We start from the raw sequence: 72,089 nt of genomic DNA, 5'->3' as shown, positions 1-72,089 counted from the left end.
GCTCAGGAGTTCATGGCTTCCATGACAACCATGGACCTGACCCAAGTATTTCAGGGTCCGACCCATGAGGAGGACACATGCTGGACCTGGTGTTTCTCTCGGGGCAGTGGAGACAGGATCTGGAATTAAGGGGTATAGAGGTTTTTCCCTTGTCATGGTCAGATCATTTCCTGTTGAGGTTGGACTTTAAGACGCCACTCCTCCATCACAGGGAGGCAGAGCTGATTAAGTGGTTCCACCCCAGATGCCTAATGGACCCTGAGGGGTTTCAGAAGGAGCTTGGGGAGATACCTGACTCCCTTGTCCACAGTCCGGCCGAGACCCTAGTGGCTGCCTGGAATAGGGCGGCATCTGGGGTATTGGACCGGATTGTACCTTTGCAGCCTCTCAATGGCAGTGGATCCAGGAAAGTTCCCTGGTTTACTGAGGAGCTCCGGGAGATGAAGCACCAGAAGAGACATCTAGAGCAATGCTGGAGGGCCAGTAAATCCAAATCTGACCGAACACTCTTGAGAGCCTTTATTAGGACTTATTTAGTGGTGATACGGGCGGCAAAGTGCTCACATTTTTTCGCACTTATTGCATCTGCTGATTCTCACCCAGCCGCCCTATTTAGGGTGACTCCCTCCCTCCTTAATGTAGGGGGAACGGAGGAGCCCTTGCAGGGTAGAGGAGGAGTTTGTGCAGTTTCTATCAGATAAAGTCGCTCAGATTCAGATGGACCTGGACTTTGATTGGGCAATACTGACTGAGATGACAGGCGTGGGTCTTAGTCCTATTGTGTGGGAGGAGTTTGAGCTGGTGACTCCTGAGGAAGTGGATAAGGCTGTAGGTGCGATGAGTTCCTCCACTTGTTTGTTGGACCTGTGCCCCTCCTGGCTGGTTTCAGCCAGCAGGGAGGTGACACGAGGCTGGCTCCAGGTTTTAGTTAACATGTCCTTGAGGGAGGGGTCCTTCCCACAACCATTAAAGGAAGCAGTTGTAAGGCCCCTCCTCAAGAAGCCTTCTCTGGACCCAGCAGAATTAAAGAACTTTCGGCCAGTCTCCAACCTACCCTTTGTGGGAAAGGTTGTAGAGAAAGTGGTGGCACTTCAGCTCCTGCGGTCATTGATTGAAATGGATTATCTGTACCCTTTTCAGTCTGGCTTCAGGCCTGGCTACAGCATGGAAACTGCCTTGGTCACGCTGATGGATGATTTCTGGCGAGCCCGAGATGGGGGGTCATTCCTCTATCTTGGTGCTACTTGACCTCTCAGCAGCTTTCGATACCATTGACCATGGTATCCTTTGGGGATGACTAAGGGAGTTGGGAGTGGGAGGCACTGTGTTGCAGTGGTTCTCCTCCTATCTCTCTGGTCGGTCACAGTTGGTGTTGGTAGGAGGACAGAGGTCAACCCCTAGGCCCCTCATTTGCGAGGTGCCTCAGGGCTCGGTCCTCTCTCCCCTCCTATTTAATATCTACATGAAACCACTGGGCGAAATCATCCGACGATACGGGGTGGGATATCAGCAATATGCTGATGATACCCAGCTGTATATCTCCATCCCCGTCAGTCCAGTGAGGCAGTGGATGTTATGTGCCGGTGCCTGGAGGCTATGAGGGCCTGGATGGGAGTTAACAGGCTCAGACTTAACCCAGACAAGACTGAATGGCTGTGGGTACTGCCTCCTAAAGACTATGTCAATTGTCCATCCTTAGTCCTGGGGGGGGGGGAGAAATTGTCCCCCTCAGAACGGGCTCACAATCTGGGTCCTAGATTCTAGGACCTAGATCCGTTCTAGCCCCTCTTAGACTCACAGCTAAAATTGGAACAACATCTGACAGCTGTGGCTAGGGTGACCTTTGCACAGGTTCGCCTGGTGCACCAATTGCAACCCTACTTGGATCAGGAGGCTCTCCTCACAGTCACTCATGCCCTTGTCACCTCACGGTTGGATTATTGCAACGCGCTCTACATGGGGCTACCCTTGAAAAGTGTTCGGAGACTACAGTTGGTCCAGAATGCAGCCATGCGAGCTATTGTGGGTGCACCTAGATACACCCACATTACACCAATTCTCTGCGAGCTGCACTGGCTCCCTATCGGTCTCCGGACAAAATTCAAGGTGTTGGTTATTACCTTTAAAGCCCTACATGGCTCAGGGCCAGGTTATCTTCGAGACCGCCTTCTACCACATAGCTCCCAGCAACAGTAAGATCCCACAGAGCTGGTCTCCTCCGGGTCCCGTCAGCTAAACAATGTCACTTGGTGGGCCCGTGGGGGAGGGCCTTCTCTGTGGCTGCCCTGGCTCTCTGGAACCAATTACCTCCTGAAATCCGGACCGCCCCCACCCTTTTGGCCTTCTGAAAGTGGTGAAGACCTGGCTTTTCTGGCAGGTCTGGGGCTGTTCATCTCGCTACGGTGATCTTGCGAGACCAGGCAAGACAATGACAATGCAATCCTAGGCTGCATTAATAGAGGGATAGAATCAAGATGATGTGATGTTCTAGTATCACTTTACAAAGCCTTAGTAAAACCAGACTTGGAATACTGCATCCACTTCTGGTCACCACAATAAAAAAAAAGATGTTGAGAGTCTGGAAAGAGTACAGAGAAGAGCAACAAAAATTATTAGAACTGGAGGCTAAAATGGAATTGAGTATGTCTAGTCCAGTAGTGGGTTTCAAATCCTGGCGCTATCGGTTTACTATCTGTAGCATGTGGGCTCGCTTTGCGAGTGCGTGGCACTTCTGCTCATGTGCAGAGAGTTTTTGATGGCCTCTGGGCAGGTGGGCGGAGCCTCCCACCACCACGACTACCAGTTCACCTGAACCAGGGCGAACCAGGAGCAACCCACCACTGATCTAGTCTAATGAAAAGAAGGACTAGAGAAGACATGATACTAGTGTTTTAAAATGTGAGGGCTCCTACAAAGATGACGGGGTCAAACTATTTTCCAAAGCACCAAAAGGCTAGACGAAAAACAATGGATAGAAACTAACCAAGGAAAGAAGCAACATAGAATTAAGGAGAAATTTCCTAACTGTGAAAGCAATCAATGGAATAACTCACTTTCAGAAGTTCTGGGTGCTCCATCACTAGAAGCTGTCAAAAAGAGACTGTACAACATTTATCTGAAATGGTATAGAGCCATGATGGCGAACCTATGGCACGCAAGCCGTCATCACAGTTCAGTTCTGCCATGCATGCGTGGGCACCTCCTGATGGCCAGCTGGTTTTCAGGTCTCTGTGGCGCATGTGCAGGGGGGATGGGGCATGTGCGGGTGCATATGGAGACAGGGCACATGTGGGGGCATGTGCACATGTGGGGGGCACATGTGGGGGGGCGCACATACACAGGGTGCATGCACGGGGGCTCATGCATGGGTCCATGCACGCATTGCATTGGGGGGATTTGGGCATGCGCACATTCACGCACATGTGCATATTGGGCACTCAGTCTGGAAAAGATTAGCCATCACTGGTATAGAGTCTCCTGCTCAAGCAGGAGCTTAGACTAGAAGATCTCCAAGGTCCCCTTCCAACTCTAATATTCTATGTTCCATGTTCTATGTTCTATGTTCTGGTCACATTTAAGGGGTGTGGGTGTGTATACATGTTGACCCCAGAGAAGCAGTTGATTAAATAAAGTGGTGTGGATAGAGTGTTTTCATTTGAACTCTGAGCATTATAATTATGTTTACATTGTGTTAATTAAGTTTGGTGTGTTTGCTTTTGTGTATCTACAATTTGAAACAATGTTTAATTAATTCTTATGTTTGCTGTGAAGCTGTTAATAAATAACTTTGTGGAGACTTGGATTATTTAATATATGTTTTCCTATACAATATTTCTAACACATTTATATAAATTTAAAAATTCATAGATAGATAGATAGATAGATAGATATAGATAGAGCAATATCAGTTAAATATGATGGAATTAGTGTTCCCTAGAAGACAAATTCAAATTTGAAAGATTATTTGACTGTTTTATATGTAAAGCAAAAATATTGAAAAAGCTAAAAACCAAGTTCAGAGTAAGCCTCCCCATTTTTGACAGTTCCAGATTGAATCTGGAACAGCATAAATTCATTGAATTAATAGGTCTTAAATTAGCAAAACTAAATATTTTTTAATTCCTACATTTATTCTTTGGATTAATTATTGTTATTGTTGCATTAAAGTCAGTTGACTTCAGGGGATTGCTTGGACTAGTCTCACAAAATAGCAAGATTTTCAGAAGTGGCTTACCAGCACCTGCTTCCTAGAGCTGAGAGAAAATAACTGGGTTTAAATCTCTTCTCCATATATGCTGTGGTTCTAATGAAAATTAATTATGCTATTAAATGAAAAAGACAAAAACATGCAGGATTGTGTTTGTTAAGAAAAATGTTTGTGTTTGATATGTTTAAATACTTATTCTCATATTTCTGATAGCCCTAATATATGGTTAGTTTTTATATAATCACTTTATGGTGTAGACTAAAATATAACAATTTACCCAATGGCCTTGAAAATCAGAATTAGTTAAATTATTCCTAGACTATTTGATTTACAAAGCTTTGACAGTGCTTTGCAATATAATTGCAACAAAAGTAGACCTTTTTAAAAACTCTTTCAGTTATTTGATATTTTAGTGAGAAAGCAAAACTTGAGTTGAAGTGAAACAGAATAGGAGCTCCTGAGATGAATGCACATATGAATAATGGTTTCCAATTAACCTCTCAAACATCCCTTTTAAACAAATGCAGTAAATGTTTCATCACTGATAGTCATTCTTTTGAAAATCAGGCACAGCCATTCTAAAAGAGATGAATGTTCATCATCCCATGCATTGATGAAGTCACAATAAAATATAGTGAAATATGTAAGATTTCTGATCTAGTGAATATATTTTAATACCATTGGCTGCATCCAAATATAGTCATACATAGAGTAGAATATTTGAAAATCACTGGATACTCTAACATGACTGGATTTGGGTGCTTACTTTCCAGCAAACTGTCCTCTATACCTCGTAAATTCAAGGTATATAGTATTTGCATGTGATAGGAAAGAGCTACAACTCTGATCTCACATTGATCAAAGGAGCTCTGGTGGCTCAGCAGACTAAAGCACTGTTATTAACATTCACTTACATCTGCTGCCTGCAATTACTGCAAGTTCAAATCTTACCAGGCTCAAGGTTGACTCAGCCTTCCATCCTTTCTAAGGTAGGTAAAATGAGGACCCAGATTATGGGGGCAATAAACTGACTTTGTATAAATATACAAAAGTATGAAGGCTATTGCTTAACGCATTGTAAGCTGCCCTGAGTCTCCGGAGAAGGGCGGCATATAAATCAAATTTTTTAAAAAAGGCTTTTCTGATAGTCATGAAGCTGTATAATTTAGAAATAGAAATAGAATAACAGAGTTGGAAAGGACCTTGGAGGTCTTCTAGTCCAACCCCCTGCCCAAGCAGAAAACCCTACACCACTTCAGACAAATGATTATTTATTTATTTATTTTATTTTATTTTATTTTATTTCTATACCGCCCTTCTCCTGCGGGACTCAGGGCGGTGTACAGCCAAGATAAAACATAGTATATAAAATTTAAAAAACAATTTAAAAAAAATTAAATAATTTTGGCCCAAGTTTAAAACAACCCAAATAAAACAGAATTCAATTAAAAACTGAGAGGATGGGATCAAGCCAGCCTGGCTAGATGGAATAAGTGTGTTTTCAGGACCCGATGAAAAGTCCGGAGGTCTGATATCATGCGTATCTCAGGGGGCAGGTCATTCCAGAGGGCAGGTGCTGCCACAGAGAAGGCTCTCCCCCTGGGGGTCGCCAGCTGGGCACTGTCTGGCTGACGGCACCCTGAGGAAGCCCTCTCTGTGCGAGCGAACTGGTCGGTGGGAGGCTATTGGCGGAAGAAGGCGGTCTCACAAATACCCTGGCCCTAAGCTATGGAGCGCTTTAAAGGTGGTCACCAACACCTTGAAGCGCACCCGGAAGACCACAAGAAGCCAGTGCAGCTCGTGCAGGAGAGGTGTTATATGTGAGCACCCCGTCGCTCCCATAATCCCCCGCGTGGCCGCATTCTGGACCAACTGCAGCCTCCGGGTGCACCCCAAGGGGAGCCCCATGTAGAGAGCATTGCAGTAGTCCAGGCGGGAAGTGACGAGTGCTTGAGTGACCGTGCGTAGGGAGTCCCGATCCAGAAAGGGACGCAACTGGCATATCAGGCGAACCTGATAAAAAGCCCCCCTGGCCATGGCCGTCATATGCTCTTCTAAAGACAGCCGTGCATCCAGGAGGACGCCTAAGTTGCGAGCCCTCTCCATGGGGGCCAGTGATTTGCCCCAATAGTCAGCGATGGCACCAGCTGGCTATATCGGGATGCCGGAAGCCACAGCCATTTGGTCTTGGAAGGGTTGAGATGGAGCCTGTTTTTCCCCATCCAGGCCCGCACGGCCTCCAGGCACTGGGACATCACTTCAAGGGCATTGTTGGGGTGGTCTGGGGTGGAGATGTACAGCTGAGTGTCATCAGCGTACTGATGGAACTCCACCCCAAAGCCACGGATGGTCTCACCCAGCGGCTTTACATAAATGTTGAACAGAAGGGGCGAGAGGACCGACCCTTGTGGCACCCCACAAACAAGGCGCCTCGGGGTCGACCGCTGCCCCTCTGTCAACATAGATTGCGACCGGTCAGAGAGGTAGGAGGAGAATCACCGCAGAACGGTGCCCCCCACCCCCAGCCCCTTCAACCGGTGCAACATGATACCATGGTCGATGGTATCAAAAGCCGCTGAGAGATCTAACAGGACCAGGATAGAGGAACAACCCCTATCCCGAGCCCTCCAGAGATCATCCACCAATGCGACCAATGCCGTTTCCATGCTGTGCCCAGGCTGGAAGCTGGACTGGAGCGGGTCTAGATAGAAAGCTTCATCCAGGTACTGGGGAAGCTGCCGCATCAACACACTCTCAACAACCTTCGCAATGAAGCGAAGGTTGGAGACTGGACGATAGTTAGCCAAAATAGCCGGATCCAGAGAGGGCTTCTTGAGGAGGGGCCTCACCACCACTTCTTTCAAAGCGACCAGCAGGACCCCCTCACTCAGAGAAGCGTTAACAATCCTCTGGAGCCAGCCTCATGTAACCTCCCGGGAAGCCAGTACCAACCAGGAGGGGCACGGGTCCAATAAACATGTGGTCGCGTTTAGCCATCCCAGGATCCTGTCCACGTCCTCGGGAGCCACAGGATCAAACTCCTCCCAGATAACACTCTCAAGACCTGCCTCAGTCATCCCGTCCGGACTTACCCAGTCAGAGGCCAGGCCTTCCCAAATCTGAGCGATCTTGTCATACAGATATTGCACAAAATCCTCAGCTCGACCCTGCGAGGGATCATCCCGTGCTTCCAGATGGAGAAGGGAGCGGGTCACCCTAAACAGGGCGGCTGGGTGATTATTTGATGATGCGATAAGAGTGGCAAAATAGCTAGATTTTGCCGCTTTTATCGCCTCTAGGTAGGTCTTAATATGAGACCTCACCAGTGTTCGGTTGGATTCGGAGCGGCTGGTCCTCCAACTACTCTCCAGGCGTCTTTTCCGACGCTTCATCTCCAAGATGTTATCCAACATCTTCTTAAAAATTTCCAGTGTTGGAGCATTGACAACTTCTGCGGGCAAAAAAGTTGTTCCACTTTTAATTTAATTTAAATTAAATTAAAAACTTTTTTCTTCCATCAAGCAGGGCTGGTGTGAAAACCCCCCGCCCGTTTTTGAGACATTAGATTTTTTAATTGTTTAATGGGTTTTAGTCGTAAGGTTCTTAATTTTCGGCCAAAGGGTATAATTCTTTTAAATTTTCAAATTTTGTATTGGATGTTTTTTACTTGGCTGTGCACCGCCCTGAGTCCACCAGGAGAAGGGCAGTATACAAATTTAAATAAAATAAATAAAATTAATTAATTAATTAATTAATTAATTAATTAAAATAAAATGTGTATGTGTATCAAATAGGAATAACTTGCAATTATTGTAAACATACCTAGATTTTTAATTAAAACATATGAGGGTAAGAATAGCTTTGCTGATCATTTTCATCCAGTAGTTTGTTTTTCACAGATATCAACAGTTGTCTCTAATGTGCTACAAGCAAGAGATGGAGATTTAATTAGTAATTCAAAATCTACCAAATAATTTCAATGTCTAAATTATACTGTAAATCAATTTGTCTTAATATTCATGTATATACAGTTTGCTTATACATAATCACTAGAGAACTTAGCTATTGAGAAGTTGATGAATGAAATCCAAGCAATTAAATATTGATAAATTTTTAATAAGGCTTCTCTTTAGAGAAATAGGTACCGTAAAATGTAGGTACAATGCAAGCAACTGGATTCAAACTTAGTTGTATTTTAGTAATTCTGAACTCACTGAGATTTTAGTTAAGTTATGATATAATTATGTAATTATATATTATATATAATTAAAGTAAGCATAAAAATAAATTAAAATAGAAATATATACAGTGAGAACCTAAATACAAAATAAGTAGTGTTGAGATTCTGGTGAGCATAACAATTAACAAATACAGATAAATCTAAACTTCACCACAGAATGCTAAAGGAAATGGAGTCTGGCTTCCCAGGATGTACTTGTTTTTGGAATGAGGGGTGATGGGAAGATGGATGTTTTAAAAGGCCAGATTAATTTCCAAACAATAAAGATTGGTATTTGTCCCAAGATACTAGATGTCACCAAAGAACAACAACAGTATATACATAAATTATATGCTAGGTCATGATGTCTCCATTGTGTGTATTTCAGAGTTTTTCTGTTTTGCATACATATAATGTTTCCCTGAAAATAAGACCCAGTCTTATTATCTATTGGGCCCCAAAATAAGAACTAGGTGTTATTTTCAGGGGATGTATTACCTGCTTACCTTAGGACCATCGTAGCCAGGCCTCCCATTCCCTGACACCTGTTGCACTACTGCTTGACTTCTTCTGTGGGCACTTGCGGCTCTTGCAGCTAGGTGCCATGTGGTGCACTGTGCCATTGCTGCCGCTTGAGGCAGGATGCCACATGGCACATCGTGCCGGAGCCACCGCTTGCGGCAGGATGCCACATGGCACATCGTGTTGGTGCCGCTACTCACAGGACATCACATGGCGCATCAGTTTGGTGCTGCCACTTACGACAGGACACCACATGGTGCATTATACTGGTGCTGCTACTTGTGGCAGGAGGCTGTGTAGCATGTGAGTGCGAGCACTAGAACTAGCATGATGTGCTACACGGTCTCCTGCCATGAATGGCAACACCAGTGCAACACACCACATGACATCCTGTTGCAAGTGGCAGCACTGCCACAATGAACCACACGGCACCTTTCTGAGAACAGTGGCAGTGGTGTGGTGTGCTATACTGGCGCAATGTACCATGTGGTGTCCAGCCGCAAAAGAACTCGGGCAGTGGGGCAACAGGTGTCAGGGTGTGGAGACTTGGCTGCGGTAGTCGTAAGGTAAGTGGGTGCGGGACGTGTGGGGTAGCTCCACCCCACCTAGTTTGATTTGTATGCATGCACCTTGCCTCAGCTCATACAACCAGATGGTGGGACAGAATGGGTGGGGTCTTAAGTAAGGCTTATTTTTGGGGTAGGGCTTATATTAGGTGCACATATAAAAATCAAGTTGGGCTTATTTTCAGGATAGGGTTTATTTTTGGAAAAACATGGTAGTAGTCTTGCAGCCATAATCATATGTAAAAATTAATCTTCTATGACTCTTTTATAATTGGCTGCCAATTAATTCCAGCAGGAAAAGTTTGGTTTAAATCAAATATTGATCTTTTAAAATCTTTGTATCATTATGTGTATTTGATTCCATAAATTTCTGGCTGTTTTACAAGTCTACCAGAGATGATAAAATGACATTCCTGTTGATCACATTTGAAGTACCTTTATGTTTGTTTGTTTGTTTGTTTTTATAAATTTTTATTAATAATAAAAAGAAAAAACAAAACCAACATAAATACATAAAATGACATACAAAACTAACAAACATCGATTCAGTCCAATGACTGACTCTTAGAAGTTACTATAACGGTGGGGTATTTTCCATTTTTCTATTTATGTCAATGTCTATAATCATCTGTTTACATGGTTATATATATATATATATATAATTGATTCCTTATTTACTACTATACATTTCTATTGATTAGTCATAAATTATCTTTGTATTCCTATTTTTGCCTCCAGCCAGCCGTACCATCTTTGCCATACTAAATAGTAATCAGTATCATCTTTCTCTTGTATTTCTTTTGTAAGCTTATCCAATTCTGCGCATTCTGTAATTTTAGCTATTATTTTGTCTTCTGTAGGTAACTGTTCAGATTTCCAATGTTGGGCAAAGAGTATACGTGCTGCTGTGAGGATATGAATGATTAGATATTTTATTTCTTTGGTATAATTTGCTGTGATGATTCCCAATAAAAAGGTTTCCGGTCTCATTTCAAGTTTTTGTTTCGTAATTTCTTCAATCATTGTTTTGATTTGTTGCCAGTATTGTTTTGCCCTTCGGCATAGCCACCAGAGATGGTAATATGTCCCTTTCTGTGATTTACATTTCCAGCACATCGGAGATGTATTTGGGAACATCTTGGCTAGACGCGCCGGTGGGAGGTGCCATCGGTAGAACATTTTGTAAAGGTTTTCTTTGTAGGGTATGGACAATGTCATCTTATAATTTATCTTCCACAAATTCTCCCATTTATCCAATTCAATAGTATATCCTATGTTTTTGGCCCATGTTATCATGCTTTCTTTGACAACCTCCTCTTCTAATTTGTATTGTAATAGGTACTTATAAATTTTGGTAATCATTTTCTCATCTGCACTTTGTAATATTTTATCCAATTCATTTGGTTCATTTTGGAATCCGAATTGTGCCCGATCAGTTTTGTATCTTGATTCTATTTGCATGTATGGCCACCAATCAATGTCTATACCCTGATTTTGTAATTCTTGTCTTGTTTGTAATTCTCCTTCACTGTTCAGTAGTTCTTTATAAGTCCTCATTTTCGCTATGTCCATAGCATTGGGATATATTTGTGCTTCCATTGTCGATAGCCATCGTGGGATCTTGGTGTAATGTTTCCTAACCTCTTGCCATGATTTGTACAATGCTTCTCTAATGATATGTTGCTGAAAATACCCATGGTGCTTATCCTTTCCCTCCCAGAGAAAGGCATGCCATCCGCGATGTAGATCAAAGCCTTCTAGTGATAACATTCTTTTATTCTTAAGATCTATCCAGTCCCTTATCCAGTTTAGCGACGCTGCTTTATAATATAGCTCCCAGTCCGGTAGGCCTAGGCCTCCTTTTTCCCAGGTATCTTGCATACATTTTATTTTAATTCTGGCCCTTTTCCCATTCCAAATAAATTTTGTTGTTATTTTAGTAAGGTCCTTAAAGAAATTCTTTCCTGGCCAGATTGGGGCTACTTGAAAAAGGTAAAGTAATCTAGGGAGTATATTCATTTTTATGGATGCAATTTTCCCTAGGAATGACAGTTGTAATTTATTCCACGTTTCCAGGTCTTTTCTAATTTGTTTCATTAATTTATTGTAATTGTCTTCTCTGATTGTTATTGCTTTGGCAGTAAGCCAGATTCCTAAATACTTTATTCTCTTTACAATTTGTATTCCTAATTTGTCTTCTAGTTGTATCTCTTGTACTTTTGTCAAGTTCTTTGTTAACACTTTAGTTTTTTGTTTGTTAATTTTAAGCCCTGCGACTCTTCCATATTCCTCTATCCTCGCTAAAAGTTTGGCTCCTGTTGTTTCCGGTTGCTCCATTATAAACACCACGTCATCAGCAAAGGCTTGCAATTTGTACTCCTCTTTCCGTGTTCTCAAACCTTTTATTTCGGGGTCTTTCCTGACTTCATTTAATAATATTTCCAAAGAGATTATGAACAATAGTGTGGATAAGGGGCAGCCTTGTCTCACTCCTTTTTGTATATCTAAGTTTTCAGTCATATCTCCATTGATCATAATTTTGGCCGTTTGGAGGGAATATACTCTTCTAATCATTTGTAAAAATTTAGCACCAAAGTCCATAATTTCTAATTGCGATATGAGGAAGTTCCAGTTTAAATTATCAAAGGCCTTTTGTGCGTCTAAGAAGAGTAAGGCTGCTTGTTTATCGTTTCTTTTCTCGTAATATTCCAGGACATTAATAATTGTTCTTATGTTATTTTTGATCTGTCTTCTTGGAACAAAACCATTCTGATCCGTATGTATGTATTTATGAATAATTGTTTTCAGTCTTTGCGTTATGACCAACATGAAGAGTTTATAATCTACATTAAGCAGTGAAATCGGCCTATAATTTTTAATTTGTGTGGGGTCTGTGTCTTCTTTAGGGATAAGTGTAATGATGGTTTCAGTCCAGGATTTGGGAATTTCTGCCTCTAATAATGCATCGTTGAGAACCAGGAGTAACAGTTCATCCATTGCATTTTGACAGTTCTTATAAAACTCCATTGGTATACCGTCCGGGCCTGGAACTTTGTTGTTTTTTTGCTTTTTCCTTGCTTCCACCAGCTCGGACATCGTAATTGGTCTATTTAATGCTTCTCTGTGGGACTTCTCTAATTTTGTGATGTTTGTTTTACATAGGTATTCCTTAAAAAAAAAAAATGAAGTACCTTTATGAATTCTAAATATTTTTTCTGGAGTCATACACCAATGGTAAATCATTTAATAAAAATTCTCTTTTAGACTATAATATAATGTAAATTTCAATTCTTTTCCCCATGCTCCATCAGTATATTGTGTTCAAAGTTCTTATCCTAGTTTACCATGCAGTTTTTCACTTATTCTTCTGTTTTAAATTTCAATAAAATTTATACATTTTAGCAATTTTTGTACTTATTCTTTCTTTCCTGCAAAATGCTTCTTGTGCTAAGACCCATAAAGGCATTTTCAGGTTTATGGCAGTAGATTTAAAAGGAAGTCTGGGTTTATATCTGTTCCATATTCACAATGTGGCACTTATAAAGATTCTTAAAATCTACATTAATCTTAATTTTATTGTACCAGAGAAAACCATGCCATCTGAACTGCTTCCAATTCTAGAATTCTTTTATCAAAGTAAAACCCATTGTTTTATTCAAGCTAAGCAATAATCTGCAAAACATAATTTTGCAGGTAATCCCAATAATCTCATTCCTTTGCATCTTGAAGTATTTCATATTTAAATATTGCTTTTTTGTCTTTGCCATATACTCTGATATATACAAATTTCTGCTATTATTTAAATGTTACATCAGTTGTCAAAGTAGGTTTTGTTTGAAAAATCATGCTTGGCAAAAATATTAGGAATAAATATAACCTGAGTAAATATTAGAACAAAATATAAAAATAAAGATATTTTCTTTTTTAACATTCTTATAGCAAACTTATTGCATAAAATTGCAGCAGGTCATTTCATCAGCATTTAAAAAGTTTCAAGATAAGTTACCTGAATCATTCTAAGAATAAATTTAATTAGCCTTTGTAATGAAATGTATTAATAAAAAAACATGTTTACTTCAGCAAAATTCTTTGTGCTTGGTTTTCAGCCATTTAAAAGCTTCAGTGCCCTCTATTGGCTGTTATAACTTCTACTTTGGGCCATTAAATACAAGTTATGTAAAACCCTTAAGTGAAATAAGCAAGTAATTTACTGACTGCTTTTTTTCTAAAAAAGTACTATGATGTGCCAAATTAAAACAGAGATGATTGTAGTTTATTATATTTGATTGATATAATTAATATGCTAATAAGTTTAATGATAATGTTTGGAAGCAATATAATATATTGAATAATGCTTGGTTGTAAAAAGAAATGAAAGACAAATGCCTGAGTGTGTGGAAATCATTCCTTAAATATCACTGATATTTATCACTGAAAAAATAGGGAATAAAAAACTAAAAATATTAAATATGGATTCTTCTTATTTTTTTATATGAAATACATAGAATCCTAAAGATCACAATAAGCTAAAACAATAAATGAATTCCTGAAAATTAACTCATATTTTTGCTGAACGTTTTCAAATATTCAGAAAGAGTCAACAGAATATCCAGAATTCTTGTTTATTCCATAAGAATATATTCTCCAACATATCCATCTTTATGTACATCTCTATAGTCCACCAAGGGCCCAACTAAAGTAAGCAGCTGCATTCTGTCATCTCTGAAGGAGGGCAATCTTGTTAGTGTAATGTGACCTCTGGAGCACTAACACAGATAATACTGGCACCTCTCTCCCTTCTAATCTCCTACCAGTCTGAGCAATTCAACAGGAGATGAGGGCATTAAGGCCACATTATTCTAAACAAAACTCAGCAATGGTAGCAAAGTATTATGACATAGTTAAGATAGATTTTACCAGCCAATTCTTTCTTTCCCAAGACTTATTTCTTTCTAAGGATTTGTGCCTGCTCGCAGGGACACACAAACACATTGTGTGTGTGTGTGTGTGTGTGTGTGTGTGTGTGTGTGTGTGTGTTTGCATTCAATCTTGGAGATTGCCTGGACAAGTCCCTGCAGTTTTCTTACCAAGGTTTTTCAGAAGTGGTTTGCATTTTTCCTTTGGCTGAAATAGAGAGTGACTGCCAAAGGTCACCAAGCTGGCTTTGTGGCTTGGGTGGGACTAGATTAGAACACATCATTTCCCTGTTTCCAGCCTGATCCACTATATCATATTCTCTCTCTCTGTCACATAATCAAAATTACAGTTTTAATTTGAATAAGAAGGACTTGGGGGAAATGGCTTCATTTATCTGTAAGAGCAATCTTCAGAATATACCTTATTATAAATCAAGACAGGTTGATATGAAAAATGTTCCTATATTTAAAAATAACAGAAGCAAGGAGACAGAAATGTCTTCTGCCTTTTTGTAAGTCCTTTGCTAGTATACTATATGCCTATCTATCTACAGTGTATTGAGAAAGTATTCAGAACCCTTCGCTTTTATCAATTTTGTTATCCTACCGGCTGATTCTACAGTTGTTGAAATTCATTTTTTCTCAATAATCTACATTCAGTACTCCATAATGACAAAGTGAAAACAGAATTTTAGAAATGTCTGTAAATTTATTAAAAAGAAAAAACTGAAAGATCACATTGGCATAAGTATTTAGACCCTTTGCAACAACACGTGAAATTTAGCTCTAGTGTCTCCCATTTCTCTTGATCGTTGCTGACATGTTTCTACACCTTGAATGGAGTTGATCTGTGGTAAATTAAATTGATTGGACATGATTTGGAAAGGCACACACCTCTCTAGAGAAGGCATCACAGCTGACAATGCATACTGTAGCAGACCAAAAGCCATGAGGTCAAAGGAACTGCCTGCAGAGTTCAAAAACAGGATTATTGCAAGGCACAGATCTAGAGAAGGCTACAATAAAATTTCTGCTGCACAAAGGTTCCTAAGAGCACGGTGGCCCCCATAATTCTCAAATGGAAGAAGTTTGGTGCAACCAGGACTCTTCCAAGAGCTGGTCACCCAATCAAACTGAGCAATTGGGGTAGAAGTGCCTTAGTAAAAGAAGTGACCAAGAACCCGATGGTCACTCTGACTGAGCTCCAGACATGCTGTGTGGAAATGGGACAGAGTTCCAGAAAGACAACCATCACTGCAACCATCCACCAATCTGGGCTTTATGGAAGAGTAGCTAGATTGAAGCCTCTCCTTAGAGCAAAGCACATGAAATCTAATCTCCATACATGTGTGGGAGTAGATCAAATAGCTACTGCAGTCCAAAATGATTTATTGGATGACTTATTTTTAACATACTGTATGATCAAATGTCATTTATTAATTCATGGATTAGTAAAATTTTCTGATAGCTCTCATACAGAGATACAGATTGGAGAGGTTAGCGTTTGGCAGGCAAATGGCAATGGAAAAACGCATGCCAAGGAAAACTTTAGTGCAGGTCAAAATAGTGCAGTAAATGGTCAAAATGAGTTCCAACGTTTGCAGGACAGTGAGCCATTTGGAATTTGGATGATGTCTAAAATAACCCTCAGGAAAGAGACCCTTTCCCAAATACTGTAAAAAAATTTAATGTTCATTTATTCAGTTTTGAGGTATCTTTTTAGAGTGCTTGCCTGCTTGAGGTTTTGTTTAATTATTTTCTGTTTTTAATCATCTCAAGTATTTTGATGTTATTTGCAGCTTGACTGTGTTTTTACCTGGCTTTCTATCTTTTATGAATAAATTAAATGACACTTGTCTCAGTAGAAATCTACTTCCTGTTTTAAAATCAGTTATCAACCTTTGTTCCAGAAAAAGACTAAAACAAATATAAGCTGGCCAGTTACCGCAACATATATGGCTGCATTGATCCCTGCTTTTGTAAATGGCCATGGTTTTTTATATTGTTTTGCCCAACATACAATTTGACTGTTGCCTCTAAAATATACAGGATAGCAAAGTTAATTTTCAAAGTTAATGTCACTGTCAACAATTGCTATCCTCCACATCTCAGATACACCAACAATAGCCAATTTTCCTACATCTATCTCCATCTATCTGGGCCCCCACCTCTGGTAATCTTATAAAAAGATGTGAGATAGTATAGTCTAATTGATATATCAATCATGTTCCTTGGAAGTAAATGTTAAACCATTCAAGTTATAATCTACTAAACAGTTCCTCAAAAGTAAGTCTCATTGACTCCAATAAGAGCCTTGGTGGTGCAGCAGACTAAAGCACTGTTAAGTAACACCAGCTGCCTGCAATTACTGCAAGTTCAAATCTCACCAGGCTCAAGGTTGACTCAGCCTTCCATCCTTTCGAGGTAGGTAAAATGAGGACCCGGTTGTGGGGGCAATAAGCTGACTGTATAAAAAAGAACACCGCTTAGGGGGGGGGGGGCGAAAGCCCTACTAAGCAGGTATTTACAAAAGTATGAAGGCTATTGCTTAACGCATTGTAAGCTGCCCTGAGTCTCCAGAAAAGGGCGGCATATAAATCGAACCAATAAATAAATAAATAAGTCTTTCCCCCAAATAGCTCAATATTGGCTTGCAATCTGAGAATTCAAGTCTATATCTATTTACTGTATTTCATAGACAAAAGTACAGGCCCAGTCAGAAGAATTTCTTCTGGCTTAAAAGCCTGTGCTCATCAACTAACCTACATCTTTAATAAATTACTGGAGATGTGTTGTGTTCCTTCTTGCTTCAAACGCTCTACTATTATCCTGGTTCATCAAGGAGCTAAATGAGTACAGACCAGTCACTGTGACCATCTGTAATTATGAAGATCTTTGAAAGGTTAGTGTTGGGCAACTTGAAAATCAATACAGATCCATTGTTAGATCCCTTGCAGTTTGCCTACCATGCAAATTGATCAGCAGATGATGCTGTCAATATGGCACTGCACTACATCTTGCAGCATCTTGAATCCACAGGAACCTATGCATGGGTCCTTTTTGTAGACTTCAGCTTAGCACTCAATACAATCATTCCAGAAATTCTTCATTCCAGACTGATTCAGCTAGCTATACTTGTCCATTCTAATAGGTGGATTGTACCTTTTTTGACAGATAGAAAACAATAGAAGAAGCTGGGGAAAATCACATCAAGTATCCGGACAGTTAGCACAGGCACCCCTTAGGGCTGTGTGCTCTCTCCATTACCCTAGAGTAGATGGTAACTGGCTCAACAGCCGTAACTGTGAGAGGAGTTTAGGGGCCCAGGGGACAATCACTTCAGTATGAATTAATGTGCGGCAGCCACCAAAAAAGCCAATGCAGTCCTAGGCTACATCATGTGAATTATCAGTACCATCATATAATATGAAGTGTTAGTACCACTATATGCTGCCTTGGTAAGAACACACCTGGAATACTGCATCCCATTCTGGTCACCTTGATACAGAAAATGAGACTCTAGAAAGGGTGCAGAAAAGAGCAACAAAGAGGTTTAGGAGTCTAAAGGCTAAAGCATATGATGAATGGTTGCAGGAACTGGGTATGTCTAGTCAACAAAAAGAAGGACTAGGGATAACACACAGAGGTGGGCTTCACATAATTTAACAACCGGTTTGCCCCAGCACTGAAAATGTGAGCACGTGCCCACTGGCTTCACTCGCGTACATGCCTTCTGCGCATGCGCTTTGCTCACACGCACACATGCACACATGCACACTGCTTTAAAAACGCAACCAAACAGGATGGTATAGTGCCAGGGTGGGTGGGCAGGCCACCTGCAGGTCACAACCACCGGTTCGCCCGAACCAGTCCGATCTGACTGAATCCCACCCCTGATAACATGATAACAGTCCTCCAATATTTGTCACAAAGAAGGGAACAACCTATTTTCCTAAGCAGCTGAGGGTAACAAAAGAAAAATAAGGTTTAAAGTTATCAAAGCGATATCCAACCTAGTACCAAGGAGAAATTTCCTGACAGTGAGAGCAATTAATCAGTGGAAAGGCTTGCCTTAGAAATTTTGGATATTCCATTACTGGAGAAGAGATTGGATCACCATTTGCCTGTGATGGTATAGTGCAGGAGTGTCAAACTCAAGGTCCATGGGCCGGATCTGGCCTTTGGGGTGCTTAAATCTGGCCCGGGGGCTGCCCTGGAAACAGTGAAGGACAAGCCTGTGGTGCCTCTGCCAGCAAAAATAGAGCTCAGGTGGCTGTGAGCCCCCCCTCCCCCGAGCTCCATTTTTGTTGACAGAGAGCTGCAGGAGGCTATCGCGGGTGAAAACGGATGTTGAATTTGCCACACCCTGGCCATGGCCACTCCTGCCCCCCCGAGGTCAAACACAACCCTGATGCGGCCCTCATTGAAATCAAGTTTGACACTCTGGGGTATAGGGTTTCCTACTTGAGCAGGGTATTGGACTAGAAGACTTTCAAAGCCCCTTCCTACTTCTGTTGTTCTGTATTATTTTGTATTCTGGGAGACTGTGAGTTCTAGTTCCACCTTAGGCATAAAGCCAGCTAAGTGGTAATCACTTTCTTTCAGTCCTAGGAAGGAAGCTATAGCAAACCACTTCTGAAACGCCTTGCCAAGAAAATGGTAGGGACTAATTCAGGCCAGTAGTAAAAAACTGATTTGAGAAAAGAAAGAAAAAAAGGAAGGAAGGAAGGAAGTACTTTAATATAGATTGACCTCATTTGCCACTGCTTGTTTTTTAGCTTTTTTGGTATAGCTTGGTTAGAATCTTTACTGATTCTTTTTTTGTTGCTTGCTATATTTCTGTGGATAGTCCCTCAGTTCCTGTAACTTTCTGACTAGATAATGATCAAAATGCTAATTTAATTCATTTTCTAGAATTAGACTCTTGCAAGTACAGAATATCTTCTAAGATATCTTGGACGTTGCCATCTCTTCTAAACAATATTTTGGTATGCATCTTTGAATCTGTTACGTGTGCATTGCCATCCTTTAGCAAACTGGGAGACTTAGTTCAGCAACATCTAGAGAGTCAAAAGTCTTTGCCTTTAATCATTTTCATATTCAGTAATTTAAAATATCAATTAACTATAGAGCCATCTGTATTAAAACTCTTACTAGATGTGCAATATCCCACAATATTTTGTATATTTTCTTTCTTAACTTCTACTAGAAACCTAGCTAGTAGATTTGTGAGTTGATATCACTCTTATCTAATTTTGAGTGTTGATTCCCAAATGATTGCAATTTTTAGCAAGTATTTAGTGCTGCAAAAGATTATGACATTGCAGAGGTTTGCAAGAATACGATTGATGGAGCTAACCATGGACTTAATATTAATGATAAAGAGGGTTATATGCAAAGGTGGCCTTTCTGTCAAATAGAATGGATGAGAAAGCTAATTTCTTTTGCACTTTTAAAGAGCAAGTTAAAAGACCTTATTTATCTTGATAAGGGCATGCTTGTATTTGTAACAAATTAGAATATAATATTTCAAAACTATATATGAGTCTATTATTAAATTTAAATTATCAATTTATAAATCAGTTATTCAAATAAATTTCTCATTTTCATACTGATAAATCATAGTGAATCCAATTAATGCTTTCTGAATCATAGAGCATGACTTTTCACATCCTATCAAATCTGTAATATGGATTATTAATGAAATATACATTTTTATTAATATAATTTAGATTCTAAAATTTTAAATTATCTGTATGATTACTGAAGATAAGAAATCTAGAATTAAATAAAATAGCACAGAAGTAGTAAAATATGGAACTTAACAATCAGAATATAAGTATTTACTTTGAATCTCATGGAAATCAATTGAAATTAAGGATGTTCAATTCTGAATGGCAACTGCTGTTTTCATTTTCAAGAGATGACTTTATACTTTCTCGATAACCAGGAGCAAGATCTATACATTTCTAGGCAATGTTGGCTTGTAGACTGAAACTGAAATTCCTATTGTTCAGTCACATTAATCATATTTCTTTCATTTAACATACAAAATTAGAACCATAAAGCATTTTATATATGAAGGAGATATTCAGAAATAACAATAAATATTTGACTATACTGTGATGATAAAAACTCTGATTTTGGTATTCCTCTGGGTGATTCAGAACTTTCTTTTTAATTTACTTGAATTGGACAATAGTGTAACAAGTAGAGTTACACTACTTGTGTAGTGTAACACACAAGTTAGGGTGTGTGTTCAGCTGTTGAACACACAGAGTTAGGGTTGGCTTCAGCTGTTGTCATGTTAGAGTAATGTTTCTAATAAGTCCTAACTAATTGAAATAGGCCTTTGATTAAATTCCATTATTGGGAGCAATATGGTCCAAAAGACAATATAGGCTTTCTCCATTTGAGGTTTTTTAAAAAAATATTTTTAATAACTTAGTCCTCTTTCCTAAACAATGTCTTTAATCCACACACTGGATCCTGTTACTAAAACCACTGAGTGACTCTTGAAAGGTCAGCATAAATATTTCTTTTGATTTTGAATGTGGCAGACTGGCACTCCAACTGCAGGTATGTCTTCTTTGTGGAATTCATTTTTGGATATTATATGTTGGGCAGGAAATTTAGACCCCAAAGACCTCACGCTGAACAGCTTAATTCACACTAATGTAAGAAAAGGCAGTGTGAGACTAGGCTGTAGCTCCCATACTTAAAGAGGAAGTAGACATGTCAGCAGAGTGGTCAAAGAGCCAGGATTCTTGTCTAAAAGTTCCCTTTGGAAATTGATAAGAAGGGATAAAAAGGAACCAAGGAAATAAAGGAAAAATTGTCATCTGAATCAGACAAAGGTGGTTGTGCCTGAGCACAAGGACCCATCCCCAGCACCCTCAACAGCTACCAGACTTGAAAATCAACAAGGCAAGAACATCACGGATATTTTTTAAGATGAACTTTGTTGGTGGGAAATGCCTCAGTGTCAAGTGACATAAAAACTGCTGATATACTTTCATTGTTTCAGGCACAGACTCCGGTCAGTAAAAGCTTGAGTATCCAGTGATTCCTATAACTTATCCTTTAGTTTATAGGAAATTTTTAGAGGTCAGGGTAACATCCTTTAAGTGTCTTTCATTTTGTTTTGATTTCTATGGACCTTCTACATTATCCTCACTTTGTCTTTGAAAAAAAGAAAATAATCTTTGAGAATTCCACCATTGCTGCTATTTTCTCAGGCTTCACTTTGGCATCACTACAAAATTCTTGCTTATTCTCACCATTGTTATTTGACAATTTTAACTAAATTTGGCTTGTCTGGCCCTTCTCAGTTCAGACTCTATTCATTCCAATCCCATGGAATGTTGGGCAGAAATTATGTAAAGCAGCTTAGGACTCTACCTGCATGTCCTCGTCTTTCTGCCATGAAAATATTTCAAAAACAGAATACAACAAAACATAATAGTATGTAAGGAGAAGCAGGAAAATGACTGGATCTGGTCATATATAGATAAATATATGGCCATTTTCAGCCCTATTGTTACCTTCCAAGGGATCCTTTCCAGAAATTTCCAGTGTACTCTCTTTGATCTGCTGATAGTGAGCCATTAGATTTCATCCTGTTTACATCTGCCTCAACAGTATTCCTTAGTGATTAAAAAGTTAAGGAGAATCGTAAAAAGCATAGTTTTCTGGCAAGCCTCAGAATGCTCTCTAAGCTTTCCTCATTATGGTTTGCTATTTAAACCATCAGTAGAATTCTAAGAGGAGATCAGACATGTGTCCACCAGATGCCTGCAAACAGATCTGCTCTAGGGACCTGACTCAACAATAATCTATAGACAGCAGTTGTGAACTTGAGCTGGGCCAACACCTCATCAGGCTTCATGGCTAATTGATTTCAAAATTAGACTTGGTATTTCTGAACGATGAGCTTAAAAGGCAGCAATAAAATACATCAAAATCCTTTGAGCCAGCCATGCTTTCATCCAAATGGCTTATTATAAAGAGCTGGCACACCTGAATTTTGGCATGGACAAATAAATTCCTATATAGCAAATGGAAAACACATTCGGCATGGAAGGTTTGTCAAGTGAAGTTCATAGCATCAGTAAGCAAGATCCTGATTCCCCATCTCCCACTGCTTTTAGCGACAGGACATTCATTGGAAGTGTTTTGCTGCTATTTTAGTGGCCATTATAATCAAAATTTAGATAAAAACTATTAAGTAATAGTTTCATACATCATAACACAAGAAATTCATGAAGATATAGCTCTTTAAACTCTGAAAATCTGGCACTATAAAATACTATGCAAAAGGATTTAGGTTCTCTTTTGCCTGTTTCTTATAACTGGTATCAGATTCCATGAATTATCTGAACACAAAGATTATCTGAACGCAAACTAAAATGACACTTTCAATATTTCTCAGTATAAATCAAGCAAGTATTCCCAAGTTAGCATTCAGACTCAGCAAACTTAAATTTAATTTGTATTTTTTTAATCTCTATGTATATTTCTAGACAGGGTGACCTTTTTAATAACTGACTATTAGGTAAAGTGAATGTAAAAATTAAAAACAAATGATAGTCAGATGAGCAATGAAATACATAAATATATGTATCTGTATACATATAAACAATATAAAATATCCCTGACTAAAATACTTTAGTCAGTGCCATATGACTTTCTGCCATATAGGTAGACTAGTTCTGACATGATTAACTATATGTTTAAATAGAAGATGCAACTGAAATTTTCAGTTTCAAAATATAAATGTAGTTTCTCTTCTTTTTTTTTCTTGTTTGAATGACAACATTCATTTAACAGAATTGTGGGGTATAGTATTTCTGCATAGTCTAATTGAATTGATCTAATTTTATATGGCCAGCATAGATATTACATTCTGCATTAAGACTCATCCATAAGCAAAGAAACTTAACTAGGTCAGTTAAAATCAAAATATGACTTTCATCTCTAACTAGCAGGTTTAACATGTAGTTTGTATAAATTGCTAGATACTTAGCTACAGCAGTCTCTCGCATTTTACACAGACTAAAAAAGCTTAAGGTATTTTAATTGTTATGCTGTCACCGTGTTGAGTATATATGTCTATCTGCAGAGGAAGAGAGAGGAATAAAGAAAGAAATGTGCAGTATTAAAAACAATACTAATTGTCTAAACAATAGAAAGAAAATGTGTTAGCAGTAATAAAAATAATACAGTGTAGGACAAATATAAGAAAATGGGAATGAAACTACTAAAGTATTATTAGACTTACATCAATGTATTTCAAAGTTGGGAAAGGCATCATACTATTGACTGAGCAGCAGTCATACAATCCAGTAAAGCCTCAGCCCACAATGACTATCTTCACCATATCCTTTCTGTGACTTTCCAAGGATGATTTTTCTCATATTTGGCAGAAACAGGTACCGAGGGCAACAGATATTGTTATAGAATATTGTTATTCATAACTCTTTATGTTAACTCAGATTTAAAAGAAATAAGAGTCCTTAATTCTCTTAAACCCTGTTCGAGAATTATGACACAAGGATGGATTTAAATTAATGCCATGTATCATTATCATATTTTTACAGGAATATAGTGTGTTAAGGTGGGTAACCTGAAGCCACAAGATTGCAAGCAGCCTTCAAACCATCTTTCTACACATATTACCAAAACCACAAATTGTCCTTTCAGACCACAAATGCTCAAAATTGATGATACTGCTTCCTGTCATTTTAAAATAGACACCCAATACCTGGAAAAGCCCAATTTTCCTAGAGACTCTAACACTATTATCACTTTATCCATATATCAGATTAGATTTTTTAAAATTAATAAATCCAGTTCCTGCCAAAAATTTGATAAAAAGAAAGTATTTCAGAAACTGGTTTACAAACGTATTTCTAATCTATTTCTCCTAAAATATACAAATTCTAATGAGTAGTTTATACAAATTTTAATAGTTATACATGGAATAAAATATAGGTTTATTCAAGCTCATTTCAGAATTATCAGAATCCTGCCTCTATTTTAGCAACCTTTTCCATCGTATCCAGTTGTATTGGTGCTAGTATCTATGTGCATAGAGGACTTATTGAGCAAATGAATAAAAAGAACAGGGGTAGAGATAAGGACAGTATAAGATAAATTTGAGCTATATGATACCTTTGGAATCCCACTTATTTCTTACAGAGATTGCCAAGGTGTAAATGAAGGTGAGCCTTGGTAGTACAGTGGTCTAAGGCACCCTGTTATTAAGCTGGTTATTAAGACCAGCTGCCTGCAATTACTGCAGGTTTGAATCTTGCCAAGGCTCAAGGTTGACTCAGCTTTCCATCCTTTCTAAGGTAGGTAAATTGAGGACCCAGTTGTGGGGGCAATAAGCTGACTTTGTATAAATATACAAAAGGATGAAGGCTATTACTGAGCACATTGTAAGCCGCCCTGAGTCTCTGGAGAAGGGCGGCATATAAATCAAATTTAAAAAAAAAATGTCAAGGTATCACAATAACATTTCTTCTCATTGTAGTGCTTTGAAACCTATAGTTAACTATGCTAATAAAGCATATAATGTAACACTTTAAAGTATTGTGCTTTACTGTTCTCCATATGACTTTATATGTTTGCTTTATGAAGAATACATATGCAGGACACATGAAAGCTTTGAAGTGGAACAAATAACCTAATAAAACCTTCCCAGAAAATTGTGGGCCAGCTGCTGCTATTTTTGACGTGTTTTTGATTAAAGTCCTTAAGTCTAACAAGACTGAATTGCCACAGCAAAAAGTTATGGGACACTCTAGATACTCTGATGTAGAGTTATAGAAATATATGTGAGGAATTTATCTACCTCTGAAAAATCAGAGTTTTGTAACTCTCTTACCTGTGAAAGTGTGGGCAATGTTTGTATTCTGCACCAAATTCCTGTAAAATCAAAGGATGAGAATGTTACACAGAATCAGAATAAACTAAAATTTGGAAAGGAGTGCATGTATGGGGGTGGGGAGGTGAGAGGAAGAGAGAGGGAGAGATTCTTAGAAAAATAATGTAATTATATAAATAAATAAATAAATAAATAAATAAATAAATTAGAATTATATAATTAGAATTATATTATGCCATAGAAAGCTTCCAAATTTGGAATAATTCCTATTATATTTTATAAATAAATTGAATCAGTTATTTACCAATATTTAAAAATATCTCTATGAAAACCTGTAATTGAAATGAACAAATGATAAATTATAAATTATATAAAACAAACATTTGCCTGTTCCTATTGATTAATACTATTTAAGAAATGTTAGTTATTACATTAGTATTATTTAGCAGATTAAGTAATTTATAAAACAAGAGCTTTCTGTGAGATACCTTTATCATTATCACTTTTAAAAGTAAACTCTTTTAGTCATAGTCAACTCCTGATGACTTCATGAATTATATATTATATTTGCTCTTGTCTTCTTTCATTTCTGTAGACTTCCAGTCTATCTTTCAAGGTACTCTCCTATCAAGTACTAATAGTTTCAATCTCTCCTTTTTTTTTAGATCAAACTAGTCAGTTAGTTGTTACTACCTAATCTTGCCTCTGCATGAATCCATACAGCTAAACATAGAGCACATACAGTATTTGGGATAGGCAACTTCTAACCTAATATAAAGTGGGATCCCCAAAACCAAAATTTTGTTGAGAGCTCAACATTATGAATTATTTCAATAGATGTGTCACGTTCCATGTATCCAGCACTAAGAAACTGCAAATCACACAGTTTTAGTGTGAAGTGTTTTATCCCGGAAAACTTGGAAACCTAGTACTGAGTGACATACAAACAAAGTCAGTGTTATCCACGTCTTAAATCCCCTTGCACACGCCTAGTCCACTCCCTTGGCTTCTGGATACCACAAACAGCCTAGAATCTTTGGCCGCGTCTAGGCCAACACTCAGCTGCTGGTCTGCTCTCTGCGCTGCATCTGATTGCTGCTTCACTTCCAGATGATCAGCTCCAACGCCCAGCTGATCCATTCACCATTGGCCTCCCAGCTGATCAGTGAGGCCGAGCCATTTGCCGCCTCCCAGCTGATCAGCGCAACTCCCAGTCACTTCCCTGCAGCCCTGAATGGCAACCCCGAGATGGCTTGCTAGTGTGCATTGTAGAAGTTCAAAAATAAAAATGAAATTAATAAAAAAAATGGTACAATATATTAAATATTATTTGAATCTAGTGATGTACAGTGATATACTATTAAATAATAAGCAGTAATCTGTGGGAAATCTAATTCATAAATCTTTAATGAGAAAAAGATAAAGCAGAAATTCAAAGAAAGATAGCAAATGGTAAATGGTAAGTTTAAAGAAATGATTACATTTATTCAGCTATAAAACAAGACAGGTGTGGGGGACAGACACCTATTCAAAATAGATACTACCAAAAGAAGAAAAGACTGAATTGTAGAAACTTCTTGTCACAGCAAATTAAAAATAAATAAAAACTTTAGCAGTCTTACGCATAGCATATGCCTGACAGTGGTCGGTTTCTACCGGTTCGTCCCGTTTCAGGCGAACCAGTAGCAGAGGTGGGGGAGGCTCTGCCCACTCATCTGGATGTCATCACAGATGCTCTACGCATGTGCAGAAGGTTCTGTGCATGTGCAGAAGCGCCGCACGCGCGCTCACAGTTCTGAACTGGTAGTGAAGGTAAGTGAAAACCACTACTGATGCTTGAGGTTTGGCCAGATACCTTTGGCTAGATACCATTTTGATTATGAAGCAAAAATTATCTTCTTTCCATCCTCATTTTCACTGTCCTTCAACTATAAGAGTATCCAATTAAAACTGGTCTTTAAAGGACAAAAGTGCATGCACAAACAGCCTAATGTTTCAATAGTTTTGATTGGTCCACAGTAGTTCTCTCTAAGTGTCAACAAGTGAAGGAAAATCTTTGACCTGGCTGATCTCTCTGGTGTTCTTTGATTATGACTTCAGCTAAGGATAGAGAGCAAAAATAGATCCAAGGAAGGCATTCCTTCTCTCTTTGTAGAGATTTCTGTCCTAAACTTCTTTAAACTTTAAACAGTATTTTATCTTACATACAGAATGATTTACATTATATAAGAAAACCAGTACAGTTGCTTCTTTACATATCTATTTATCAGTGAATTTGTCTAATTTCTATTAAACTTATTTATTCCAGCTAAATGGACACTGTAGGTAGTGCAGCCTTAGAAGGGAAAATCCATGAAAATATCATGAAAATGATATTTTTAAGAGAATAAAACATGCAGAACAAGAAAGTGATATAACTGTAAAATCAAAAGAGCAATAGAAATTGCATTAATCAGACTTCTGATTGATGTTGCAATGGGAACGGACTGGAAAATAGCGTGTTCTAATAAGCCCAGCAAAACCCAGTCTGATGAACCACTACCGGAAGGCTTTCGAGCCATAGCCATCTTGGAGGGGGGTGAAGAAAGGAGAAGCATTTCGTGGACTGCAAGGAATTGGCAATTTCCTCACTGGAACAGAAACAGCTCTCCTGAAGTGTCAGCGGGGATGGCGGCCATCTTATGGTGCCCGTCTTGAAGCTGGGACAACCGGACTGAAGAATTGTGCAGGAGTGGCGATTTGATGGAGTACCAGAACTGGGTGAGATAAATGCCAACTAATATTTAACAAGTGGAAATTGAAGTTTTAAAGCTTTGCCGAGCTTGGACTAGTGGCTACTGGGCTCTTAGGGGAAAAAAACACACACACACATGGAACAAAGAGAAGGCATGGATTGTGATATAAGGAAGGTAAGAGAGTTTTTGGATTTGCAAAATTGGGAAAAGCAAAGACTGTTAAAAGGAAAGAATATGATTTTTGGAAGAAAATAATAATTGATAAGAGAACTTTGAAAAAATTATTGGACATTTTGACAAATAAATGGATAAGTCTGCTTTGTAACGGAGTAGAAACGGAGAGTGCCATCTGCTGGAGGAAAGAAAAAAGCTTTGTAATATTCTATTCAAATAGACAAAACAGAAGAAATAGCAGCTGGAAATTTCAACCTTGGCTGTATAGAATTGGATACTGTGTGAAAAATTGAGGACTGACAGTGTTTTACATCTGGGTGGTTGTTTTATTTTCCTTCTCTACTGGAAGATAGTCTCATATTTGGATTTGACTGTTGCTGCATTGGGATAATAAATAACAATTGGGAAGAACATTTTAACTGTAAAGAATAAAGGAATAATTGAAGCAAAAAAGAAGAAAAGAAGAGGAGAAATAAGAAAATTATATAGACTTAAAATTTTGACTAAGTGAATAGAGATATATTTGGGAGAGGTATTAAATTGTTTTAAAATGGAGTTGAAGATGTATGAAGAGTTACTTTCGATGCTCAAAAGCATGCATAAATCTCTAATAGGCCAATATGAAATGGAAAATCCATTTAAATATATAGAAAAAGAAAATGAAGAGAAGCTGGAAGAGGGAAATTTGAATGAGAAACAAGAAACTAATAATGGTGAAGAGAAAATATTAAAAAATAGAAATCAGATTGAGAGCATTATAGAAATAGTTGGGAATGTAAAAACAGGAGAGAGGAAAGGAGGAAAACTCCTAAAAAGAAACAGGCATAAGGAAAGAAGGGGAAAATCTGGAAGAGACAAGGGAAAGCTTTGAGGAGGAAGGTTCAAACAACACAACAAAAAAAGAGAAATGGAAGTCAGAAAATGAATTGTAAGATATATTAAAAAAATAAAAAAGAGAATTGAGAAGGTAGAGCGAGAATAAAAGGTCATGCAAAAAATTATTAGAAAAGAAGATGCTAAAAAGATATAGAGATGTTGATTAAAGATGAAGAATGATGGGGCAAAAATAGGCAAATATAAATGAGATAGATAAATAGATGGGAAGGGGAAAGTAGAAAATATACAGTAATAATAATATTTTTGTTAGTTTTTAAAATTAGAATGGAATTTTAATTGGTATAGTAGTGGTAAAAGAGAAGAACTTTAGGATACCTTGTGATATTAGCAAATATGTAAGAATAATATGGTAGCAGTGGAAAAAAGATATGGTGGAAAAGGATTATAAGTGAATATATGTTAAAAAGGAATGAATAGAGTTTGTCTACAGCAAATCTCAATAGATAGAAATGTGAACATAAGTAATTTGACAATATTATTAATTTTGATATCAATGCAAAAAATGTTAATTGTAAAGATAAAAACAAGGCTGAAATCATGAAAGTGACTATTTATGCAAAAAAGGAATAGAACATGTTTGTGATAAACCACAGCAGATGGAAAAGTGAAAATAAGTAATATAAGAATATTATTAATTTTGATAACAATGTAAATTGAGATGAATATTTTATTGCTTATGATTGGGCAGGAAATTAGAAAGACATTTCCGGAAATGGACGTAGAATGTAAACAACTGGAGTGATTGTAATAGAGAAGAAGCATAAGGCGTAAAGTGATGTTATTTAAAAATAAAATTGAACAGGATAAAAAATGATGGAAAGAAGATAATATGACAGAAGTTGAAATAAGTAGAGATGGAGAAAAAATGATAAATTTGTGATAAAGGATGTATAAAAGAGATAAATAATGGAAAAAATGAGAAGATTAAGATATATTATAATGATGATTTGGATTATATATAAGATGTATGAGAGGTGATCTGGTCAGCACTCTGTTCATAAAATATGTATGATGAAAAGAAATTTTTTTCAATAAAACTTGTCTATTAAAAAAAAAAGGAAATTGCATTAATCATTGTTTTTCCCTCAGCTCCCAAAATGAGAAAATAGAAACCATTTGGATTTAAGACAGAAGAGGACTAAAACAGAAATTTTCCCTGGGGAATTGATCCCATAATTGGGGCTTTATTACAGATAAGTCTGAATTTATAATGAGGACTTGAAGAGTTAGGCCTACAACTCACCATAAGCAATAGGGTAGGACTGTAGGGCACAAATCCAAGGTTTCAGTTATAGAATCACCAGAACATTCTTCTTTCTTCATAATCTGGCAGGACTGTTTTACCAACAGTTTTCCCAAACCAGCGTCCTTCAGTTATATTGAAACAAGTGACTGGAAAAACAACTGGGAGTAGCTTCCCAGTTGGTTACATGAATGAATAATAGACCTTACCATCTAAAGATATGGAGCCATTCTGAAAGGTCATTAAATGTTGAATTTAAAATTATATAATTGTCCCTTGGAAATCAATCCTTTTACCTTGTGTGTCTACAAAGGCAATTTGTGTCTATAGAGGCAATTTAGAAAGAGTGAGGTGCCATTTTAGTTCTACTTGGATGTTATGAAAGTATAACAATTCTTAATTAATGCATTAGGACTGCACTTTTATTGTCAAAGGCTGTACTTGTGGGATTAATTCTAAACTGAGCCATGCTTCCAATAAATTGATAAAAGTTTTTGCCATTGTGTCCTTCCAAGGGCTGAGAGAAAATGACTAGCCCAGAGTCACCAGCTGGCTTTGTGTCTAAGGCAGGACTAGAATTCACAATTTCCCAATTTATAGCCCAATGCCTTAACCAGTACACCAAACTGGTTCTTCTGCTGGTTATCTCCTGCTGGTTATCCAGTACCAAATTAATCAAAAGAAATGAAAATGATCAACACCAAGAAGAATATAAATTACAAGCCTTTGCTGACGATGTGGTATTTATATTGGAGCAACCGGAAATAACAGGAATCAAACTTTTAGCGAAGATAGAGGAATATGGAAGAGTGGCGGGGCTCAAAATCAATAAACAAAAAACTAAAGCATTAACAAAGAATTTGACAAAGGTACAGGAGACAAAATTAGAAGACAAACTAGAATACAAATTGTAAAGAAAGTAAAGTATCTAGGAATCTGGCTCACCACTAAAGCAACAACAATTAGAGAAGACAACTATAACAAACTAATGAAACAAATTAGAAAGGACTTGGAAACATGGAATAAACTACAACTGTCATTCTTGGGGAAAATCACATCTATAAAAATGAACATACTACCTAGATTACTCTACCTTTTCCAAGTAACTCCAATTTGGCCAGGAAAGGATTTCTTTAAGGACCTTAATAAAATAATAACAAAATACATTTGGAACGGTAAAAAGGCCAGAATTAAAATAAAGTGTTTGCAAGATACCCGGAAAAAGGGAGGATTAGGCCTATTGGACTGGGAGTTATACTACAAAGCAGCATCTTTAAATTGGATAAGGGACTGGATAGACCTCAAGAATAAAAGAACGCTACTCCTAGAGGGATTTGAACTACAACGCGACTGGCACGCTTTCCTGTGGGAGGGAAAGGACAAACAACATGGATACTTCCAACAACATATTATCAGAAGATCACTGTACAAAACATGGCAAGAGATTAGAAAGCACCACATCAAAATTCCACTATGGCTATCGACTGTGGAAGCACTGATTTACCCCAATGCCATGGACATAGAGAAAATGAGAAGTTATAAAGAATTATTGAATAATGAAGGAGAGTTACAAACAAGACAAGAATTAAAAAATCAGGGTATAGACATTGATTGGTGGCCATATTTGCAAATAGAATCAAGACATAAAACAGATCGGGCACAATTCGGATTCCAAAATGAACCAAATGAATTAGATAAAATATTACAAAGTAGAGATGGGAAAATGATAACCAAAGTTTATAGGTATCTAATAGAATACAAATTAGAAGAGGAAGTGGTTAAAGAAAACATGATAATTTAGGGCAAAAACATAGGATATAACATTGAATTGGATAACTGGGAAAAATTGTGGAAGATAAATTATAAGATGACAATGTCTATACCCTATAAGGAAAACCTTTACAAAATGTTCTACCGATGGCACGTCCCACCGGCGCGTTTGGCCAAGATGTTCCCAAATATGTCTCCAATGTGTTGGAAATGTTAATCACGGAAAGGGACATACTATCATCTCTGGTGGTCATGCCAAAAGGCAAAACAATGCTGGCAAGAAATTAAGAAAATGATTGAAGAAATTACAAAACAAAAGTTGGAAATGAGGCCGGAAATTTTTCTATTGGGAATAATCACAGTACAATATACCAAAGAAATAAAATATCTGATTATTCATATCCTTACAGCAGCACGCATACTCTTTGGCCAAAATTGGAAATCTGAGCAGTTACCGACAGAAGATAAAATAATTGCAAAAATTACAGAATGTGCAAAAATGGACAGGCTCACAAAGGAATTACAAGAGAAAGACGATACTGATTACTATTTAGTGTGGCAAAGATGGTACAGCTGGCTGGAGGGGAAAATAGGAATATAAAAATAATTTTTGACTATTTAATAGGAAATGTATAGAATTAAATAAAGAGTGAACTATAATGTTCTATATGCAAATATGTAAATATGTAAATATAGATATAGATACGAATAGAGAAAGATAAGAAGAATAGAAAAATAACCCATGGATGTGATAACTTTAAAAGTCAGTCATAAGACTGAATTGATGTTTGTTTGTTTTGTATGCTATCTTAATGTATTTATGTTTGTTTGTATATCTTTTATTAATAAAAACTTTATAAAAAAAAGAAAAGAAAAGAAAATGATCAACACCAACAGGTAACAATTAGTGGTGGGTTTCAAAATTTTTTACTACCGGTTCTGTGGGTGTGATTTAGTGGGTGTGGCATGGTTTGATGGGCATGGCTTGCTGGGCATGGCTGGGGAAGGATACTGTAAAATCTCCATTTCCACCCCATTCCAGGGGAAGGTTACTGCAAAATCCTCCTGATCAACTGGGACTTGGGAGGCAGAGAATAGATGGAGTGGGGCCAGTCAGAATTTTTACTACCGGTTCTCTGACTACTCAAAATTTCTGCTAACGGTTCTCCAGAACTGTTCAGAACCTGCTGAAACCACCTCTGGTAACAATGTATGAATCTGTCCTCTTTTGGTCTTCCTTAAGAGATATCTTCTCTGGAATTCCTTTGGTTGGATCAAATGTTGACCTCATGGTAAATTAAATTAATCTAGATACTGTACACTTGGATTTTTTTCAGGGAGTTCTCTTTGCTGCTCTACTTCCTGAAATACAGGATACTACCTCATATGGGTACATACATTGATTTTCCTACTTCTGTATGCACCAGGAGGCTCAAACTGGTCCAGAATGCAGCAGCGCGGGTAGTGACGGGAGCAGCATGGTGCTCCCATGTAACACCGCTCCTGCGCGAGCTGTACTGGCTCCCAGTGGTCTTCCAGGTGCACTTCAAGGTGCTGGTTATCACCTTTAAAGCGCTCCATGGCATCGGGCCTAGCTATCTTCGAGACCGCCTGCTGCTACCGACGACCTCCCATCGTCCTGTGCGCTCCCACAGAGAGAGCCTCCTCAGGGTGCCATCAGCCAATCAATGTAGGCTGGTGACCCCAGGGGGAGGGCCTTCTCTGTGGGGGAACCTACCCTCTGGAATCAGTTGCCCCCAGAGATAAGGAGAATCCAAGACCTTAGTGCCTTCTGCCGTGCCCTTAAAACCCACTTTTTCCAGCAAGCCGGGCTGGCTTAAGAAGAAATTTTAAATGTTTTAATTGGTTTGTATTTTTAATTTTGGGCCAAATTTATATATATTTTAATTGTTTTTTAATATTTGTATTTTATGTTTTTTAATTCTGGCTGTACACTGCTTTGAGTCCTCAGGGAGAAGGGCAGTATATAAATTTTAAATAAATAAATAAATAAATAAATAAATAAATAAATAAATAAATAAATAAATAAATGTACTGCATATCGTCTTTCTTCAACTGGTGTTCTACAAATATGGAAGTACTGTAGTTCTCAAATTTCCTACATAGTTATATTGGAAATCCCCATATTGGGAAGGAACCAGGTTTCAGTTGGATGCCTACACTGATCAGCAGCACCATTACAAGTTTGCATTAAAAAAAAAAAACATTTTGGAGATGCCAGGGATTAACTATGTGACTTGAATATTCACTGAACTATGGCTGTTTCCTGATACATTATCCCTATAAAAAGCATACAATTCTTTTAAATCATTGTTTGACTGATTGTTCTCTCAGACATCTTAATTCCAGTATTGTATTGTACTGCTCTGCTGCTACTGTTTGGCTGCGATCACCAGCCAATACTTTACTAATGAAGCACATACAATCATTAGTTTTTACTCCAACAGTAGATTAAATAGTTATATTCTCACCATGAAAAATATAGAACAATGGACAAATGATTCACTTAGGTCAGTATTCTTACTCTAACTGGCAGTTAATCATAGATTTCTCAGTTGAAGGAACCTAGGAACCTTATTTGAACATGAAAACTATGAAATGCATATGTATTATTTTAGTGCAGTTTCCTAAATAAAATAATCTGTTTAAACTGTCATCTCAATGATTGTGCTTTGAAATAAAGATACAGAAAAAGGCAAATAGTTTAACAATTTATTATGTGCACTATTTAAAAAAACCATTTGGTAGGGAATCATTCCTTTCTCTCTGCTTCTCTTCAGTTGTATGTCTTTATTAACAACTGTGGAAACTGTCAGGAGTTGTAAGATTATCCCATTTCATTCTTCCATTCTTTTTATTCCACACACACCCACATCTCCTCCCTGACTCTCTCCCTTCCTCCTCCTCCTCTTTCTATGCATAACTTTCTTTGCTTTCTTTTCATCTAGATCTATTTTCCCAATCTAAAATCTAATCCACAGATTTTTCAAATCAATTCTACTTTCCCCTAATTGTTATCTACTCAAATTCACTTATTTCAATAAAGTCCCTATCCTTAGATTTCCAACACACAAATTATGCCAATAAAATATAGTCTTCCCCAAATGTTTATATTTTCAAATATTATTTGATTCCCTTGAACTGCCCAAGTTATTATCCTACTCAGAAAAAATCCATCTAAACTATTGTCCATTTAGATTTTATGACCTCTTCTGCATATGGTTCAAAACCTGTCATATTTTCCTTTTATGAATTCTGGAGAGTTCAATCCTTCATCTTGACTTGATTGAAGACTTATCCAGATCAGATGCAATAAGTCATGATTTCCAAATCTCTATGCCCTTGGCAAAAAGCAAACTAAAGCAAACCCAAATTCAAATATACCAGACAACCCATTAGGATAAATGAATTAAAAGAACATCTGAGCAGGTATCTGGTGTGTGTCTTGATTTGTTCTTTTATAATAAACTATACTCTCCTCACTCATTTGTTTGCCAGTCATAGGAACTAAAGATTATTATTTGCTCTATGTATGTGACAACAGCAATTTGCAAAGCCCATTGGCAAGAAAATCAGGTTAGAATGACAGAGCAAGAAATTAAGCAGAAGTCTGATGTAATTAGTTACAACAATCAGTGTTCTAATTTCTGATTTATTGTTTCCTGTTTTCCTGCTGCATTTAGCTTATGCTTACTATATGTATTTCATATAGGTCAAACACTTTGCTTATCAGTTCCCAGTAAAATCACAAAGTCATAGTTAACAATATTTATTTAAACATGCAGGATGCTTCCCACCACTGTTAGGAAATGGCTATTGCTAATAGCTTGTTGGCACTCTTTCTGCACTTCTGAAATGTTTTTATAAAGACCAAAAATCCTTAATATAAAGAAAATAGACTGGAGAGGAAGTCAGCTTTTGCATGTTTTATTAATACTGAAGGTATATTTTGGTTGTTACCATATTACCATATGGTAATCTGTCAATTGATGTAGTAATTTAAACAAAATTAAATAAAAGAATAATGTTTCCAAAAATTAAATAAAAAACCTTCACCAATACTTATAAAATGCTTATAAAAGAAAGAGAATGTGGAACCTTTTCTGCAACATTTTCAGTTGCGGGCTACAGTTTGATTAGAAGTAAGAAGATTAGCAAGAGGTTTATCAATGATTTCAATAGAATTTAAGATCTGGTTCTATAATTGTAGTTTGGCTGCTGTTTTCACATTATACTGAATAACAGTGATGAAGATGCACTGAAGCTAGTACATTATGAAGGCTTACTAAATACCAGAAAGACTAAATTAGCATACAAGAAAGATCAAATGAAAAATAGAAAAGAGACATGGCAAGGCAAAGTATTACTAAGATGGCAGCTAAATAATAATATTAATAAGAACCTAGTAGTAGAGCAGATAACAACAAGACCTTGCAATGGTTAAGAGCAGAAAAGTTGAACCAAGAGACAGAGAAGCTTATTCTGGCTGCAGAAAACAAAGCCTTAAGAACAACACATACGAAGCCAGAATTGAGAAGGCAGCAACAGAGAGCAAGTGCTACCTCCACAAAGAGGCTGAAGAAATAGTGGCCCATCTGGTTAGCTGATGGAAGAAGATTGCACAAACTACAAACTAAAGCATAGCAACATAGCAACAATGATGCATTGGAATATTGGCAAGAAATACCATTTCCCTGCAAAAGGAACTGGTGGGACCACAAAATAGACAAAGTAATAGAGCATGAAGAAGCTAGAGTGGTCTGGGACTTCAAAATTCAAAAAAATAAAAACCTGCTCTAACATCCCAGACTTAACATATGTTGATAAGAAAGAAAAAAAGTCTGGTTAGTGGACATGGTAATACCAGCAAAAGAAAAGAGAAAGAACTGGAGAAATGCACATAATAAAAAAGACCTGCAAATAGAAATAAAATTATTGTGGCAAAAGAAAGCAAAGACTGTACCCATAGTAACAGGTTGGGTGAAATACCAAAACATATGGAGCACCACTTGGACACCATCGGCATTGATCAAATTGCTATTAGAAAATTGCAAAAGGCAGCTTTGCATTGAGCAGTTCACATCCTGCGACGATACCTTTAATATCATCAAACAATAGCATCCATCTCTCCTAGGTTTTTGGAAAAGATTCAATAGTAGATAAAAGTGTCAAATCCAGTCTAAACATCTGGCTTTGTGAATACCCATAATAGTAATAATTTCCAGTTACAATGTACAGAACTGTTCTTTTTGGTATGTCACTTTTATAGCAATGTGCTATTGACAATTTTAAAAAGTTTAACTGGATTTATATTCCCTAAAAAAAAAGTCAAAAAGCAGTTCTAGCTACTAAATTAAGTAGCACATGGACATTTCTGTCACTGTTAATAACTGACTAGGATGGTAAGCTTTTATTAATATTTCTATAACTGGAAAATATTTTTAGAAATGTGATACTACTGGAACCTACAACAGAATATTGAACCAAAAACAGATTCTACTCAAAATTTCCCATTTTATTTTTTTTGTCCCTCAATTTTCTGGAATTTTTTTCCCTCATCCACTCTCTGTGCATTCTGTACTAACTAAATCTACAATATTTAGCTGGTTTATTCTTGCTGTTTACAGGTTTGGAAAATAATCCTTTTCCTTTTAAGTAATTTTCCAAATTTTGAGAGTTTCTATAAATTCCTCTTGGATGTGAATACATCTACAGAAGGACTTTTACTTGAATAAATTATATTATTAAGCTAATTCTTCAGTATGATGGGATCTACAGATCCTCGACTTACAATTGAGGCCATTTTTTTTGTTGATAAGTGAGACATTTATTAAGTGAGTTTTGCCCCAATTTATGACTTTTCTTGCCACAGCTGTTAAGTGAATCCCTGCAGTTGATAAGTTAGTAAACTGGCTGTTATGTAAATCTGGCTCCCCCATTGACTTTGCTTGTCAGAGGTTGCAAAAGGTGATCACATGACCCTAGGGCACAACAAAGGTCATCAATATGAACTAGCTGCCATACATCTGAATTTTGATCGTGTAATCACGGGGATGTTGCAAAGGTCGTAACTATGAAAAATAGTTATAAGTCACATTTTTTGGTTCTGTTGTAACTTTGAACAGTCACTAAACAAACCTGTAAATCAAGGGCTAACTGTACATGTTAAATATATAGTAATATTAAAATGTCAGCTTCCCCACAGTATTTTTAAAGATATTTTTACGTCTATGAACCATTAAGGTTGTATAAACTGATTGAATTGATTGAAGGATGAATCAGTTCAAAGCAAATTTGACTAAATCATGCCTTTGAATCAAATCTTCCTACTGAAATTTTGAATAACTTCAAGGCAGGGGTGAAATGGTCCCGGTTCAAACTGGATCTCCCGATCTGGTAGCGATGGCGGTGGGGGGTTCGGAAAACCGGTAGCAAAAATCCCTGTTCCCCCCTCCCACCATGCCCAGCTGAGCCGCGCGATCATCAGAGGCTGTTTTTTTTACTTTTAAAAGCATTTTTTCTACAATCTCTTTGGCTGAAAAAATGCTTTTAAAAGTAAAAAAAAGCCTCTGATGATCCTGCGGCTCAGCTGGAATCGTCAGAGGCTTTTAAAAGTATTTTTTCTACAACCTCTTCGGCAGAAGAGGTTGTAGAAAAAAAAATGCTTTTAAAAGCCTCTGATGATCCCAGCTGAGTTGCCTGATCATCAGAGGCTTTTAAAAGCATTTTTTTCTGCTTTGAAAATGCTTTGAAAAGTAAAAAAAAAAATGTCCACCCAGTCACATTACCACCACCCCCACCAAGCCACACCCACAGAACCGGTAGTAACAAATTTTAGATTTCACCCCTGCTTCAAGGTATAGGATTAAATCAGAGTCCTAAAAATGCTTTGGAAAGATTTTAAGGTGAACTTCAGGATGGACTATTCTCAAATATTATTGTGATTTTCTTTCCATATATGAACCAAGCATGGGGGAAGAGGTGAGTGCCAGAAGGAACTCTTTCATATTAAGATAGTCAGCCAGACTTTTATCATTTCCGTAAATCCTGACTGTCAGAGCATATGGATGAATGCTGGTGGGTTGTTTTCTATCACTCTTCTTCAAGAAGATTAACTTGGAAGAGAGAAAGAGAGGCTCAGGTATATTCTTGCTACTGTTTTTTAAATTGGTTTGCTTCTTCTTTTTGCCAAACTAATTTTCTATCTCTCTGTTTGAACTGTTTTCAGTTTTTTCACTTACCCATTTATTTTCCTCATCTCCAAAAAATCATTGATTGAATTAACGAGTTAATCTTTTGTACATAACTGAGTCAGATACAGTGTTAGTATTAATATGCATAATATAGGATTTAAAAAAAAAAGTTACACAAAAGATATCAAGTGGATTCCATAATGGAATGAGGATATGAACCTGAGTCTATTTAAGACTAGTGCAACACTTTAATATCCAGAACATTAGCTCTAAATATCCTGTCACTTTTAAACAAAAATTATCTTTATCCTTAAAGATGCAATTTTTTTTGTCTCAGAGGTGGATTTTAATTTTAATTTGCCTGTTACAAAGTACTATTTAAAATACTACTTAATTTGTTATCTCTCAATAAGTTATCTCTCAATGAGACAAATGAAACATTCCTATTATACTTTTTCATTTAATAATTGAATACAAATATTCCTTGCCTTATTAGTTTAACTGGCAAATCACGGACTAAACTGGTAGAATACAACTAGAACCTGAGGCCAGGAACTTTCTTCTTTCTGTCACTTTTTGACAGTTTATGCTGTTAATTACCTCAATCGACCAGAGAACAAGCAATTCTCTGTCTGCCAGCTGGTAAGTTTGATCTCCAAAAGCTGCCAGCCTTGAAGATTTAAAACCTATAATAAAGGGCTGTTAAGGTAAACAGTTTATGGAATAACCCACAGAGAGTTGGTGGAACCTCTTTGGTAATTAAAGACACTCCCACTATCTTTCCTTTCCTTCCTTTCCTTTCCTTTCCTTTCCTTTCCTTTCCTTTCCTTTCCTTTTTCCTTTCCTTTCCTTTCCTTTCTCCTTTCTCCTTTCTCCTTTCCTTTTCTTTCCTTTCCCTGAAATCATTTTTAAAAAGAGTATGAAAAAAGAGAAGAGAACCTGAATGTTGTTCTGATCAAGACAAGGCCACATTTTCCATTTTATAAGGCCATGTTTGATAAATAAGTTAAGATTTAAGTCAAAGAAAAAGTGGTGGGATGTTTTTTTTCCCCAGCACTCTTTTATAAGAATTGTAACATACCGCTGTGCCAATAAAATGACATTTGTAACTTCACATTTTTCATGGTCTGTCAAAAATGATGGCTCTCCTCATAATTTTATAAGATAATTCATTTGACGATTACTGAGTTTTCCAGTTTTAGCTCCACAGAGTAGCAGCTCTGATCATTATGTATCCGCCCTGAGTCTTCGAAGAGGGGCGGCATAAAAATTTAATTAATTAAATTAAATTAATTAAATTAAATTGTTTCTAGGGAAAATTTAAAACAAAACAAAAAGGTCACATTGTTACATTTTATTTTGCAATGTCCATGTGTAGTACATGCCTAGAATTCTCATACAGCTATGTATGAGCTAAAGCCAGAGTAAGATATGAAGAAATACAAAATGTCTCCCTGGACATATTCCACTTTCTTTTGCCTTAGAGTTGCTTTGCTTTGTCTCTATTATGCAAACTGCATAATCAAAGCAAATCAAAAACACTTCAGAGAGGCTTATTACCACAAGCCTCTGGTTGGCAATGTGAACTCAGTGTTCCTTCTGAATCCGAGATTATGAAAGACATTAAACACAAGCCTGTGATTTGTTTAGCACTGTACTTATCAGACATTGTTGAGATATGATAACAGTTCATGAAAGAGAATGTAATTATAACAGTAGCATCATGGAACATATCCAGATGTTGCTTCCAATTTGTTTGCAAAGTGGATTTGATGTCATGCTGATCAGTGGTTAATCACTTTCCAATTTTTCTTTTTTCTTTTTTTCCCAAGTTTTTTATTTTTTTACAAACATCAATACGTGAACAGTGTGGCACCCGAGTGTCATACATTTTAGTACAAATAAAATAATATTCATCATATTTACTAGATTTGACAAGCTTATATAGTTCTGGTAATAGTACACCTATTTATGTTGAGTTATAATCTTCCATTAGTTAGTTATTCAATATTTCAATATGTTATTTTTATGCCAATAACCATATTCTGTCATTCCTTTTAATACAAATAAAATATTATTAATCATATTTGTTACATTTAGCAAGATTATATGGTTCTAATAATAGTATGCATATTTATGTTAAGTTATAATCTTCCATTATTTAGTTATTCAATATTTCAATGTTATTTTTTGCCAATTCAAGCATACTTAATAATACCATTGTTCAAATTATGATTTCCCCTTGTTATTACTTCACCTTATTATATAAAAATGTGTATTCCATTAATCCCCCTCTCTCTAGTTTCCATCCCTATTCTAACTTTTAATTATGTCACTATATTTAAAAATATTCCCTTTCTATTCATCATCTCTTGCCTGCTTTAAAACTTTAATTGTTCGTTTCATAGCTTGCCTCCCATATTCCTCTCTTGTATCTTTATCTTTATCTGCTTCCACATCTTGACCAATCATTTTAAACATTTCTCCCTTCTCTGCCCTTTTCCATTTTCTAATTTTCAAAATATCTACTCTTGCCCCTATCTCTCTTCCAAAAAAGTCTTCCTGCAACCCCAGTTCCTTTTTTAATTCCCTTGAAATATTCTCCCCTCAACTTATTTCATCAGTCATTATTTTTGTTATCTCCTTCTTGTCATCTTGTCATCTTGTTTTATTTGTTGGTTTATCTTTTCTGTTTTTTTTTTATCTACTCTTTCAATTGGCTCCTCCTCTTCCTGGGTGTCTTGGTCACTCCTTGTCCTTTGTATCATGTTTTCCAGAGCTGTATTTTATTCATAATCTCCTTGTAGCTTCTTGTCAAAGTATCCTAATTAACGATGCCGTTTCTTCCCAAATTCCACTCATTTCTTGTTGGTGGAGCATGTCGTTTAGTTTTATTTTGTCCCTCTTTTGTCCAATAATCCAAAAACCATATATTCAAAACTAAAGTCAGTTCTCAAAAAGTTCAATATTCTTAAATCTTTATATCCCAAAGCTGATCGACCTGGATAGTCCCATTTTTTCTGGATAGTCCCATTTTTTTCCCCAGAACCTTCAGAAGTCCCTCTATAAATTGTGTTGTAGCCTTCAGGGATCACTTTAATAATAATATCTTTTTTATTCTCACATTTAAATAGCCAAGTATCTCACATTCTCCAATAGCCAAGTATTTCCAGGATTTTGGGAATGTTTTATGCCTTCCTTTTGTCAGCAGGTGGCATTCTTAAGTCAAATTTCAATATTAACTAGTTTTATCCAATTTTAATGGTAATAATCCAAAATATAAAGATGATGTTAGCTTTTTAAGTAAATAGTTCCAGCATTTTGAAATGCCTATCCAAAACAATGTCTGTCCAATTTAAAAATCCATTTTTTTGTATTTTTAAAGGTTTTCACCTTTCTCCATTTGATTCTTTTTCCTTCAATTTTGAAATTCTTCTCAAAATGTTAAATTGCTGCTTTTAAAAATAGCAGTGAGACTCTCTTTTCCTGGATATTCTTTTTGGGATTGGGGTTAAGTTTTAAATAAAAAGGATTCTTCTCACCCAGTTCCAGACACTGTCCAACTGTACTCCGCTCCAGTACAGTTCTTAGGTGTTCCTTGGCTGTCCCAGCTTCTTGGCTGCCATCTTTAGGCTGCCTCTTCTCCTCGCTGTGGCATAGAGGGAAAAAAGCCTGGAGTTCAGCAGGAGAGTTGCAATCTCTCCCACGACCTCTTAGGGTGCCCCTCCTTAGCTTCGCTGTCCCTACAAGGCGGATTTGGCTCCTCTCGGAGCCCACAAACAGGGGAATTCAGTACAGAGAACGTGGAAACCCATTCCTTATGTCTGATATCACCACAATGGAAGCTGGATGCTCACTTTCTGATTTTTCTTGACCCTACATCTCTCCTTTTGCCTTGAGCTGATGGGAAACTTCCATGTTCAAGGAGAAATTGTTGCAGAAGCAAGTGTAATTCACAATGTTGCTTTTTACAGGTATCTCTGCAGCCATAGGAGAAGTGGTATGTATGACCCATCTTTTTTAATTCCTGGACTCTGAATACTAATGGGAGAAAGGTGGAAGCAGCTGAACAGAGAGTAATTAATATATCTGTGCTCATTTACTGCTAGGAAAAGAACTTCATTAACTATTTATGTTTAATTTTGTTTTTGCAAACAGTGTAAACTCATACACAAACAAAACTGTCATATATAGATGCTCAGAACCATCTTCTCAAGCTTTCCTTCATTTTAATTGTGAAATAAAACAATTTTGGTGATAGAAAGGTTGGTTGTCTGAAAATGTCTGTAGTCATCTATAATTCCATCTTAAAAAATTTAAACAGCAGATAGTACTTTGATTCTGAGAAATAGGCCACATGTTTAACTGATAAATCTGCTGTCTACCTTTCAGCCTGTCTACCTTTCCTGAAAAACTAGTCCTGCAGTTATAAAACTACTTTTGAACTGTATGGATGGGATTCAGAAAACCACAATAAGTAAGAAAACTATGTAAAACTGGGTGCTTTAAGTGTAACAAAGTGTGTGTGTGTGTGTGTGTGTGTGTATTTATCTATGTGTATACACTGTATATATATGTTCCACTACAAAAACAACACTGAGCTAAATCAGTATATTGTCAGTTTGTCTTTTTTAATCTAAACCAGTGGTCCCCAACCTTTTTATCGCCGCGGCCCGCTGAGCGCGCGCAGGGGTGGGGGCACGGCCCAGGAGCTTTTGCGCACGGCCCATTGCGCACGGCCCAGGAGTCTTTGCGCTGCAGCGTTCATGTTCACCGGCCGCTGCGCGGCCCGGTGCCAGGTACTCCACGGCCCGGCACCGGTCCGCGGACCGGGGGTTGGGGACCACTGATCTAAACTACAGGTAATCTGAGGCAGTCTTCTCTAATCCAGTACATTTTTGGGATGTCAGATAACTTTTCTCAAAATTCCCAGTCATAAAGGCTAGAGGCATCAGGTTGATTTAACTACAATTTTAAGAATACCAACACATTTGAATGGCGAAGTTCTACATTTCTTGGAAAAAAAGTAGAACTTTATACAGTTGTACCTGATAAGATCTACTTCATCGATTAATTCACTGTTGTGGAAAATAAATTCTGACATATTTTTGTTTTTACATTTTGACATGCTATACCTTATATTTACACATGCCTTCTTGAGATGAAATCTTCTTCTCTATGAAACAGAATAATAGCTTTTTCTGATAGGTTTTTACAATGTAGCATGTGCTCAACCATAAATTGGTAAATTACGTTCTACGGCAGCAGCAAATAGGGGGGGAAAGTTTTACTTTGTATATTTGTTTGTTAAATATTTATATAAACACCCATCAAGTACCTCAGCACAAATACAAACAAAAATGTAAATTAATATTAATGTTAAATTTTTTTAAAAAAATTTAAAAAGCACAAAGCTAAAAACAGAATATAAGATTAAGTAGCGTTTATTAGCCATGAATCATCTCAACATTTCAGCACTCCTAAGCAGTCTTCTGGTCTGCTGATACAACCAGATCTTGAGGACCTCTTGAAAGCTAAAATGGATGAGACCAGCAAAACTTTGGGAGGAAGGAACTTCCCATCAAGTGGGGACCATAGCAGAAAAGGCACATTTACTATGTCAATAGAGTCCACAGCATGCCCTCTCTGCTGGATCTGATGAGACAAGCAGATGTCCCACCAGGTGTAAAATTCATGTATATCTGTACTCATTTATAGATAAAATTTCATTATAAACCAAATTATGGATAGTAATAAAAATGATTAAAAATCAGAAAAGTAAATAATGAACTTTCCCCAAAATAGAGAAATCAAATTAAATTACATGAAATTAATAAACAATTATGCCCTAAAATTATTAATTCTTAGTTAAAATAAAAGGAAAACTCTGTGATTCTAAGGGAAATTAAAAATAATCCAGATCTCAAAGCAGCCTATCTACATGTGTGATGGCTAACTTTGACCTGGAATTAGATTATAGAATTAAAGACTTTATGCTAGAGATCAAAGTTTAAAAAAAGAATTTAAAACTGCACAACTTTTGATTTATGTTGGTTTTTTATTTGCTTGCCTAGTTGGGTATGAATTAAATCTATGTAATATTTCATTATATATATATATTTGCAATAGTGCTCATTCTCCCACCTCATTCTCCCACCTATTTTTCCCTCTTTCCCTATTCTTTCCTTCTGGCTCTTATACACACATGCACATACAAACACCACAGTCTTTCTACATGCTGACAAATGAAAATAATTAGTATTTCAAAAGAGATCTAAAGGGCAAGAGAGGCTGAATTTGTGAAAAGACATTGGGTAGGAGGTGAAATAAGGAGGGGGAGATTGTTAAAGTCTGACAGCAGTGAAATTAAACAGATAAATTTCTGAATTCTTTTATCTTGTAAACATCCTAATTATGAACTTCAAAGGAAAGAGGATGTTCCTTCTTCTCTGCCAAACTGGAAGAAACTAGTTTCCTTCAAGTCTCATATGGGAGATATGAAGGCCTTTGAATGGATCATTGATTTTTATTAGTAGCAATCAAGTGAGAAATATTCTGGTGTGTGGCACAAAAAGTGTAAAATTGAATGGTTTATAGTTCAAAGGAGCTATTTGTGTCAGGGTTATTTTGCTAAAATCTGTTGTAAGCTTACCAGGTCAATGGAGTGCATTTTCTCAGCCGCCTTTGCATGGGAGTCATTTCTCTGCCTGGAGTTTTTTCTAGAGACCTTAGTAATTGTTGACTAACTAGTTGACAATATAATGCTCACCCTCCATCAGCGAGCATGCTAAAAGTCATTCTAAAGAGGAGGTGAAAATTGCTGAAATAGTTTTCTCCTTCAATCTTTTTGGTCATTAAATCACCTTACAATTGTATTATCCCACCCAATGAAGGGATTGCTCTTTAAAAAATGGTCCATATTGAATTGAGTTACAGAATAACAAATATCATTTCAGTCCCTTTACTCCAATAAAAAATGTACATAAAATTGGTAAAGGAATTTGGCACCCTATGCAAAAAATTCCCCAAGCATTTTTTCTAGAAAAATAATTACAGTAAACATTGATAATAATGACTGGCAATTAGATAGCTTTTCAAATTTTCAAAAATTATTATATGATTATTGCCATGCTCTGTTTAGTAGTATTATTTGCCTGCTGAATGACATATCATATACCCAGAGGTTTGCAAATTGGAGTTGATACAAATGCAATCTCTTAAACTGTAAAATACCTTTCTTGATCCTGATTTATTGTGCAAAAGCTTCTAGCTGTAATTACAATAATTCCATATATATATATATATATATATATATATATATATATATATATATATATATATATATATATAATTTATGATGCCAGACCAATAAAATTCTTATATACCAATCAACTCATGCAACCTGTAGCAAAGGAACAAAGGAACCTACATACATTTACAGAATATGCCATGAACTCTTAATAATGACCTTAATTCCAATAGGAAGGAAGGATGTTTAGATGAGAGGGGGGAGAGAGAGAGAGAGAGAGAGAGAGAACAATTACAATCAAATCTCTGGCCTTTTCTGTATTAATTTCTATTAACATTAACAGATTGTTGTTTACCAATGTCGTGTAGCTCAGTTTTCCAATTGTAATAGTCATTTCAACAGTATATATGTACTAATGATTTATGGCAGTATTTATAAAATAGAAAGTCTACAGTAAAATTTAACAAATTATACACATAATTTATTTTTATTTATTTATTACATTTATATGCCACACACATCTCACTGTCATGAAACTCTAGGTGGGTTACAATATGAATAGTGATATAAATGAGATCGATCTCTTTTCTTTTTCTTTATCCAATGCCTTAAAATTCTTTGGCTTACTGTTTTTTTGTTGGAGAGAGATTGGTTGAGCTAAGAGGAAGAATTAAGACAGGGATTAAGCTAGTCTTTACATAAGCACAAGAAGACAAAGTCCAATGCTCCCCCCAACACACACACAAATGCTGTTGAACTTTATCTAGGTGCAAACCACTAGTCTGAAAAGATTCCTGTGTAAAATAGGCATGAGCAATAAAGCAAAAAAAAAAAACCCAACAACTTAATATGTCTTCATATATGTGCATTTTGATACTTTAACTATCTCTCTATAAAATAAATTGAATTTGATATCTCTGTTTGTATCATCATCATCATCATCATCATCATCATCATCATCATCATATCCACTGGAGAATGAAGGCCTCTTTGTTGCAGGTTATAACCTATTACCTCCCATGCTAGTCCAATGTGTGTTGGTAAACATAGAGATTTTTTTTTAATTTTCCAATCTAGAACTAAGAAAGAATGACTGGCTCAGAATCACACAGCTGTTTTCAATACAGAAGGGAGGATGATTCCCTGGGCCTCCCTGTCTCTAGTACAGCACTTTAACCATTACACTACCTCTTGGATTTATAAGATTGTGTGTATATACACCTAAACCTAAAAGCAGATATGCCTAGGAAACCTGCTCCAAGAAAGAAAGCAATTGACAGTTTGTTCCCTGGAACAGAAAAGTGAAAAGGAACACCAATATGGAATTTGGCCAATGGAGGATATTATAGCCTTGTAGCCTGGAGTGAATCTCCTGCAAGCTGTTGCCAAATTTTGTCAGTTAAGGAAAGACTTTCTTAAACCAGTTTAAGATCATGTTTTCATGAACACAGGAAAAAAAATTAACTGAAAGAAATAGGCAGCAAATGTAGACTAAAAATATCTTCAATCTATTTAGGCCTAAATTTAAATCAACATTTTATTCTCTATTCAACCCAAACTATTATGAGGTCTTTAGTTAAGCCTCTGTGAAGCAGCATCTGTGGCAAAGAATGTTATAGCCACCAGTTAATAAAGCACTGGGTAAATGCAACCCCTAAATCATTTTAAAGAAATTATAACAAAGCAACAAAATTTGAGAAAATTGTATACTTTGTATAAATCAAATCAAATATCTTTATTATGGTTCTTGACCAGCCTTTATAATAAGACTACAGTAGAAAGGGAAACAGCAATTTGGTATTAGGAAGGGAAAAAACAGAACAATAAAACAACATATCTAATTAAAAGTGTCGCACAGTTGTATAACTTGGTAAAGATATTAAGCCACCTAATATGTGAATGGGGGGATTAGCATCGCACAGAGTGTGGGGTTAGCATTACAATAATAAACAAAAGAATTATCTGAATCGGCTTCATATCTGGAGATGATCAGAGCACATCTTGGGGGATTCATAGAAATGGCACAACATGAGAACATGGGTGAGATTTTTTATCTCCCTGGATCCACAAGGGAAAGTCTCTGTGAATACCATGAAATTTACCCAGTTGAGCTGAGACCATTAAAGCAGGTTTTGGAAAAGGCCCATCTGTATATCTTTTAAGGGGTGATGCTCATCTCCATTTCCTAGCTGAGGGAAACAGTGTTGCCTGAAGATGCTTCCTTGGTCATGTGGTTGGCATGACTACACGCTGGGCACATGGAACACTGCTACCTTCCCACTGAAATGATACCTATTTATATTTGTTTAGTGTTAAATTGTATAGAGACCCTGCAGTAGAGGGCTTGCAACTTTCTAACATTTGACAACAGAATTCAGGGACACTGGTAGTAGCATTCTGGCAATCAATGTCCCTTTTACTGTTGATTTGACCTTCTTCAGGGTTAATTGGCTTAAATATTGAACTCAGGAAAGAGTCCAAAACTGCAGAATTATGCTATGCAAGTGCTGTGCCAATGGGTCGGTAATTGTCCGACAGCAGCAGAGGCTGGCCTGTAGGATCAAACATAATTATCAAGAATTCCAAAAGAAAGAAGACTGAATTCAATTGTGCTGTATTGTGCAATGGAAACACTAATTGGAAGGAAACCTGATGTAAAGAATATTTTAATAATATTTGCAACTTTCATAATGTTAGAAGACGGGTGTCAAACTCATGGCATCACGTTGCCGTGCCATGCCTTTTTGTGATGTTTTTTCTCTTCATGGAGCTGGAGTGGGTGTGGCCTGCACGTGATGCATCCGGCCCAGGGGCAGCAACTTTGTCAACCCTGTGTTAGGACATTAATAATGAGAGTAATAAGGCACTAAACATAAACATTTATCTGGATATAATTCATTCTATAATAAACACATTAGAATATTGAGCCTCATATAGCCTGATTAATTTGATTCTATAGCCATCCATTTCAGTAACTACAGTATTGTAAAGTATATTTGTAAATATCTACCTAACCTGAAATTAATGTAAACTGAATTTCATGGAACTTGCAACATAATGACAGGGCATTATACAGTATGTTGTGCATCTGTGAGAGCAGTTCCAGTTAAAATAATTGGCTTTACCTCTGAGAAACACATATAGAATTGTGTTATAAATAGCATATTTGTATACAAAAGCCATATATTTGAGATATCTTAATGAATTCCAGTGGTGTTGTGTGAAAAGTGCAGGAGAATGGATTGAAGCTATTATGTAATTCAAAACAAAGTAATGGTATTTGTCACTTGGCAGATTTCTAAGCTTCTAGAACTCCACTGAGTCATTTTATTCTGCTGAAAGAATCAATCTTGCCCTAAACTGCATAGGCAAACTTTTTTTTTAATGAGCTTGTTAAATGCATCTATATATCCTTGTTAACTCTGGGGTAGGAGAGTTGTGTAGGAAATTGGAGAGAAGACAGTTTTAATGTTTGGTCATTCAATCAAGTATACTACAATATGAAATATAAATGATAATTTTAGCCTTATGTTTCTATGAAGTGGTCTATCTCCTTTCTTCTTGTAATTAAGTTATAATAGACACATGGGCAGAAGAACTTCAATAACTGTATAAGGAAAATTCTAGATTGAAAAAGGAGAGCTAGAGGTGCAACATCCAAGGAGGTGTAACTTGATAAATGCTGTCTGTAGCATTACTCAGTGATGATTTTATCAGAGTTCTCCAACCACAGTGCATTATGACATAGATATTGAAATCCAGGTTCAGAAGTAAAGGACATCAGCCCTGGTTATTACTTGGATGGGACATTATCAGAGAATTCTAAGGCCACTTCTGTTTATTGCTAAAAAACCAAAATGACATAAACATGGGTATGAAATCACAAGAATAAAGTTGATTCTGGCAGGGTTTACTTTTTTAAAAAAAAATTTTTAGTATTTTCAAAGTCTTCCATCTGAAAAAGTTTTTTAAAAATCACTCAGCATCATGTAGGTGTAATTGTTTGGTAAATGAAGAAGTTGTTATGTTCCTCAATCACTCTTTACATATTACACTTTTTGTAAATTTCAGTGGAACTGAAAGCATAAAGCAAATTATTAATCATTTATGATAATTTCCTAGCTTGTATATTTTTTGTCTTGCCTAGTAATACATACATACATACATATACCATTTTATATCAATTCTGACCTTCCCAGAAATGTGAAATCTTGTCTTTCTCAAGAAAAATGGGGTCACTTATTTTCATAACAATTATCAGTGAACATAACAGGCACAAATAGAGAGATATACATGTTTTTTGCAGAGCACTTCCCTCCAAAAACAATTGCTGTTCTTAAAACATCATTTAATCTTAAATCTAATGTTCTTTCCATTAAAAATATTCATCCTGCCTTTTTTACCACCAAGTAATTAAATATTGTTAAATTATTAAATCATTGACAACTTCCTATAAGAAATAAAATCAAAATTTAAAAATGTATAAAAAAGAAACATACTACAACCGATAACAATTTTTCCTTTAGGTATCATCTAATTAAATAGAACTATTTAAAAAAATTAAAATGTATGGCTGTTTATTGTTTTCTAGTATACACCAATAGGACAGTTGAGTTTCTAGATCAGGATTAAAATTTATCTTGCAAGTGCACAAAGTAGTCTAGAATTAATCATGTTTTTTCCAAATCATTAAACTGAGTTCAACTCTTAAATAGATACTGAATAGCCTTCAAGGGCTATTTTTTTTCATAACTGTGGTAAAGATCTGTTGACAATTTTGCTATTTTCTCCTATATGACCAGAATACTAATGGATAACTTATAAAATACCTACAAGGAATATCTATATAGTTTATATTATAAATTCATACAGTATTTTTCCTACCCCACACATCTCTAAATCATCATCATCCAAAAGGAGTTATACTTACTATTCACTTGCTATGGTCTATTATTATCTTGACAATTATGTATATATACAAATATGAGTTTCTTGAAGGCATTTGCATATTTCTAGGGTGTCACGAAGGAAGGAAGGAAGGAAGGAAGGAAGGAAGGAAGGAAGGAAGGAAGGAAGGAAGGAAGGAAGGAAGGAAGGAAGGATCAAATATTAATTCTACTACTAAAACATCTGCTCCAAAACAAGCTTTGATTTTACTTTATTGCAGAATGCATGCTCAGTTGCTAGGCTGACTCACGCCAAAAGGCAAATAACAGTGGACCTTTCCCCCTTTCTGTAGTTAACCAGTGTAAAAGCTGGATCTGTTTATTCTCAAGCATCAGCACTGCTAAAAGAATAAGACATCAGAGGCCTGTGAATGAGAAGCTCTCTTCAAGCCCACAAAGCCTTTGCTCCCAAATCTACCTTAACCAGTTTAAGGAAAGAGCTTTTGGCACCAAGTCTGCCTTCGGTGAAAGACTGATAATGATCGTGAAAGACATTCTGTGGACTCCTGCTTTGCTCACTTCAAAGGCCTTCAGTCTTAATCAACATTAAATCATCATTTTCCCTTGCATATAGGGACAGCTGTACACAATCTATTTGTTTTAAAACAGATTATGGTTCATTTCCCTGCTAGAATGCTTGTGTGTTGGGGTTTTTTTAAGGCACTTAATTAGTTTAACTAGTAATTCACCCAGTAAGTTATATATTCCCAGTGTTTTTCAGGATCTTACACATATTTCTTTGGCTATTAAAATGAAATAATTTTCAATATCATCTTGTCAGTCTAATGGATAAAGCTTATCCCAAGAACTGCATTTAGAAGTTCTACAAATTCAGCAGGCTTTGCTACTATTTCTGACTTAAACATTTGTGAAGATAGGTCACTATGTCTCCTTGAAAAACTGGGAATGGTTGGAGGCTGCAATTCTCAATCCACTTCATCCAACACTGAAGAGTAATGTTAACTTAGATTAATTGCCTTATTCCATTCAGCTAAAACATATATTAGATTTGAACTCAAACATTATATGAATTTAGCTAAGGGCAACAACTTTCCAATTAAAGAAAAAGTATTTATATTTTGAATTTAGATGCAATTGCAAAAAGGTGTGCCTAAAATACTAGGACACCTGGTTTTGACCCATAGTAGCTAGGAGCTTGTATCCATGTTTTGTTATTCCTGTGGTCTTGATGTAACAGAGATATACTACTGCTATCTGCTGACTGGAGTTTTTCATATTCTCTTCTATTTATTATTGAAAAGAAAGAATTGAAACATTACCAAATTCATTTTTGTGGATATTACAAAATATTCTGGTCAGTGACTACATCCTTGAATTAACTATGAATAAGGCCAAAGAACATAGCATTCTATTAGTAAATCTAGCTCTTGGGAAGAGGAGGAAAGTTCTGAATTTAGTCATCCTTGGTGGGCTTTGAAATTGTTCCCAATCTCTTCTTGATATACTATCATCTCCTACTTTGAATAAATATTTTTCCTTGACCATACTTCATGTCTATTGGAAGATATTCTAAAAGGTTAGGTTCTAAAACAGAAAAGGCCATAGAAACAGGTGTTTTTTTCCCCCCAGAAAAATCTCCAGTTGAACCGCTTGAGATTCAAGATTATTGAACTTTCTACATTGTGATTCTTGTCTGCAGAATCTTTTAAATCCTATAGTTTTTTTTTAAATGTAAAATGTAAAAAATGCCCAGTGGCACTGATTGTATAAAATCACTTTTTATAGCACTTTGCAGCAAGTAAACAGATGTTTTCTTCTCCTTCATTCATGTATTTTATTATTAATCCTCTAGTCACTTTTCCCTGTAGATTTTATATATATACAAAGAGAGTATATAGTTAGAAGTTAGAACTTATGAACTATTCCCACTCACACTAAAAAAAATTATCAATTAATTGTTGCAGGATCCAATCTGGGTCGGTCACTGGGATTAGAGGTTTAGTCTTCAAAGTTTTCAGACTTGTGGAGGTGGAGCCCATCCTCAGGGAACTTCTCTTTGTGTGCTTTGGGCTTCTATGTGTAGTATTTATGAATGAATTGTATACCAAAGTATATAATTTTGACAAGCGTTGCCAAATGGCATAATAGATCAAGGAAGATACCTTTTTCATTCATCATGACAGAATGAAAAGGTCTGACTATGAGTTTATGATGGCACGATAGCTCAGCAGTTAAAGATGTTGAGTTTGTCAACTGGAAAGTAGACAGCTCGGGTTCAAGATTCAAGCACTGCACAACAGAGTGAGTTCCTGTCCTTGCCCTTGCTCCTGCAAATGTAGCAGTCTGAAAGCATACAAATGCAAGTAGATAAGTAGGTACCACTTCAGTGGGAAGATAACAAGGCTCCATGCTCCTTGGCATGCAGGCCATGTGATCACGGAAATGTTTTTGGACAATGCTGGCTCCCTCAGCTAAGAAACGGAAATGAGCACACCCCGTAGTGTCAGACACAACTGTACAGGGGAAACTTTTACCTTTACCTTTATGAACCTTATACTTAAACATACGCTCACTTGCATAACTTGAATCACTCCATCTGTTTCACTCAAAGACAACTCATCAAAAAGATCTACTGAGGCAGCATTCATTAGTTTTTCACTATAATATAAATTGTTGACTTAGGTTGTTGGTGGTTTAAGGGAGGTGAGTTCACAGTCATAGTCTGATCCTGCTTGTATAGAAATATGTCACTAGGCAGTGATGGTTTTCCTCTCTAGACAGAGGGTGCAAAACTAACCATTTGTCAGAAAAAATCCAAAGCTTAACGTATCCAGTGTATGAAAGGATATGATTTCTTTGCCAAATACAACTCTCACTCATCTCTAAATATCAGCTCACACTTTAGTTTGGAGACTATTTTGAGAACCTGCATTTTTAAACAGTTTCTTGTCCAATAATAACATCTTGTAGCTTTGAGAAATATAAATGTTTCCTGTTTTCTTATTGTAGATGGATTTGGTGGGGCTCATCAAAACATCAGTGTCCTGAGTTGTCAGGACTAGCTTGCCAGATACTCAACATGAGAGGAGCATTGCCAAATATTCAATGTAGACCTAATCTAGAGTTAATGCTCATCTTAGCAAATTGTTTTTCTGCAGAAAAATATTTGTTTTCTGGCTTTACAGTAGCTATAGCATAGTCAGAAGCCTGCCAAGTACTGCATTACTGTATGTGTTAAAGGTGAATGATTTGTTCAGTATCTTCAGAATCAGAAGGCAGGTGATTGAAGAAGTCTGTAAACTCACTCTACATAGACAAAAGCTGCTCTCCCCCATTTCAATGCTCTGAGTTTGACTTGGTTTAGAATTCTGCAATGCATTAAAATAAAAAACAAAGGAGAGAAGAAAGCAACTTAGGAATACAGTCAAAAGAGAAGAAGTTTAAAACATATGTGATTGATCATATGACTTCAACCAATATTATCCATGTAAGGAGTCTGAAACTGGCACATCGTGGGTGGGGTAAAATTTCAAAGCAGGCGTGCATAATTAAGCAAGTCCACCCCTAGTTTAAACACTTTTAAGATGTATCAAGGTAGCCCCTTCACACACACATACATACACAGAGGAAGAGAAAGAGAAAAACTTCTTTGTAGCAATATATTCCTAATATATTCCATTTCCTTACAGTTAATATTGATTCTCCTAATCAATATTACTGATCATTAATGTTACTCTCATTAGCCTCCATTGCTGAGTCTACTTCTTTTTCTTCCTTCCCTAAGGTAAAACACATAACAAAAACAGTATCTTAAGGAAACTGATGTTTTCTTTTGAAATTTGGTGGAAGCACATGTGCTCTGGAAAGATTGCAACATGTTGAAGAGATGAACAATGAAAGTAAGGCCATCCACAGGCCTTCCTGTTCACCCACAATACACTCCACACATACAATTTATTTCCTATTGAATCAAAAGGTTTGAAAAAGAAGATGGGATGGAAGTATAAGAAATAAAACTTAAGAGTTTATGGATTCTGGAGTCAGTTCTCTCCATCAAGATGTTCTCCACTCAGAAGGAAAATCAGCACTAGGCTACTTGCTTCTTTTCAGGCTTATACCTTTTTCTGTGTACATACCAGTATATTCTGGGAGGTCATCTTGCTCAGTCAGAAATGATAGACAGTAAAGGAGCTCTTGCTTGGAATCCTGAGACTGGTAGCATTCTGTGTTTCAGGCGGTATGCACATGCAGGTGTTCACTTTCCCCTTCACAGTTCATGTGTAAGCCAACTTTATATAGAGAAAGGAGAAAAGCAGGCAAAGATGACCAAAGAATCCATAGGACTTATTCATTATTAATTAAATAGGTGGCCAATTATTTGCTGCCAATTTTTTTTAATAATTATTTTTTGGACATGGTCAAGGCTGCAGATGTTTGTACAGTTATTGTAATGATTTCCTAGGAAAGCTAGGGCTGGGCCTTTTGTTTGTGTGTGGTTATGTATGTGTGTGTACTGTTTTTGTTATATCACTTACCAAGCTGGCTATTACCTAGATGTGTTGATTCTAATTCTCAAAATTCTCAACAATATTCATACAGACTGTAGATTTTTTTTTTACATGTTGTTGAAATTACATATCTAGAGAGAGTCCACAGGCTGCTGTAATATTTAAGCCTAACAGAGCTTCAGTGTATTTATTTTTTGCAGCTTCCAGATCAAAGTAGCAGTAAATTATACTGTGATTGTTCCAGGGATTGTATCATGATTTTGTAAAGGCCACCCAAAAGTGTTCAGAAGCTGTGTATGCTTACAAGCATGATTTCCCTGCCTCTATAATAATAGCCCACAGTTTTGGAAAACACAGAGATGGCAGTTGTCTGCCATATTCAGTTGACTCATACAAATACTGCTACCAGGCATTTTGATGCCATACAAAGAGACAGATAATGATCAACACTTCTACAAGTATTTTGTTTATTAAATTAACACATTGTTGACTATAAAATAACACTCAAGGTAGTTGAAGGTTGAAATACAATAAAACAATTATGGATAGTCAAAATGATAAAATGATTATCTCACCAAACTAAAAATAGATTATTTAATTTAACTGAAATATAAAGAGCAAAGACTAGAATTAAATTAAACTCTGTAAGAATCCTGCATCAGGAACTGGAATTATGCTGTCCAGCAACTTAAAATGTGAACTTTTATTTTTAGGGTTACTTTCCTAGTAGTGTAAAGACATAAGTTTTCTTTGTTTGGGTCATTAAATACGATATGTTGATGATGAATCTTGAATGGAGGTTTAGGATATCATTTTTTATGCCTTCATGCCACATAGTGGCAGATGCAATATTGCATATTACGTCATTTCTCCCTGTTATACCATACAGGTTATAAAGAAGAGCAATTGTTGAACACTGGTGAATGAATAAGAATAAAGAAAGTACCATTCCTGCCAGGGTTCAAAGATTGGCTATATTTGAGATATGTACCGGAAACCAGGATACCTGATCTGTTTGTCAGGTCTGTCAATGAACTAGAGCGGACAGGACATACAATCATATATTGACTGCATCCAGTGGCAAATGCTACCTAGGCAGTTACACAATTTTAAAAAAAGAATACAATCAAACTATGTCAAACTATAGGACATATATCACAATGGCAAGAATCAACCTGACACAACAGTGGGAAAGAAATATCTTACCATCAATTCAGGATTGGGAGACTAAAGTTAAAGAATATGCAGCAATGGAAAAACTGACTGCATACATGCAGTGGTGGGATTCAGCCAGTTCGCACCACTTCAGAAGAACTGGTTATTAACTTTCTGAGCAGTTTGACAAACTGGTTGTTGGAAGAAATCATTAGGGCAGAGAACCAGTTGTTAAATTACTTGAATCCCACCACTGCATACATGCATAAAGTGTAACCAAATTCAAGCATATTACACATCAAGGTAGGCTATATTTTTGAAGGAAAAAACCTGTTTTAATAGCAATCCAATTAAAAGACACAGAAAAGACTAATAATGTCCAAAGTAAACTATAAAAATATTCAAATTAGCAATTAACAGATGGGGGAAGGAAATAAAAAGGTAAACATGCCCTTTATATATATATTTTTTGAAAAAATATTTGGCTTAATCCCTTAAGCATATTTACATTTTTTTTTCTTTGCATGATTTATTTCGCTAATAATATCTAAAAAAATTCAATAGATTTTTAAATTACTGTATTTTTTGGAGTGTAAGACACACCTTTTTCCCCCTTAAAAGGGGGTGAAAATTTAGGTGCGTCTTATATACTGAATGTAGCCCCACCCACCCACTGTCCCCACCTTTTGGCCTGTGCCTAGCAGCAGTTACCTCCTTGCAAGCAAACAGCAAGAAAAAACATCTCCTTTCATCTTCAGCACAGGCTAATTAGCACAAGTTGATTGGATGGGCCTCCTGACTCTCAGCTGATTTGCTCTTAGCTGTTTTGCTCAGGGCTCTGCTGCTTGCTGCAAAGAGGTTAATTGCTGGAGCAGATTCTTTTTTTTCTTGGGCTAATCAAGCTATGCTGAAAACGAAAATGAAAGTAAAGCAGGCTGTTTGCTGTTTGCTGCAATGTCGCAAAATTAGGCAGAGGCAGAGGGAGATTTCTTTTTCTTCTTTTTCCTCACCAAAAAAGGTAGGTGCCAACAATGGGAAATTTAAGGCAAAAGAGGAGAGTTCAAGATTTTAAAACACAAAAGAAAAAAAGGAGAAAGAAAAAGGCAAAAATAACAATGGGAAGGGAGAAAAAGAAAAAGAAATGAAAGAGAAAGATGTTATACATATTTAGAATTGAAATATGAGTAGTAGAAATAAATGGGAAATCATGATTGTAAAAATGAAATGAATAATAATTGGAATATTTGCCTTGTATTTTTGAAATCTAGACAATGATAAATTTTTATTTTTTTATTTTTTTTAGAAATATGAATAAGTATAAACTGTAACAATTGAAATACCTTTAATAGTATATGGTGGTGAAAGTAAAAAGGAATAAGTTGTAGCTTGTATAACAGCTAGAACATTTTTAAATTTAATTAGGGAAATTGTAACGATTGAAATATTTTTAATTATATATTGTGATGAAAGTAGAAATGATTAAGTTGTGATTTGGAGAATTATATGGGCAAAACTATTTGGGTTATTGGGAGAGTTTAAGATGTGAAAATGAGTAATATAAGGGGAAAGCTCTATTTAACTAGGGAATTGTAATAATTGAGATACTATTAATTGTATATTGTGTTGAAAGCAGAAATGGTTAAGTTGTGGTTTGGAGGAATATATGGGGAAAATTATTTGGTTTATTATTATTGGTAAATATAATTAATTGATTTATAAGAAATTGGATTGCATGGAAATAATTGGAATATTCATGTTTATATTGATTAATATACAAAAAAATAGTTATATAACTAATTGATTTATATTAAAATGTTGAATTTGTATTAAACAATTGTAATATTACATAATTAACCAATGTGAGGATGGATATAAAAATAGATGACAATGGGAAGGGGTATAGTATAGAATAGAAGGGAAAAATTGAATTTGATTAAGATTAGAGAAGAGGATGAAGTAATATTGGTTTTTTTTAAAAATAGATGAAGAATAAATATGGCAAAAAGGAAATATAGAAATTGTAAATTTAATTGAAATGACTAAACACTCTTTAAATTTGTGAACCGGCCAAAACTCTGTTCGAAGAAAATACAGTGTATGTTTGTATGTGTGTTTGTCTAAAAAATAAAAAAAACTTGTTATAAAAAAAAACAAAACAAAAAAGGTAGGTGTGCCTTATACCCCGGTGCGTCTTATACTCTGAAAAATACGATACATCCCTTTCAACAACAACAACCAAAAAAAAAAAAATAGAAATGATCTCACTGCATTTATGTTGTTGGAGAGGGAATGAAAATAATGTTCTATTAAAATATATTGTTTCATGTCAATAAGAAGCAATGATGTATATTAACTCAACTTTGAGATCTAATATGTTTGTAGATAGATGTATATAATCTATTTCTGTCATGTGGGGGTTCTGGACAAAGAAAATGAACCTTCAAAGATTTATTCTTTAATCCACAACAAACATATGGCTTTAACTATTCAGTGCTTTCCCGAATGGATTAAGAAAGACCGATGAGGGATCACTATAATAAATCATGGCTTCAATTTCTCGATATATGCATTTTTGTAAATAAAAGCCTTCTTTATTTTCATTTCTTTTTTTAAGGTTCCGCTGTCTTTTTACAATTTTGTGTATTTTTTCTTTGCTTTTTATATTTAGTTAATACAAATAAACAAATTACGTCCAAAGTAAAAATATGATAAAATTCAGCAGTGATAAATTACATGTAAACTGAACTTTTGAACACATATATTTTAGCACTAATATTTTTTCTGTAAATTCTAGATTCCCAAATACCTAAAAGAATACGAGTATCGCTATCTAAAGCTGAAAAGTTAAAATACTGCTCACGGCCACTTATGAAATTTTATTCACTGAGTCCCAAAGATGACTTAAATATTGAAATCATTTTATCTTCATCCCAAGATGTTAAGGTTGTTATTGACAGAGTTTACTAAATCCATATAAGGGACATGGTGGCTCAGTGGCTAAGACACTGAGCTTGTCAATCAAAAGGTCAGTAGTTCAACAGTTTGAATCCCTAGTGCCGCATAACAGGGTGAGCTTCTGTTAGATTTTAGGCTATACTTTCAGAGTTAAAGGAAAGTGCAGAAAGTATCAGGGATTTGCAAGCACTTTACAGTCCATCTGTTGCCTGTCCATGTAGAAGGGGTTTCTCTTATGTGAGGAGACAAACATGCATACAATCAAACTATAACTATGGCTTGATTTAAAGTTTCTCTTTTAAGTTTAGTTTAAATTCTGGTGGGGTTTTTTTTTTTTTTTTTTAGGTTAGCCTTTCCAGTCCTATTTCAGGGGTTTCTACTGCCACCTAGTGCTCATTCTATTTTCTAAATTATTGCTTCAAAGAAAGATTCTTTTCAACAATGAAAGTTCACACCCTTAAATAAAACTTTTTTTTTAACTGTGGCTGGTTTATCCTTACTATTTTTATGAAACAGACTACATTTAAAAAAAAAAGCCAGCTCAATTACTGAAGTAATACGGAACTAATACATTTAACCCTTTTTAAAGACTATAAGTACCCTAAGATAATTGCAGAATTATCCTTGAAAATAGCACTGTTGTATAGTGGATGGTTGAATCTAGGAAGTTTCTAGTTTCTGTCTTGAACATGGAACTTACTATGTGACTTCTGAGTAAATGGTGAAATAGTTATTTATTAACCATGTGTACATCACTGTTTTCCCAGGGGCCCTTGGCCCTTTACAAGGGAATCCATGAAAGCCATCAAGCAAAACCTGACCGACTTAGTGTCCATAAAGGCAACTCCCCTATTAATCATGAATTAAAAGCTTTGTGGAAAAATAATGTTGACTGCTTTCCAAAATACTGTTGGAACGTAATCCAGATGCAATATATGGTACTAAACTACTATATGATAAGACAGCATGTGCAGAAAAATACCTGACCTTGCTCCTTTTTGCAGGATTTCACTGGGTGGCAATCTCAGCCTTGTCCTCTGCAAGGAACAAAATTGAATGGTTTGGTTCTAATGGAAATAGGTGGTCCAGGAGATACTGCGCTATAAAAGCAAAACTTAAAAAAGAACAAATTAACCAGTTCTAAACTCAATGCTTGGTGTCTCCATGGATATGTCAAAACAATAGTAATGAAATGATTTGCTATGAAAATGATTTTTTCTCTCATCCCCAAATTTCAAATCCTGTATATTATGTCATTTTAGTGGGACTGAATACTCCATTCCTGACTAATGATTCCTATTAGATTTCACTACATGTTTCATAGAGGTGGGCATATATATAGGTAGGCCTCGACTTATAATCAAAACTGAACCAAAATTTCCATTGCTAAGCGAGCCAGTTGTTAAGTGACTTGCACTTCCAACTTCTCTTCCTTCTAAGAAGAGATTGGAGGAATGGGACAATTATGAGGGCTTTCTCTCCTTCCCCTCTGGTCCATCAATGCTACATCTCTAGACAATGTTCAGGTAGAAGTGAGAATTGTTAAAAAAGGGTTAATGCAAAAACAGTTTGTCCACATGTCCTCAAAAACGCAAAGCAATTGGTGCTTGCTTTCCTAAGATTGGTAGGAAAGGTAAAGAAACACGAATCATTCAGGATTTCTGACAACTAGCATCCTGACTGGGACATCTTGTTAGCATATTTGCCAATGCTGAAACATAAACATATTTGCCATTGCTGAAACATAAGCAATTTCATAAGACAGCCTCATTTGCAATTGGATTCAGGAAAAAAACCAGGCAGCTTAAGGTTGCTGTACAGAATTACCCTTACAGAAATTACAACAGGGGTTCCAATCTTGGAATGGACTCCAATTCCCAGAATTTCCCAGCCAGCTATGCTAGGAATTGCAGCACTTTGAGATGAATCCAGATTTGGTTTTGTGTTAGATAAATCTGTTAAGTCATAAAATGGATCCCACTTGATAAAAAGTATCCATGAAAGAGACCTAAAACAAGATGTATCATTGACATCAGCAAGTACTGTGGGCCCAATTGGCAAAAGAAAGCTCTGGACTGTCTTGGTTGGAAACATGCAGAAGAGGCCTTCATTCTGCAGTGGATAGATAATAGCTAAAAAGATGATGATGAAACCTGTTAAAATCACCTGAAGTTCACCATAAGTAATATGTTCCATTCATAGGTGTACTTAAATCAGAATCAAGTCTGATTATAATACTATATTTTCCTTAAATACTGGGAAAAATGGAATATTCTCATTTAAATAGTACATTCAGATTTTTATTTCTACTTTTATACTTAAGATTTTAATTTCTATCCTTTTTTGTTTTTCATTTATTGCAACAGCTTAGTGTTTCCTAGTTAAATGTACAAGTTTAACATTTATAATAGAATAGAATAACAGAGTTGGAAGGGACCTGGGAGGTTTTCTAGTCCAACCCCCTGCTTAGGCAGGAAAACCTACACCACTTCAGACAAATAGTCTGAAAAAGTTCTTAAAAAGAGATGTTGGAGCATTTACAACTTCTGGAGGAAAGTTGTTCCACTGATTAATTGTTCTAACTGTCAGAAAATTTCTCATTAGTTCTAAGTTGCTTCTCTCCTTGATTAGTTTCCACCCATTGCTTCTTGTCCTACCCTCAGGTGTTTTGGAGAATAGCTTGACTCCGTCTTCTTTGTGGCAGCTCCTGAGATATCGGAACATTTCTATCATGTCACCCCTAGTCCTTCTTTTCATAAGACTATCCAGTTCCAGCAACCATTCTTTTTTTGGTTTATTCTTGAGTCCCCTAATCATCTTTGTTGCTCTTCTGTGCACTCTTTCTACAATCTCCACATCTTTTTTTACATCGTGGTGACAAAAACTGAATGTAGCATTCCAAGTGTGGCCTTACCAAGGCATTATAAAGTGGTATTAACACTTCACATGATCTTGATTCTATCCCTCTGTTTATGCAGCCTAGAACTGTGTTGGCTTTTTTGGCAGCTGCAGCACATAGCTGGCTTATATTTAAATGGTTGTCCACTAGGACTCCAAGATCCCTCTCACAGTTACTACTAGTGAGCAAGGTACCACATATATTGTACCTGTGCATTTTGTTTTGTTTTTTACCTAAATGTTGAACTTTTCTTCCCTAAATGTAAAAATCTGTCAAGATCCTCCTTTATCTTAAGCCTATCTTCCAGAGTATTGGCTATTTCTGCTAGCTTGGTGTCGTCTGCAAATTTGATGAGTTCCCCATCTATGCCCTGGTCCAAATCATTGATAAATATGTTGAAGAGTACTGGGCCTAAAACAGAGCCCTGGGGTTCCCCACTGCATACTTCCATGTAGATGCAGTTCCATTGAGGATTACACATTTAATTTAAAGAATATTATTAATTTCCTTTATCTACCATTGCAAGAGAAAGATGGGTAGCTAGATAAATCAGTATAATCATTCCATCAAAATACCATGCCAGGGCATTTATACTGCTGGATGCTGATTTCAATATGGTGGATGCCACCAATTAATCAAAGGCTCCCCCTCCCACCACCCCATGCCTGTTAAAAAGAGGTAAGGTTTTGGTGGCCTAGTCATACCCAACATTTTGAAGCCAGGAACATTTCTGCAGACTCCCTGGCTCTGACAATCCATCCAAAGATGACAAAATTCTGTCTGCATAGGGCATTACAGTTTTATTTATTTTATTTATTTATTCAGCTTCTATAGCCATCCAGGTCAATCAATGATTCTGAATCTTATCATATTTCCTTGACAAAAAATTCTGGAAAGCAGGTTACTTAAACAAATCTGTAAAGAAAGAACCATATCAACTTTCACAGTTCACAGAGAAGCAATAAATAAGATTGCATCCAATTTTCCCATCAGAAATGTATGTATGTATAAATTTTAATTAATCTTTAAAACCTTCTAGACTTTAGATGACTTACAGGAATTAAGCATCAAAATGGATATATAAATCAAAATTAAATTACAACAAAAACTAAAAATAATAAAATTAAGAAGTAATACCATGATAATTCTCAATGTTCAAAGTTTCTATGAAAGAACCATCTGGCAAGTTGTTGCAGAAGTTAGGGCTGCTACACAGCATCACTCACCATCAGGCTCTTCATGTGCTGGTAGGACAGGACCTTCAGGGGGTACTCTCTAGTTGTGGGATGGATGGAAATTATTAAGACCTTCATTATAATTTTAGTTCTACAACTGGCCCTAAATCCTGACTGAAATAGTAGGTAATCATCTAGAATTTATGCTAAAATGACATGTTAGTTACCAAGATTTTTTGGATCTTAAAAGTAACTGTTTCAAGTCAACTTGAACCATTTCTTCTCATAATGAGGTTGATTCCTTATTCATCAATGAGATTTCAATGAGATTTCTTTCAATGAAGTTAAGAAAGTCACAAGAATCTAGAGAAAGAGAAAAGATAAATAATGTATTATTGTCATAACAACTTTGATTAATGTACTTCAAAGCAAAAATTAGCACCACAAACCAAATATGCCTAAAACAATTATTTCAAGTTTTACTGAATTTGTGATTTGTCCATAATTTAGAATTCAATATACCATGGGAAATTATATTACTTTTATACTATTTCATCTGGCCCAATATTATGAAAATTGACAGGATTTTTGGCAGAAATATATCTGGTTTTACCTTGAGATGCAAAAAAGTAAAGCTGATTTTTATGACTAGGGAAGATTAATTAAATCATTTCTAATTATGATACAATTCAGAGTTCTGCATCATCTTAAACACAGGAAATTCTTGGGATAAAGCTAGCTATAAAGTAAACTCATAATATACAGTAAGCCACTTAAAAAAGATCCCTAATTTCAAGAACTAAAGTTATAAATGAAGCATGCAGATAACCATCATTTGAAAGCATCTCTTTTTACATTTAAGTTAATGGGAGCCTTACAGCCTATCATTTTCCTGCAAATGCCAGATATTATTATTATTATTATTTTCAATGATAGCCTGGAGAGGAAAAGTGTATGTTCATCAATTTCCTGTTCTTTGAGAGATAACCATGACTTTAACCACTGGTTTATCTTTATCCTTAGGCAGGAAATTTATCACAATTTATTCAAGTTGCATTCCAAATTGGCCTTGTTGATTACTGTCATGTAAACAGTGTGGAGCATTTATCTCAGTTGGAGCTGGCACTGATGTGGAGCAAAGATTGGCTGAAGAGCTCCAATTTAGTGAAGTGGTTGTAACATCAGTCTAAACACTAGTGTTATCTAGCAAATGCTGAGAAGGAGTTTTTTTTCAAAAAAAGACAAAAGGGGAAGCAATGAAAAAGAAAAAAGAAAACTGGATACTTCCTCTGTGTAGTGCTAATGGGCCACTTACTGAAATATATCTGTTTGGAAAGAGAAATCCAGACATAAAAAGGTTAGATCCCATCAGAAAGACATTCCCAACATGTACAGTGGGATAAGTCCCTCATTCATAGGTTATTATTAAGACATTTTTAAAGGTCAGGATAAAAAGATTCAATTGAAAAATTTGTTTGCCCATAGACAAGTATAAGTCATGCATGAGTATTCTCACAACTTTATAACAGAGTCAGTCTAAATCTAAATAAGATTTTTTTCATAACAAAAATATGAGTAAAAGCAGACTTCTGTGATTACAGAAGAAAACACCAGCTGATCAACATCAATGCATTAAACAAGTCCAAGCACTAAATCATGAATGAGGGACTTAATACAGGAGGCTTTTGATTAATCCTGAAAATCACATGTTTTTCATGATAATTTTGAAAGTGCTACATAAATCTTATGCCAGAAAATAAATTGGAGGCAAAGTAGTGGAATTTCTCTACATACACCAAAATGAAATTAAAATCCCTGAAGTGGAGTAATTCCATCAACTCAGTGAATCTCCATGCTTAATTCTGTAGAGTTGAATAATCTCTTTTTAAAACAACATTCGATCTGACATCTTCATAAATTTTGGGATTACAATTCCAGAATTTCCATTTAATTTTGAAATTCTAGTCCCATATTTTTGAGAGGGGAGGAAAGGGAATCTTGCAGAAATTCCCACTAAAGGAAAAAAGGCAGAAATTTCCATAAGTGCTTAATTTCCTAAATTTTATGGTTCTATTTAATCCATATTATTTATATCTTTTTATTATTTTTCCTGTTACACTAAAAAGTAATAATATGTAGATGCAGATGCCTAGATTACAAGGAATGGTGCAATGTATATTTCCTGTGGTTCAGTGGATTTCCCACATAAAAGGCTGAATAAGTAGAGCATCAAAAACGATGTTTAAAGTTCATCCAAATTGCAAAGCTCACTCATAGGTTTGTGGCTTACATTTGGCTAAAAGTGCATTTCAACAGATTTAAGATATTGTTTTCTTTCATATTGTGAGTGATAACAAATGTCCCAAAACAGATGTGTATTTCTAGATTTCTGATTGCAAGATAAATCTATTACATCCTGCACGCACATGTATGTATGTACGTATGTATGTATGTATCAGAGGTGAAATGCTCCCATTTCGGACCGGATCACTAGATCCGGTAGTGATGGCGGCAGGTAGTTCGGAGAACCGGTAGCAAAAATCCCTCCCCCCCCATGCCCAGCTGAGCCACGCAATCATCAGAGGCTTTTTTTTTTTAACTTTTAAAAGTATTTTTCCTACAACCTCTTTGGCCAAAAAATGCTTTTAAAAGTTTTTTTTTTAAAGCCTCTGACGATCGGGCAACTCAGCTGGGATCGTCAGAGGCTTTTAAAGCATTTTTTCTACAACCACTTTGGCCGAAGAGGTTGTAGAAAAAAATGCTTTTAAAAGCCTCTGACGATCCCAGCTGAGTTGCCCGATCGTCAGAGGCTTTTAAAAGCAATTTTTTCTGCAATCTCTTAGAAAAGAAAGCTTAGAAAAATGCTTTTAAAAGTAAAAAAAAAAAAAGTTGACCATGCCCACCCAGTCACATTACCCCACCACCACCAAGCCATGTCCACAGAACCAGTAGTAACAAATTTTACATTTCACCACTAGTATGTATGTATGTGTGTGTGTGTGTGTGTATGTGTGTGTGTGTACACACACACACACACACACACACACACACACACACACATATATATATATATATATATATATATATATATATATATATATATATATGCCATCTGGATATACAATCTGGATCCTCATTTTACCAACCTTGGAAGGATGAGTCAACCTTGAGCCTGTGAGAATCAAACTGTCAAACTGCTGGCAGCTGGCAGCCAGCAGTCAGCAGAAGTAGAAAAGAGTAAGTTACATTAAAATCTTCTAGTGGTGTGTGTATCTACATTCATATATACATTGACTAAAGTTCAAATGGCTTGACACAGCAAAAGTTTTCATGATTTTGAGAAAGAAATGCTGATTGGTTTGTTGGCTGGTGGGTGCAGAAATGTTATGACCAAGTAATCATGTGTTCTGGACAGATGTATTAACCAGGCTTTGGACTGGAGCCACTGAGTATTAAAAGGTTAGTCGTAAGGGCAGAGGGAACAGATCTTTTCAAAGTATAGCCTAACCAGCATTGCTTCAGAGATGCACAATTGGAGAACCTTTTGGCAGCAACTTCCAAAATTATTCTGCTGATAAAATAAACAATATTTATAATTCTTTTCAGGAAAGAAGGGAAAGGAAAGGAAGGGAAGGGAAGGGAAGGGAAGGGAAGGGAAGGGAAGGGAAGGGAAGGGAAGGGAAGGTTTCTGCTGACCATTGACTTTATTATATTTTATTGCTGGTTGTTTTACTGCTCTCATTTGCTCCGTGATTTTATGAAATATGAATTTAAATAGAAAAAATGTATACCTAGCAAACATCCTGTCCTGGTGATTAGTTAATGATGAAAACTCCTATGAATTTTCCAGTTCTTGTTTCAGTGTGTTTCTTGAATTAACTAAAGTCATAAAAAAACAATTATAAAGGTTAAAAATTAAACAGTGACAAGTGTTTAAGTCATTTGTGTCATATATACTTATTATGATAGCTAACAGGATTTCCCAAATGTCCCTGTCTACTCAAAAACATTAGTATGTCTGGTATTTCATCAGCCTCTACAAAAAACCACTGGCATTACATTACTATCTTTTTGTCTGTTGACCAGGTAGACAGCCAGTAGGCTAATAACCTAAGATCCCTGAACAGGCCTGATCCATTTTTCAGTACTCTAAGCAGCCAGTGGCTATCTACATGCTTATAATACTTTGTGGGTCACTTCCTTAACTGCTTGCACTCACTTCTGCTGTCAAAGTTTTAGCTATTAATCAACCATCTGAGGATTTAAAAAAAGCTACTTTCCATATTTATTCCAAACTGGTGAGAAGATCATATGAATTTTTTACATTCTTTTCAAGCCTAGAATACACCTGAATTTTGACCAACATATGAAAATTGTACTTCCCAAAGAATATGTGACCAAGTAAAAATAAATTGGAATTAATTTAAAGTTATAATTGAACATAGTATGTAAAATTAAATGTAATATAATTATTTATCTAATAATTACACCATTCTCCATGGAATGGCAATATTCAGAAATATTGGATGGCCATGTAAAGCTTTGGTGAACCTTCTTTATCCCTGCTGTTCAATATAACATCCATTTAGGGCAGCAGAAGAGAGTGATGATCTTTTCAAAGCGTACCTCTGACCTGCAGACTTCTTTCATCTGAGTTAACTTCTTGTCTCAACTCCTTGAATTGCACATATCATCCATGGTCATATGAAATCAATTAGTAGTTGGCCTTGTTGTACCTCTTGGGTGTTGTCCCTAATAGTAGAAGTGTGCAAAGTTGAAGTTAAAAAAAAAGCCACAATGATATAGAGGTCTGTAAAATAATACACTTTGGGGATTCAGTTTTTTTCCCTCTTAGGTTTTATTGTGAAGGAAGTGTTGGTATAACTTCTTCTTGCATAGAAACTTGCATAGAAATTTCGGAAAGTTAAAATGTAAAGAATGTGATTAAGTTTTTATACAATACATACCTGGAAGATTAAGAGAGTGTTTCTTCATAAAACATGTTTTTAATTTCTTGTTTGAAAGCTATATTAAAGAAGATGACTAATTGGCACAATTCAATTCATCAAGATTAATGTTGCTAAAAGAAGGTGTTAGAAAGAAAATTTATGTCAGTACAAAGGGCAAAACTGCATCAAGCATTTGATCCAGTTCATATATCTTAGCTTAGCAAAGATTTTCTTTTCAATCCAAAAGTGCAGTGAGAGATAGAAAGATATACAGCCGATGGTTCAAGCTAAATGACAATACGATAAACTTGGGCTACTCCAGAAGATAAAATACATCATAAATCGATCCAACACTTACCTCATTTTAAATATTGCTGTCTTCTTTTATCATATAACACTATATAACCTCTCTTCACCTTCCTCCTTCCCATATTTTATTTGGGATTTTAATTCTGAGCAATAATCCCAACCAGCATTTTTAAAGAAAAATTATATATTTAAGGTTTAGGTTATCTGATAAAAGGTATAATTAAAATGTCCTCTAAATGAAGGATGTTAATCTTATTCCATCATTAACATCTTAGGAAAGAATCCTCCTTTTTGAAGCTGAAGACTCAATATCAAGGTGTCAACTGTGCTTTCTTCTTAGAAGTGGACAAATAATTAAACTGGCATGTGGAAATACATTTGTGTGAATAAAATAAAGATACGGGGCAATTCTTGCCATGATCATGTACCCATGTTTTTTAGTGCATCATACATTCTACAACCAGAATACTGTTATAGTTAATTATCTGTTTGGTGTTATCTGTTTATTCATTTAACTGTAGTCATACTTTCCCCAAGTACAATCATCAAGAAAAGGATAATTTGATTTATTGAGTTAAAGGTATAAGAGAGTATAGAAATTAGAAGTACCATAAGTGACTTACCTTTTACCATTAATCCAAACATATTAAGTCTGAAAGCCTAATTCATTCTTTACTAAATAAACTATTTTATATTCATTAATCATTATTTTATACATATAAAGGATATACATTCGCTTTGCTGGAGTTTCCAGTACTAGAAAAACATTTAAAAGCATAACTGAGTAACTTATTGAGTTCTTGTTTATATAAGTGATCAAATGTTTGACAAATTCTCTTGTAATTATTTAAGGGAAAGAAGCACACACACCCCTTTGTCTATATTTCAGCATGCAATTCTGTTATACACAATTTGTCTGTGTCTACTACAATGGCACACAGATCATAACAACTTCATTTGGTCTAAGGTTATTTCTAAAGATGAATATGCTTTGTAGTAGAAACTGGATTTACCAAAAGCCACAATTTAATCAATGGTTGAAATAACTACAGTGCTCTATGGGTCCAAGTTATCTTCTCTTCTGTTTGTCTTATATTTTTAATATAAGAAACATTACAATTTCATAATTAAATCACTACAATACAAGAAAGAGTACATTTTCCAACTACCAGTACTTCAGAATGCCACAGTTCCAGCTACCAAACTGTTGAGAAGCTTCACTGTTGAAGGCAAGAACACAATAGATTAGAAAACCAAGTATCTAGAACTTCCGGTGATGCTGTCAGGGTGGCGCCGAGGAAAAAAATGAGCTCTGTTCTTTGACTCTGTTTATTTCGTGCTTGGTGACCCTTCGAAGGCATGTTGAAGGCTTGGAGAGTTACACAAAGCAGAGGGGAAGCCCGAGGGTCAGCAAGGTGATGTGCAACCACCTGCTGGAATGAGGAAAACCTTCTTTAACACAGTGCGAATGTGTCCTGTTATCTCATTTTGACATGGCAGACCTGAGGCCATGACAGCGCACAATAGAATTGGAAGAGAAAACTTAATCAGCAGACTGTGCCCATTGTTACTGGTGAGAGACTCCCATATGTGTAGTGGTTGGAACTGTTGGAACTGTCAAAGTGAGTAAAAACAAAGTATCTGGTAAAATAAAAAAGAGCTCCGGCAGGAAACTAGCGGAAATTTAAAGAGACGAGCCATGATTAAGTGAAAGTAACTGCCGAGAGAGGAATCGGGAGAAATAGAAAGGAAGACCGAAAGCTGACTGTAAAGGGGAGAGTGAGAGCGAGTGAGTGCAAGATAACAGAGGAAGAGGAAGAGAAAAGAAAAAAGAAAAAGCCATACTTCGAAAACTGATAAGAAAAAAGGGGGTTGGTGAAAGATGATCAAAGGCAGAAAGAAATCGGGTGACTAGGAAAAGTACAAGAGACAAGGAAAGAAGTCTGAAGATGAGCAGAAGATTAGATGGAGTTGTGAATAAACAAACTGAGAATGGTGCTTGGTGGAGGAAAACAGGAATATATAACAAAAAAGTGAAGGTGGAGCAGCGGAAACGACCCGGACTCAAATAGCTGATACAAAGTTAAAGACGTTTGAAAGGGACAGTGAGAGGACAGTGAGAGGGCAACGAGGAGAAGAAAGGAGGGAAAAAAACCTGTAAAAATTGAGAAATCCGGATATAATAGAGCATCGAGAAACTTGGAAGAACTAAAAAAGTTAAAATAGAGGGCTCATTAATTCATCTCAAAATGGATTGAGCCTCTTTTTATCTGAGGTTTCAAAATGTGGTAGAAATGAAAGAAGACGATCTAGGAAAGGTAATGGCAGGACTGATTGCAGAAGCCCTCCAGAGAGATAAAAAAGGGATTATAAATTAGATGGGCGAAGTGTACAGAGTTCAAACAAATTATGCAAATTGCCACAACCTACCCAGGGAAATACACATCAGGTTTGCACGCAAAAATGTTCGAGATATTATCTATAGAATCACAAGAGATGAACTGATGATGTACCATGAAAGAGAGATTATAACATTGAAGCAAGTCCCCAGGAAGATTTGAGAACTAAGGAAGGATTACCGGTTCTTAGCATCTCTACTGAACAGAAGGAAAATACTATTTTGGTGGAT

General features: G+C 36.2%; 3 long non-coding RNA genes across 3 annotated transcripts; all 3 read right to left on the bottom strand.

The window, feature by feature from the left end:
* Positions 1 to 15,119: 15,119 nt before the first annotated feature.
* On the bottom strand, positions 15,120 to 30,416 carry LOC117654625 (uncharacterized). Its single transcript, XR_009621099.2, has 3 exons — positions 30,371 to 30,416; positions 25,322 to 25,362; positions 15,120 to 15,397 (listed from the first exon to the last, which is right to left on the bottom strand). It is a non-coding gene; the product is annotated as an uncharacterized LOC117654625 (long non-coding RNA).
* Positions 30,417 to 49,253: 18,837 nt separating this feature from the next.
* LOC148112630 (uncharacterized) lies at positions 49,254 to 55,778 on the bottom strand. Its single transcript, XR_015729261.1, has 2 exons — positions 55,647 to 55,778; positions 49,254 to 49,433 (listed from the first exon to the last, which is right to left on the bottom strand). It is a non-coding gene; the product is annotated as an uncharacterized LOC148112630 (long non-coding RNA).
* An 8,079-nt stretch (positions 55,779 to 63,857) lies between these two features.
* LOC148112629 (uncharacterized) lies at positions 63,858 to 69,715 on the bottom strand. Its single transcript, XR_015729146.1, has 4 exons — positions 69,170 to 69,715; positions 68,829 to 68,954; positions 67,994 to 68,081; positions 63,858 to 64,565 (listed from the first exon to the last, which is right to left on the bottom strand). It is a non-coding gene; the product is annotated as an uncharacterized LOC148112629 (long non-coding RNA).
* Between the last annotated feature and the right edge of the window lie 2,374 nt (positions 69,716 to 72,089).

The sequence above is a fragment of the Pantherophis guttatus genome, chromosome 8 (genome assembly GCF_059756535.1).
Source record: "Pantherophis guttatus breed Tessera chromosome 8, ASM5975653v1, whole genome shotgun sequence".
In the NCBI taxonomy this organism is placed as follows: Eukaryota; Metazoa; Chordata; class Lepidosauria; order Squamata; family Colubridae; genus Pantherophis; species Pantherophis guttatus.
This window is presented reverse-complemented; position numbering and strand designations above follow the sequence as displayed.